At 37.8% G+C, this 72,089-nt stretch overlaps 1 protein-coding gene across 1 annotated transcript; it reads right to left on the minus strand.

Annotated features, from left to right (window-relative positions):
• Positions 1 to 19,433: 19,433 nt before the first annotated feature.
• On the minus strand, positions 19,434 to 54,042 carry LOC127079612 (uncharacterized). Its single transcript, XM_051019992.1, has 3 exons — positions 53,791 to 54,042; positions 53,445 to 53,649; positions 19,434 to 19,780 (listed from the first exon to the last, which is right to left on the minus strand). The coding sequence occupies exons 1-3, from the start codon at positions 54,040 to 54,042 to the stop codon at positions 19,434 to 19,436; spliced, it is 804 nt and encodes a 267-aa protein (XP_050875949.1).
• Between the last annotated feature and the right edge of the window lie 18,047 nt (positions 54,043 to 72,089).

Genomic DNA, 72,089 nt, shown 5'->3' on the forward strand with positions numbered 1-72,089 from the left:
TCTCTAAGTTCATCTGCAACATGATCATTGTGAAGCTGTTATTTTGAACCCGTAACTTGTGAAATTCATCTGTTACATGGGCTATTTTGAAGAAGATCATGGAATGGATAAGCTTGGATGTGGCCATCTTTATTTGATGCCTTTTCTCTTCAAGATAATATAATTGTGAATTTGTGCGTTGCTTGATTCTAAAAGTCCAAGGGAATTCTGGGTTTCTATTGACATTCTTGTCTATTGGATTGCTACCCATTTGGTCAGATCTTTTCAACTCTAAACTTTTAATTTTGTACATAGCATAGTCTCTTAATCTTCTCCCCACTTTCTTTAATTTCAAAATCTCTCCCTCTCTTTTTCAAAACCTTCTTTGATTGAACTTATTTTGTTCTAAACTTTGGTCACTTTTGCAAAAACAGATAGAAACTTTGGCCTTATGCCATTGCATTTTCAAACTTCTTTTCTTAAATCAAACTTGTGAATAAATGTAACTATACTAGACTTAAACTTTCAAAAAGCCAAAAAAAGAACTAACTCATTCAAACCATTTTTAGGCCTTTGTGCCTTTCAAATTTAATTTTTGTTAAAAAAGTAATGCACCCACTTTGAAATTTGTATCACGAACTACGAGGTTTTGATCCCTAATTTTTATGTTGGTACGTAGGAACAAGACCGAAGGTCTTGTCAAACATAAAAATATAATTAATGAATTCTTTTCTCATCCCCCCATTCTATTTGTTTGTAAACATCACTTTATACCAAGTACATATGCACACAAAAAGGGCTCCCTAGGAGTACCTAGGACACTTTGGATGCTAACACCTTCGCTCTGTGTAACCAACCCCCTTACCTGTAATCTCTGGCATTTTATTAGTTTTGATTTGAAAACTTCTTACTTTTGGGTTTTGTTCGTACTTTTTTTCCCTTTTCCCTTGGAAATAATAAAAGCACGGTGTCGACTCTTGTTATTTGATCTCTAGCTTATCCATAGCTTGATGATCATGAATTTACTGCTACAGTGATGACAAAAAAAATGTGAGTAACGTGGGGAAGTCTCATATTGGTTAGAAAAGTGGAGATTGGGCCATTTATAAGTGAGAAGACTCGCACACCTATCACCTTAAGGTTTTGGATGAGTTTGATATGTCTCTCACAAATCCGTGTTGCTCTTAAAAAAAAGTTCTCAAAGTAAAAAATGTTCCCTCATGTTGACCCCCCGAATTGATCCCAACACAACTTGCATGGTTTCCTTCGATACCACTTATTTGATTTCAACTGAGTTCATCGGTTCAAATGAATAGTGTGGAAGGTAGGGATATCAGGTTTTCTGTCCCTAGAAAAATTTCGAAAACTATTTTCAATAGCTCCAACCAAAAAGATAGTAGCATGCAACACATTCAAGTTGACGTGAAATTGTTGGTCATAAAGATCAACCTAACTCCATCCTCGGTGGCCAACAATAAAATTGTTCCTCAAGATCTGATCGCGTTGCTTCAAGACCAAGTGCAAATGGAAAACATTCATAACTGGTTTTGAATTGTTCTCTCAACCTAATACCCACAAAGATCTCAAGTATTTGTCTCCATTACGACCATAACACTCCATTTCCTCAACACCACCCGAGGAGAAACCTGTTAGAACAACAATCAGTATAGAAGATTAAAGATAAACGGAAGTAAAAGATGATGAATACAATTGATCTTTGTTAATGTAAATCGGTCAATGGTACCTACCTCTGTGACTATAGAGCAATTATAGTTCCTTTTGTTTTCTGTCTTATGAGTTAATTATGAATCCAGGTTTAGAAGCCATATATATAATACCATTGTTCAATTTACATATACCTTAATCCCCGTTACACTCAACAAATAATTATTTCTACCCATAATTATATCAACAATATAAGTTATACTTAATAACCCATAATAATCTCAACAATATGAGTTATAGTCAATAACATAATAATATAAATAATATATGTCATACCTAACAATCTTCACCTTGGCGAATATCAAACCCATATGAAAACTTCCTGTATGACGATACATCTTGAAAATTGGAGAGGTGCACCTCCTACTTAACACTAAGAAACATGTAATAAGTCTAAGAAATGCTTGAACTTGTCACTAATGAATAGCATGGTCAACATATCAAATGAATTCTCTAAAGTATGATTTGTCCATATGCAAGTAACACTCTAGTCTTGTGAAACCTCACATCAATATGCTTGGTCCTAAAATTATACACATGATTTCCTTTCAAACAAATGCCATTCTAACTATCACTTTGCAATCGAACTCCACCTTGACAAATACCTAATTTTCTCACCAATCTTGTAAGCCATATGGCCTCTTTAGCAACTTCATCTGCCTTCATGTACTCTACTTTAGTTGTCCACGTGCCACATGTTGGATGGGTTTTTCGACAAGGGCTAAAAAACTCAACACAAGTTCCAGATTGGGAAAAGTTAATGGCAACTAGACGTTTGCTGACGTGTATATTATCGAAGTCTCGAGAGTATAGGAAATTGAGACGTAGTATTTTTCTCAGGAAAAGGAATATTTTTTGGAAGACATTTCGACGATGGTATTTTCGACAATATCAAGGAAGCACACCGAATCAACAATTATTTGGGCGCGAAGAAACGTTTTGTTCAAAATGAGTAACTACTTCTTAGTCTTATCCTGAAGGACATGTGGAGAGAATTCATAAGCAAAATGAATGCAAGAGTCTATGTGGTGAAGGCTGAAGAAGTGAACATTAGGAATCAATTATTTTACACTTGTATAAATGGGGATTCTAATGTTAGAACTCGGGAGGTGTTCGTTTGATTTCATTAAAAAATCTCATAAATACTCAAAGTACCAACGTTAGAGAAAAGAGTTTTACTGAGAGAATGTATGAATCCTAAAACACCATTTTTTTCATTTAAATCAAAGCTTTCATTCTAGTTTATGATTTTTATCCAATTACTTTCATCTTTTCTTTAACTGCATTGTTACTTTACTTTTGTTTCACAAAACCCTTTGCTTTTATTACTGTCGGAATTACGTTTTCACATCCTTTTACAACTATTTCGACCAAGTCAAAATCATTCTCATTTATATCAAAACTATAAATCAACGTCTTTAGCACCATTTCCTAGGATTCTCTAGTTGATCTTGTAAGTAACCATTAATAAGAGACTAACGATTGTTTACCAAATTTCATAATAAACACCACCATGGATTGAACTGATAATTTCCAATAAATAGGTTCTCTTCCTAAAGTATAAACATGCCATGTTGTAAACCTCATATCATCCATATCACCAACATAGTCTGAATCAACATATCCTACAACTAAAATATCATCTTGTTCACTACTAAACTTGATACCATAACTCATAGTAACCCTTTAAGTACCTGAAATTCCACTTGACTACTTCCCAATGACGGTTTCTTGGTTTGGAAAAAACTTTAAAACTTGACTTGCAACTCGTGCCTAATCTGGCCTAGTGCAAACCATAACATACATTAAACAACCAACAACACTGGCATAAGGGACCTTTGACATATACTAAACTTCAACATCTGTCTTTGGACACTGATAATGAGAGGTTAAAGTGATTCACCAATGGAGTACTCACAACCTTCAAATTACTTATATAAAACTTGTCTAACACATTTTCAACATAGTTTTTTTTAGAGAGCCATAATTTTCTAGCGCTCATATCTCTGTGAATTTCCATATTAAGAATCTTCTTAGCAGCACTTGATCTTTCATGTCAAACTACTTTCGCAACATGATTTTCATTTCATTTACATCATGTAAATTATTTGCAATAATACACATATGATTAACATACAATAGCAGAAATATAAAAGAGCCACCATTAAGGCTCCTAACATAAACACAATAGTCAAACTCATACCTTTTATAGCCAATCTTAAGCATGTTTGAATCAAAGCACTTGTAACATTGCCTTGGAGTCCGCTTCAAACCATACAAAAAGACCTCTTCAATTTATAAACTAATCTACCATGTCCCATGACAGTGAACCCATCTGGATTCTCCGTGTAAATTTGCTCATATATATTATCGTGAAGGAATATCGTCTTCACATCCATCTACTATAAATGCATGTCTCGGTTAGCTACCAAGGTTAATATTGTCCTGGTAGAAGTACTTTTGACGACTGGAGAGGAAATCTCATCATAATGAATCCCTTTTTGTGTGAGTACCCCTTTGCTACAAGACGAGTCTTAATCTTTTCCCATTCTTTTTATGTTATTGTTGGGTTCCTATTGAACACCCACTTATAAATGATGGCATTTTTTCTCTTAGGAAATTAAACAGACTCTCACATCTGATTTTTCTTCAAGGACTCCATCTCAGCCACCATTGCACCTATTCAATTATCTTTCTCTTGGCTGGCTATATCATCTCAAAGATTATAAGGGTTTACATAACTAGTAAGAAGTGAATAGGTTGTCAAGTCTTCATACACATATCTTTTTGATGGCTTGGTTGAGTGATGATCTATATCACGTACAAGAATATAATCTTGTAGTCCACCTGAAACTTAAAGTTTGTGGTCAATTTTAGTATCAGAGTCTAGTTCTTCCTATTGTTAAGGCACTACCAGCATATTGTTTATTGGTGGAGGATCAACATCCACCTTAATCTTATGTTTGCCAGAAGTTTCTTCTTCAGATGCTGATAAATTTCTTGCAACTGAATGCTTTAGCATTAAGTGCTCATAAAAAATATGTCTACCAATTACCATCTTATTTTTTATCGGATCCCATAACTCGAACCCCTTCACACCTTTTGCGTAACCAACAAAGACACACATCTTTGACTTTGAGTCAAGTTTGGATTGATCTTCACTGGATATATGCATATAGCAGGACACCCAACCCAAAAATCCTTAAACTGTTTAGATCAATAGAATCACATGTCCATACCTCCTCTACAAACTTACCCTCCAATGAAGCTTGTGGTGACATGTTAACAAGATAGAATGACATGTTAACTGCATCTTCCTATAAACCTTTTGATAGTCCAGTATTTGACAAAAGACATTTTTCTCTTTCAGTTAGAGACCTATTCATTCTCTCTACCATACCATTTTGTTATGGTGTCTTGCAAAATGAGAAATGCCTTTTAGTACTATGTTCTTCAAAAACCTATTGAATTTGAAACAATTGTGTACCTTGTCTCATTATTTGACCGTAAATACTTGATTTTTCGGCTTGTTTGATTCACCACGTTTTCCTTCCACAACTTGAATTTGGTAAAGACTTCAGATTTTTTCTTCAAGACATACACTCAAAACTTGCGAGAAAAATCATTTGTGAGAGTCACAAAATACCTTGAACTACCCATAAAATCTCTTTAACAACTTCAGTGAGGGTAATATATCCCACTTTAATGGTTGATAAGGAAACAACCTTATGAAGTGTTGTTTTCCAACTATTTTTTGTGTCAAATATAGTGAATGCATATCCAAAAATAGATTTTCTGGAATCCATACAACCTTCATAATCAGAGTCAACAAATCCTTTGATTTCTACTTTGTTACCATCACCACACAATTTTCCAATGCTTTCCAGTGTGCCTTCCCAGGATTTTCCATATACCTGCTTATAAGACTCACTACTTCCTATCTCTTAAGATAAGAATAAACTCAAATGCTTTCTATCTCTCCGAATGTTAATCCCAAGAATCCTGGAGTCATCTCCCAGATCCTTCATGTCAAGCTCGTTATCGAGTTCAGCTTTCACCTTCATAACATCCTCGATATTGGTGCCTACTATGAGGATGTCATTCACATAAAGCAACAAAATAGCAAGTGAACTTCCATGTCAAAGTTTGAGGTACACATAGTGGTCAAACAGGCTCCTAGTGAAACCTATGTGTACCACAAACTTGTCGAATATCCTATTCCATTGTCGATCAAATTGCTCGAGGCCATATAACGACCTATTCATCTTACACACATGATATTCCTTTCCTTTTTCTGCATACCCTTCAGGTTTCCTCATTAAGATTGTTTCATCTAGATCACCATACAGGAAGGTTTTCTTTACATCCATCTGTTCGAGTTCTAAGTTGAACTTTGGCATCAAGGCTAACAACATTCTAATGGATATGTGATTTATAATACGTGAGAACACATCATTGAAGTCAACACCTTTTTTTCTGAGTGACCCCCTAGCAACCAACCTTGCCTTAAATCACTTCGAAATCACTCCTTTGATTCTTTCTTTAACCTTGAAAATCCACTTACAACTAATTAACCTGACCCCTGAAGGTTTCTTGATCAGCTCTCAAGTGTTATTATCATGATGAGATTTCATCTCACCATCCATGGATTTCATCCATTCAGTCTTATTTTGAATCCTCACAACTTCCTTGTAGTCTCTAGGTTCTTCATCAAGAGCCTTACTTGTAGAGATTAAGGAAAAAGCTATGACATCTGCATAACCAAGTCTTAGAGGTGGCTTGTTGTCTCTTCTTGACTTGTTACTTGCCAGCATGTAGTCATTATCAGTCTCTTCATCTTCATTAGCAAATCGTGATTTCTCTTCAACTTCATCCAGGTTATGCAATTCAACATCATTATGCTTCACCTCAACATGAATCTCTTCTTATTCTAGCTCTTCTCTAGAGATCTTTGCATTTTGACCAGCATCATCAGTTTTCTTGAACACCATTTTTGCTTCATTGAAAATTACATATCGACTTGTGATACACCTCCTATGACCTTACTATAGGCACCACAACCTATAAGCTTTTACTCCTTTAGGGTATCTAAGAAACATACATCTCATAGATCTAGAATCGATCTTGTCTTGCCTAATGTTAGCATGGGCTAAACAACCAAATACTCTAAGTCTGTCGAGGTTAGGTGGATGTCTCTAAAAGACTTCTTCAGGTGTCTTCATCCCCAAGATAGTCGAGGGACACCTATTTATCAAGTATGTTGCAGTCATGACTGCCTCATCCCAAAAAAACTTCTTTAATCTCGCACTAACCAACATACATTTGACCTTTTCAAAATGGTTTGATTGAACCTTTCAGCCAAGCCATTTTGTTGGGTAGTACGTGCAGTAGTTATATGCCTAGTAATACTAGATGCAATATAACAAACGAAACCCTCATTGCAAAATTCAAGACCATTGTCGGTCCTCAACCTCTTGATATTTATGCAAGTTTGGTTTTGACTAGAGTCTTTCGACTTTTGAAATTTTCAAAAGTTTCACCCTTAGCTTTCAGAATGAACACCTATAACTTTCATGAGTAATCATCAACTATGGATATAAAATATCTTGCACCTGAGTGTGAAGACTTTCTTGAAGGCCTCCAAAGATTAGCATGGATATAATCAAGGGATCTATGTGTTATTTGTTTACCTTTTTTAAACTTCACCCTACAGGATTGACCAAACACACAAGGTTCACAAAACTCAAAGTTCACAAAACTCAAAGTTTTACCCCTTGTCACCACATAACAGATTTTATTTTGACAATTCGACTAGGCCTCTTTCAGTAAAATGGAAAATTCGCGTGTGCCACAACTCAATCTTCGACACAGGTTTTATGGATGCCACGTCTGCTGGACCACTCACAACCTCGTCCTCAAGGGTATACAAGCCTTGCTTTCCTCTTGAATCCTTTCAAGATTTCCTTCAACCTATTTATTACCTTTATGATACTTTTTTCTCCTTTGAAAACATACCCTTTCTTGTCGAATTGGCCAAGAGAAATCAAATTCCTCTTAAGTTCAGATACATACCTGACACTAGTCAATAACTTTATTGACTCATCATGGAGCTTGAATCTCACATATCCAATACCTGTAATTTTGCAGGCTTTGTTGTTTCAATAAACCACCATCTTGATCATATAATTCCTCGAACACGTCCTTGTTTGGAGTCATGTGCCAAGTATAACCTGAATCAATAATCCACTCCTTGCTAGAGTTGCTACTTTAAACCATCCAGACATCATATGATTCATAATCATTTTGCACAATTAATGCATTACCATTATCCTTTCCACCATGATTATTCAGATGTTCAAGACTCACCTGTCTTGTGTGACCCTCCTTCTTACAATGATAACACCTAATAGCAGGGGCATTACCACCATAATAATTTTGTAGAGTTTTACCCTTCTTCTTCTCAAACCTACCATCTTTCTTTGTGAAATTTCCTTTTATGGACAATTTTTCACCAACAGACGGTGGCTTGTGCTCCTTTTGTTCGTTCAAATCCTTAGAGTACAAGGTTGATTGAACTTCTTCAAAGGTCAACGAAACTCTGCCATACAAGAGAGTTTCATTAAAATGAGCATGTGACTTAGGTAAAGCACACAACAACTTGTTGAACATATCCAGTTGCTCATCCAAAATTTGTCTTCACTCATCTTGAATGAATATAAAGCTTGATTCAGGTAGAGACGATTGACCAAGGATTTGGTCATATACAAACCCTTGAGTTTGCTTCACACACCCACTGTCGCCTTCTCCTTTAAGACCTGTCGAAGAACCTTATCACCAAGGCTCAATATGATGAAACTCTGAGATTTCTCGATCATCATCGTATTCTCCTTCTCTGTTAGAGAAACATCCATCTCTCCGATCCTTTAAGCGTTTCTAACAAACCCTGTTGAACCAGTAGGGCTTGCATCTTCAAGCGCCACAAACCAAAATCATTCACACCGATGAGTTTCGCAATCTCATACTTTGTTGACGATATCTTCTCCTCCACACTCACCGTAACAATTTCTTGTGAAAGAGATGCCCAGAATGATCAATTTTTTGATTAACAAGAAAACAATAAAGTAAAAGAAAAAATATAAGAGAAGAGAAAGACAATTCAAAGTGGTATAAAACTGGATTCTTGATTCAATTTCACATTACGTAACAATGCTTACACTTGAATCTCAACCACACTACTTTCTCCCTTTGATTAGGATTACCAGGGATTGGAGAAGAAGTAATGACTAGTATGCTATTTATAAGAAAACTAAATCCTAACTTTCAACTAACATACTAAACAATTGGTCCAACATGATGACCCAATTCAACATGCTAACTTAATCAACAAACTAACATATTTCGACAATTATACGACTCTTTGATTTCGACATAATTTGCTACAACACTAGCTTATAATCTATAAACCACAAAACCCATAACCCTTAAAGTAGGAGAGACATGAAACTTCATATTTAGCTTCTTCCAATAGTATTTAGTATATCCAAAACAATCAAACGTAGATCCCAAAATATTCTAATAAAGAGAACATATCCTTTCTATTGTTTTGTTGACTTCACCATCTCCCATGCTCAACGTATATTTAGATGAAAAAAAAAACTTCTTCTTTTGGCTAGATTACATGAAGGTCAAAATGTTAATTTAAGCGTATTCGTTTTGGCCAACTTTTATGATCTTTATGTGATACTTTATGAATCTCTTTAGAGAACTTTAACATACAACTTTTTTTTACACTTATTATGATGGGAGACGGTGCCATATAACTGAAAATGATGCTATACTAAACAAGACACCTCCTTTAAGGTATATATTTTAAAGGGTTCCATTCTTTAAGAGCACATACTCCTGTTGGTGCAAAGGTAGAATGAATGGAAATATTCTATTAAGAATGACGGCTACAAAACATGATAAAAGTTACAATGATTGTCACCCTATTTATAAGCTAAAACTAGGGTTACTAGAATAGGATAAAATACTAAAATACCCTCTAACAAACTTAGGGGCTAAGAAAATAGTACAACTAATAAATATGAATTACTTCTAATACCATCCCTTAATTCATATTCCATCAAAACTTGTAACACCAATTCCATCCCTTAATCTGAGAAATTGATCAGTCTTGATAGCTTTCGTCAGAACATCTGCCAACTGTTTCTGAGTGCTGCAGTGTACAACTTCTAACACTCCCCTCTGAACTTGATGTCTCAGAAAATGATACTTGGTCTCAATGTGCTTGCTTCTCCCATGCAACACTGGGTTTCTAGCAAGATTGATTGCAGACTTGTTGTCAATCATCAGCTTCAGAGGTTTGTTTACTTTAATCTTCAGATCCTGCAATAGATTCAGAATCCACACAGCTTGGCATGCAGTAACAGCACCTGCAATGTATTCAGCTTCACAAGTTGACAACGCTACAACAGGTTGCTTCTTGGAACACCAAGAAATGGGACCTCCCAGAAATTTGAATAAGTACCCAGACGTACTTCTTCTGTCAACTCTGTCTCCACACCAATCAGAGTCTGAATAACTCAGAAGTTCTGACTCATCCTTTCTTCCAGAAGGAAATAATACTCCATACTTCAGAGTTCCCTTGATATACCTCAGAATCCTGACAGCAGCTTGGTAATGGGACCACTTAGGTTTACTCATGAACCTACTAACCATCCCAACTGAATAGCAAATATCAGGTCTGGTATTGCACAAATACCTCAGAGAACCAACCAACTGTTTGAAGGTTGTAGCGTCCACATCCTTTCCATCAGAGTCAGAATCCAGTTTCTGATTTGTATCAGAAGGTGTGACAACAATCTTACAATTCTTCAGTTCAAATCTCTTCAGAAGTTCTAATTCATACTTGAGCGGATGCAAAATAATACCTTTCTCAGAGTATCTGAACTCCATCCCTAGAAAGTATGTCATTTTGCCTAGATCAGTCATTTCGAATTCATTCATCAGAACTTTCTTGAACTTGGCTATCTCCTGTTCAGAACTTCCAGTCAGCAGTATATCATCAACATATAAACATACCAGAGTCATATTTCCTTCAGAAGTATGCTGAACATAGACACCGTACTCCATCTCACATTTCTGAAAGCCTTGCTTCTTGAAAAATGAATCAATCTTCTGATTCCAAGCTCTGGGTGCTTGTTTCAATCCATATAGAGTTTTGTATAATCTGTACACCATCCCTTCCTGATTCTTTTTCACAAATCCAGGAGGTTGTGACACGTAAACTTCTTCTTCTAATGGACCGTTCAGAAATGCAGATTTTACATCTAAATGCATCAGAGGCCAATTCCTGTTAGCAGCTATTGCAATCACCATTCTGATTGTTTCATGTCTTGCTACAGGTGCAAACACTTCAGAGTAATCCAGCCCAGGTTTCTGTAGAAATCCTCTGGCTACCAACCTTGCTTTATGTTTGCCAATTGAACCATCTGGCTTTAACTTCTGCTTGAAAACCCATCTGACGCTGATGGCTTTCTTGTCTTTTGGAAGTTCTGTCAGCTTCCAAGTCTCGTTTCTCTCTATAGCATCAAGTTCTTCTTTCATGGCCTTCAGCCAGAGCTTCTGCTTAAGAGCCTCTTCTGTACTTATGGGTTCAGAGTCTACTAACATGGCACACTGAATAACTTCTCCTTCAGAGTCTACTTTAGTGTCTTGCAGCATGTCAAATTCTGCATATCTTCTGGGGATGTTTCTGATTCTTTGTGGTCTCTGAACTTGTTCAGAGTCTTGAGCTTCAGAGTTTCTAGCTTCAGATGGTTGACTTCCTCCAGAGCTTTGACCATCTTCAGGGGCTGGCATATTTCCAGAGTCTGAATTGCCACCAGAATCTGGATTACCATCAGAGTCTGGGTCATCAGAGTCTGGATCATCAGAGTCACCTTCATCTTCTGAGTCTTCTCCAGAGTCAGAATCACTATCACAATCAGAATCAATGTCAGAGTTTACTCCAACTTCAGAAATTCTTAGCTCTGACCTTTCTTCAGAAGTTCTAACATCAGAATCAGATTGAGACTTATCCCAATTCCAAAATTCTGATTCCTTCACAATCACATCTCTGCTGAATTCAATTTTGTTGGTTTCTGGACAATAGAGCTTGTATGCACCTGTACTGTGGTACCCTATCAGAATCATCACTTTGCTTCTATCATCCAGCTTCTGTCTTCTGGCTTCTGGAACATGTTTATAGCAAACAGAACCAAATACCTTCAGATGACTAACACTTTGCTTATCTCCAGTCCACTTCTGTATTGGAACTATTTCCTTCAACTTCTTTGTAGGACATCGGTTGAGTACATACGTTGCAGTGGCAACAGCTTCTCCCCAGAGCTTCTGAGGAAGTTTCTTCTCCTTTAGCATGCTTCTCACCATATCAAGCAAAGTGCGGTTTCTTCTTTCAGCAAGACCATTGTGTTGAGGGGTATAAGGAGCAGTAACCTCATGCTCAATTCCATTCTCCTCACAGAACTTCTGGAACTCTTTGGAGTTATACTCACCTCCACCGTCAGTTCTAAGAATCTTCAACTTCTGACCACTCTGATTCTCAGCCTTCATTCTGAACTTCTTGAATTCATCAAACACCTCGTGTTTAAACTTAATAAGGGATACCCATGTCATTCTTGTGAATTCATCAACAAATAACACAAAGTATTTATTCCCTCCAATCGATGCTACTGGAAATGGACCACACACATCAGAATGTACAACTCCCAAGGCATGTTTTTCTCTTGGAGCAGTTTCTGACGCAAATGGCAATCGTGGTTGTTTTCCTTCCATGCAAACTTTGCATGACTTTTTAGGCTTCTTAATTGCAGGAATTCCATGTACCAACTTCTTTGAATTCAGATGTTTTAAGCTTCTGAAATTCAAATGACCAAATCTTCTATGCCACAACTCACTCTCCTTCTCAGCACTTGTTGCACTAAGACATTCTGAGTCTGTAGTTCTGACATTCACCTTGAATGTTCTATTCCTTCCCTGTTCTGACTCCATAATCAACTCCTGATTGCAGTCATACAGCTTCAGAAGATTGTCCTTCATGGTAACTGAAAAACCTTTCTCAATTAATTGTCCCACACTCATCAGATTGCTTCTGATGCCAGGTACATACCACACGTTCTGAATCAATGCTGTTTTCCCATTGTTCAGAATCACTCTGACATTTCCCATACCTTCTGCATTAAGATATTTGTCATCAGCACATCTGATCTTTGTCCTCTTTTCAAAGTCAAAGTCAACCAGCCATCTCTTGTTTCCAGTAAGATGATTTGAACAGCCAGTGTCCATATACCACCAGTCTATCAGATCCATATCATCAGATTCAGAGGCCATCAATAACACAGATTCGTCATCAGAACTTCTGGCTATATTTGCTTCTTCTGATTTTCTCTCCTTGTTTGACCAACAGTCTCTAGCAAAGTGACCAAACTTCTTACAACAGTAACATTGGATCTTCTTCTTGTCATACTTCTCTTTTCCCTTCTGAGCATTCTTTTGTCTATCAGAGGTTGAGCTTTCTGACTTCTGACCACCATCAGATCTTCTCCTGGCTTCTGACTGCTTCTGATACCTCTTATCAGAAGTTGCTTTCAGAGCCTGCTGCTCTACTTCCCTTTCAGAAGTTCTCTCAGTCAAACGCAACTCTTGCGCTTTTAGACTGCTCTGCAGCTCTTCAATTCTCATGGTGCTCAGATCTTTGGAATGTTCTATTGCTACCACAATGTAATCAAATTGACAGGTAAGGGATCTCAATACCTTCTCCATGATTGTTTCTTCAGAAAGAGTTTCTCCACACGCTTTCATCTCATTAGTGATCAGAATCACTCTAGAGATGTATTCAGAAACTTTCTCATTATTCTTCATGTTGAGATTCTCATATTGCTTTCTCAAGGACTGAAGCTTCACCTTCTTCACTGATGCGTCACCACCATAACATCTAACCAGTGTGTCCCACGCAGCCTTTGCTGTCGTTGAATCTGCAATCTTCTCAAACACATTTACATCAACACATTGATGAATGAAGAACAATGCTTTCTGATCCTTCTTCCTTACTTCCTTCTGCGTGTTTTTCTGTTCATCCGTCGCATCTGCTGCTACCGGAACATAACCATCAGTGACAAGATCTAGAACATCTTGAGCACCGAACAATACACGCATTTGGATCATCCAACGATTCCAGTTTTTACCGTCAAATACTGGAAGTTTGGTGTTCATGTTTCCGTTTCCGTTCATCTTTCTACCTTGCACAGTACACTCAGATTTCTCACACAGTGTTTCCCAACCCACAGAATTAAAATTCTGATCAGATTTTGTTCAAGATTCAACACGAATCTAAGAATTAAAATCAAACACACAAGACCTCACGTTCACTCGTGTTTCCCGTGTTTCCCAATGAATCCGAACCGGAGCTCTAGATACCAATTGTTGGTGCAAAGATAGAATGAATGGAAATATTCTATTAAGAATGACGGCTACAAAACATGATAAAAGTTACAATGATTGTCACCCTATTTATAAGCTAAAACTAGGGTTACTAGAATAGGATAAAATACTAAAATACCCTCTAACAAACTTAGGGGCTAAGAAAATAGTACAACTAATAAATATGAATTACTTCTAATAACTCCTACACTGCCTCTGTTTGTTTGTTACTGTATGGAACCAAGTTGGTTTTCCATAAGTTCCCATGTCAAGATCTTAGTGCCTCTTAGGTTTGATTTAATTACTAAACAAACTAAAGTGCACAAGATATAGTTACTTCTCATAAATTTACTTCAAAGCACAAGATAATTTTTAATGTTACTTCTCGTAAATTTACTTCAAAGCACAAGATAATTTTTAATGCAATTATCTAGGTTTCATTTGTTTTTTATAAAAATATTTATTTTATTTTCTATTAATATATACTAGTAGAAGACTCGTGCGTCCGCACGGGTATAAGCATTGTTTTTGCATGAATTTTTGTTGGAATATAATTGATTGAAATACATAATAATGAATAATAATGAAGATTTTACATTTTTCCTTATTTATATATTTTTTCTTGTTTCAATCTAATTATTAGGTTCTGCATAGAAATGAAAGTATACAAATCTTTTCGAAATATATGCAATTAATTCAAGCTGTATGCAAAAAGAATTTCAAAATATATAGCAATATCTTGATCAAGAAGAGATTAATTTCTAGCATGAATTTTAAAAGTGTGCAATGGTTGAACATCAGAAGAAAATATTGTATACATAATAGAATCAGTCACGCGTTAATATAAATTAAACGAATATCAAAAGTAACAAAACCTCAGTAATTTTAAAATTGAAATTCAAGCATGAGTCATACAAAAAAAATAAAGAAAACAAAAAAATTGTGAACAATTGAAGAGAAGCCATTGCCTACAAAAGAAGAAAAGGAAATAGTCAATAGAAATTGTAACAAATAAGAGATAGGTTTGAGTAAAATATTTCATTGTTAAATAGAAAGATACGGGGAAAGAACATGAAATATAAAAATACCTAGAAAATATTATGGAAAACTTCCTTGAAGACCACATTAGTTGTTTGAGCTACATGATTATTGTATTTGTCATGAATTAAGATTTTCAAACCAGCCTTGCTCTTGACTCATGAAATTGCGACATAAAGTTGACCATGACTGAATACTATTAGATTTAATTATTAGATTTAATTCATATTTAAGTTTGTTAGATATTAGATTTAAATATTAGATTTGATTCATATTTAAGTTTGTTAGATATTAGATTTAAATATTAGATTTGATTCATATTTAAGTTTGTTAGAGGCTTATAAATAGGGTGTCAATCATTGTAACTTTTAATCCTTTTTGTAGCCATCATTCTCTGAATAAGAATATTTCCATTCATCATATATTCTACCTTTGCACCAACAATTGGTATCTAGAGCTCCGGTTCAGATTCATTGGGAAACACGGGAAACACGAGTGAACGTGAGGTCTTGTGTGTTTGATTTTGATTCTTAGATTCGTGTTGAATCTTGAACAAAATCTGATCAGAATTTTAATTCTGTGGGTTGGGAAACACTGTGTGAGAAATCTGAGTGTATTGTGCAAGGTAGAAAGATGAACGGAAACGGCAACATGAACACCAAACTTCCAGTATTTGACGGTAAAAACTGGAATCGTTGGATGATCCAAATGCGTGTACTGTTCGGTGCTCAAGATGTTCTAGATCTTGTCACTGATGGTTATGTTCCGGTAGCAGCAGATGCGACGGATGAACAGAAAAACACGCAGAAGGAAGTAAGGAAGAAGGATCAGAAAGCATTGTTCTTCATTCATCAATGTGTTGATGTAAATGTGTTTGAGAAGATTGCAGATTCAACGACAGCAAAGGCTGCGTGGGACACACTGGTTAGATGTTATGGTGGTGACGCATCAGTGAAGAAGGTGAAGCTTCAGTCCTTGAGAAAGCAATATGAGAATCTCAACATGAAGAATAATGAGAAAGTTTCTGAATACATCTCCAGAGTGATTCTGATCACTAATGAGATGAAAGCGTGTGGAGAAACTCTTTCTGAAGAAACAATCATGGAGAAGGTATTGAGATCCCTTACCTCTCAATTTGATTACATTGTGGTAGCAATAGAACATTCCAAAGATCTGAGCACCATGAGAATTGAAGAGCTGCAGAGCAGTCTAGAAGCGCAAGAGTTGCGTTTGACTGAGAGAACTTCTGAAAGGGAAGTAGAGCAGCAGGCTCTGAAAGCAACTTCTGATAGGAGGTATCAGAAGCAGTCAGAAGCCAGGAGAAGATCTGATGGTGGTCAGAAGTCAGAGAGCTCAACCTCTGATAGACAAAAAAATGCTCAGAAGGGAAAAGAGAAGTATGACAAGAAGAAAATCCAATGTTACTGCTGTAAGAAGTTTGGTCACTTTGCTAGAGACTGTTGGTCAAACAAGGAGAGAAAATCAGAAGAAGCAAATATAGCCAGAAGTTCTGATGACGAATCTGTGCTATTGATGGCCTCTGAATCTGATGATATGGATCTGATAGACTGGTGGTATATGGACACTGGTTGTTCAAATCATCTTACTGGAAACAAGAAATGGTTGGTTGACTTTGACTCTGAAAAGAGGACAAAGATCAGATGTGCTGATGACAAATATCTTAATGCAGAAGGTATGGGAAATGTCAGAGTGACTCTGAACAATGGGAAAACAGCATTGATTCAGAACGTGTGGTATGTACCTGGCATCAGAAGCAATCTGATGAGTGTGGGACAATTAATTGAGAAAGGTTTCTCAGTTACCATGAAGGACAATCTTCTGAAGCTGTACGACTGTAATCAGAAGTTGATTATGGAGTCAGAACAGGGAAGGAATAGAACATTCAAGGTGAATGTCAGAACTGCAGACTCAGAATGTCTTAGTGCAACAAGTGCTGAGAAGGAGAGTGAGCTGTGGCACAGAAGATTTGGTCATTTGAATTTCAGAAGCTTAAAACATCTGAATTCAAAGAAGTTGGTACATGGAATTCCTGCAATTAAGAAGCCTGAAAAGTCATGCAAAGTTTGTATGGAAGGAAAACAACCACGATTGCCATTTGCGTCAGAAACTGCTCCAAGAGCAAAACATGCCTTGGGAGTTGTACATTCTGATGTGTGTGGTCCATTTCCAGTAGCATCGATGGGAGGGAATAAATACTTTGTGTTATTTGTTGATGAATTCACAAGAATGACATGGGTATCCCTTATTAAGTTCAAACACGAGGTGTTTGATGAATTCAAGAAGTTCAGAATGAAGGCTGAGAATCAGAGTGGTCAAAAGCTGAAGATTCTTAGAACTGACGGTGGAGGTGAGTATAACTCCAAAGAGTTCCAGAAGTTCTGTGAGGAGAATGGAATTGAGCATGAGGTTACTGCTCCTTATACCCCTCAACACAATGGTCTTGCTGAAAGAAGAAACCGCACTTTGCTTGATATGGTGAGAAGCATGCTAAAGGAGAAGAAGCTTCCTCAGAAGCTCTGGGGAGAAGCTGTTGCCACTGCAACGTATGTACTCAACCGTTGTCCTACGAAGAAGTTGAAGGAAATAGTTCCAATACAGAAGTGGACTGGAGATAAGCAAAGTGTTAGTCATTTGAAGGTGTTTGGTTCTGTTTGCTATAAACATGTTCCAGAAGCCAGAAGACAGAAGCTGGATGATAGAAGCAAAGTGATGATTCTGATAGGGTACCACAGTACAGGTGCATATAAGCTCTATTGTCCAGAAACCAATAAAATTGAATTCAGCAGAGATGTGATTGTGAAGGAATCAGAAGTTTGGAATTGGGATAAGTCTCAATCTGACTCTGATGTTAGAACCTCTGAAGAAAGGTCAGAGTTCAGAATTTCTGAGGTTGGAGTAAACTCTGACGTTGATTCTGATTCTGATAGTGATTCTGACTCTGGAGAAGACTCAGAAGATGAAGGTGACTCTGATGATCCAGATGACCCAGACTCTGATGGTTATCCAGATTCTGGTGGCAATTCAGACTCTGGAAATATGCCAGACCCTGAAGATGATCAAAGCTCTGGAGGAAGTCAACCATCTGAAGCTAGAAACTCTGAAGCTCAAGACTCTGAACAAGTTCAGAGACCACAAAGAATCAGAAACATCCCCAGAAGATATGCAGAATTTGACATGCTGAAAGACACTGAAGTAGACTCTGAAGGAGAAGTTATTCAGTGTGCCATGTTAGTAGACTCTGAACCCATAAGTACAGAAGAGGCTCTTAAGCAGAAGCTCTGGCTGAAGGCCATGAAAGAAGAACTTGATGCTATAGAGAGAAACAAGACTGGAAGTTCTGAACAAGAGATAGCCAAGTTCAAGAAAGTTCTGATGAATGAATTCGAAATGACTGATCTAGGCAAAATGACATACTTTCTAGGGATGGAGTTCAGATACTCTGAGAAAGGTATTATTTTGCATCAGCTCAAGTATGAATTAGAACTTCTGAAGAGATTTGATCTGAAGAATTGTAAGATTGCTGTTACTGCATGCCAAGCTGTGTGGATTCTGAATCTATTGCAGGATCTGAAGATTAAAGTAAACAAACCTCTGAAGCTGATGATTGACAACAAGTCTGCAATCAATCTTGCCAGAAACCCAGTGTTGCATGGGAGAAGCAAGCACATTGAGACCAAGTATCATTTTCTGAGACATCAAGTTCAGAGGGGAGTGTTAGAAGTTGTACACTGTAGCACTCAGAAGCAGTTGGCAGATGTTCTGACGAAAGCTATCAAGACTGATCAATTTCTCAGATTAAGGGATGGAATTGGTGTTACAAGTTTTGATGGAATATGAATTAAGGGATGGTATTAGATTTAATTATTAGATTTAATTCATATTTAAGTTTGTTAGATATTAGATTTAAATATTAGATTTGATTCATATTTAAGTTTGTTAGATATTAGATTTAAATATTAGATTTGATTCATATTTAAGTTTGTTAGAGGCTTATAAATAGGGTGTCAATCATTGTAACTTTTAATCCTTTTTGTAGCCATCATTCTCTGAATAAGAATATTTCCATTCATCATATATTCTACCTTTGCACCAACAAATACATCTTTTGGCAAATATAAACCAACAAAGTCTAACAATTATCCTTGAGATTTGTTTATTGTCATAGCAAATGAGACAATAATGGGGAATTATCGTCTTATAAGTTTGAATGGCCAAGGTGATTGAGAAGGTGAAAAAGATATTCTTGGGATGTAAATAGTGTTTCCAATATTTGTACCTGATATAAGCTTAGCTTCAATGACATGATTTGCTAGCCTTGTAACAGTCAATCTTGTATCGTTGCACAAACCTTCAGATTTATCTAAATTCCGTATTAACATTACAGTTGTTCCAACCTTTAGTTTCATGGAATGATTAAGCAATCCAGAAGTTTTTAAACAACTTAAGAATTCTTGTGTCAAATATTCGTAAGCATCATTGTCATTAGCTTTCAATCTATCAATGAAATCACTACTTAAAAACTCTTTAACTTCACCTGAAAAAAGTAGATAGTGTGTTAACAACAACATATGAGAATTAATAATATGTAGTGAAAAAATTGTGTTTAAAAAATAGTCACCTGGAAGAAGTTCTATGATGTAATCATTTATTTCATCAACATTCTCAATAGTTGATGCTAAAATAGCTCTACTTTATAGAAAATTCGTATTTGTGTTATTTTGGAGGAGATTTGGGTAAGTAGTTGTAACAATTTTCTCAATGGGGTCTATGTATTATGTAAGAAGTAACTCTGGTGGAACTGTAATTTCCGCATAACCATCATTTGGTTCAGAAATTTGACCGTCCTCTACTTTTAAAATCCAATCTGAGAAGAATTGAATATTTGCTGCATTATAAGAGTTGGACCCAGTTTGTAAACGCATATTTTTTTGTTTGTTTTAGTTCCTTGCAATGATTCCAGATGTAGGAAGCATTAATGGTTGAATGCACAATATCATACCTTGTTCATCTTGGTATGACGGGTAGTATTTATCGAAAATCACCACCAAAAACCACAACTTTGCCTCCAAAAATTGTCTCACATGCCACATTGTCATGACCCATAATATCTTTCAAGGACTTGTCAAGAGATTCAAAATAAAATTTATTTGCCATAGGCGCCTCATCCCATATAATCAGCTTTGTTATTTGCAAAAAGCCAACAAGGTCATATTTTTCTCAATGTTACAAATGGATAATTTTATGCATGGTACACGTATCTTGAATCTTGAATGGGCCATTCTACCTCATGGTAAAAGTAGACTTGCGATTTCACTTAACGCGACATTTAGAATAATATCTTGGTTAGAACGTAAAGTTGCTGAAAGTATGTTCCACATGAAAGTCTTTCCAGTTCTACCATAACCGTATAAAAAAACACACCTCCTTTCTGGTTAGTGACAACTTGCATGATCTCTCTAAAAATACCGAGTTGTTCTTCTGTGAAAATTGGGGAAAATATACATTTAGTTTTGAAATTAATATCAATACCAAAATCAAAATCAAAATGAAAACAACAATGCAATAATGATTATGATGTAATGAAAATCAAAACAGCAACACATGTACTATAAAATATGTTGATGATGTAAGGAATTTAATAAATTTATAGAACCAAAATCAAAACAACAATGCATTCTTTAATTAATTTATGTAGAGACCAATATTTGATTTATGTAGTTTTATCATGATATACATGAAAATAAAATAATACATGCAGTAACATAGCAAAGTGTCGCACCTCAAAAAAAATGAGAACACGACCTAGCGAAGCGCAATCGCACACCCGTATGATGGACTAAACAGAGTCGCCACCAAACTTTATTTATTCCTAAAAAGGAAATGGGAAATATTGATAAAACTCAAGAAAGAACGACAATGATTATGGTCGTCGCAATCAAATTAGGGTTCGGGATTCGATTACGCAAGGGGAAGGTATTAGCACCCCTCACGTCCGTTGTACTCAGCGGAAACCATTAGGTTAGTTGTGCGCGTTATTGTTAGCTTAGATATGTTCGGCTTCTTAAGTTATTATGAGGGAAAGAATAATAGGATCAAAAGAAAAGAGAACATATTTTTTTGGATTTTTTGCAACCAAGGGGACTAAACCTAAGGTTTTCTACTAATGGGCCTGACAAGATTTCGCAATCCTGCTCCTACGTATCTCTATAGAGAAATCAAGACACACGTAGTTTTGGGTAGAAAAATGTTTGTTTGTTGGTAAATTTTAGCGAAAGCTATCTTATATTAATCGACGAGAAACATTGTTTTACCCAAAACAGATGAGGAGCAGACATATACATCACATCGAATGGATTTACAAATCAACATTCGGAAAAACGTCACTTATATCAACTCAACAATTGTGAATGAAGCATTTCTTTGCATCATCTTAAGATAAAATGTCTTTCGTTTATGAAAATGTTTTTCTGATCGATTGCACAACAACAAGAAAAAAAATTTGATTGGTTGAAAGTCTTTTGGGGTTGGAAAGACGAGTATTTATGACTTGCAAGTTCTTACAACTTGGGTCTAATACTAGGTAATCTTTTTCTTTCAATTTTATTATGAAAAGAGTTTGGATATTTACAAGTGTTTTGAAAGGAAGACGAACACTTATTGCTTGCAAGCTCTTACAACTTGAGCCTAACATTCAGGACTACGACTGGACCTTTCATCGAGGTAATCTTCTTCTTCCAATTTTAATTAAGAAAATGATTTGAAATTAATTTTTTTTAATGTACAAAGGTTTAAAATTATTGAAAATTAAGTTGATATTGCTTATGAGCTCATTGTGAGAAGGTCCAAGAGTAAGTCATGTGAAGAAAATAACAAACACATAAGTTATATTTACAACACACTCAAAAATTAAATCAAAAGAAATAAAATCGGAACGTGCATGGATCAAAATCATGATGCAAGGATTCGAATCAAAGTCACATAACGCAAAGACGTGTAAGGCAATTGGAAATTGAAAAGCAAACAAAAACCCTAGGTAATGTGCTCAAAAGCCGATTTGTGCATATTGACAATAATCAAAATGTCGTATGCGATGAATCAAAACGTAGTGAAATACTATTAATATATCGACAAAATAATCATGGAATAACAACATGGGGAGTGTTGTATCCATAGACCAAGGCTTGATGTTTAATCATGAAAAGAAATCAAATAAACAGTCAAAATCCATCCAAGTATTAAAAAAATAGGGCAAAACATAAAAAGGTGAAAAATAGTAAAAAAAAATGCTAATAATAATAAAAATTTGCAGAAGTAGGGGTTTTCAAGGCTCAAACCCATGGTCTTATGGGAATCACCAAATGCCTTTACCACTTGGCCAAACGTGGTTACTCATAAACTTACTGAACCCATGGATATATAATATAAGATTTATTAGAAAAATAAAAAACGTAAAAAAAAACGAGTTAAAAACAAGAAAATGCTAGTGCTAGGGAGCGAACCCATGGCATTGTGGGAAGCACCTAATGCTATCACTCAGCAATGGGTGGTCAATTGTTAACATAAAGTGCCCATGCATATATACCTTAAACTATGACGCTGAGATGAAATAAAACAAAATAAAACAACAAAAGCAAAAGAAGTAGCAGCCACACACCTATTCTTTTCATGGCAATGCAAATCAAAATGATTAGAAACAAATCCAACACTAATATACATTGACTAGAATCACAAATGTGTGAAAACACAAGAAACAAAAACAAAATGTTTGTATTATTCTAACAGCCATGTCACTTTTCCAATGCATTTCTTGAAGTAGATGTTGAATCCTAAAAATTCAACAACATGGTAATGTAAATCGGCAATTGAAAGCACTACATCACAATCAAGCAAATTAAATTTATAAAAAAACAACAATATGTAAGCAATATGTACAATGCAATTGAATAATAAAATAAACCGCGATGCAAAGTAAGATTAGTGCAGTCCGAAATCAAATTAAAGTCTGAACACCATGACCAAAACATGATAAAACTCGAAAAATAGAAAAGTTACCGACGCCGGAGCTGCTACGGTTGTTGCGTTGCAGGAGTTGACTTTCTAAAAGGATAGATAAAAAATGATGTGAAATTATAGGTTATGTCTGTTTCTTAGTGAAGCTTGATGGATCGGTTCATGATTTGGATTTTCACAAGGAAGAGCTTCTTCCTTTTTTCAACATGAGAGCTCATCAACTTCTATTCGATGCAACTTTCTTTCCCCTTTTTTTAGTTACTATTTCTTTATCGTTTTCGAAAAGGAGAGGGAGAGGAGTGTTTAATGGTTTTAAAGGGATGAAGCAGGTGATGTGCTAAGGCTTTTAGGTATGAGTTTTAATGAGCTCTTTCTTGGAAAATGTTAAGAAAAGACAAACATGGCGGCATGGTTTGTAAGGTTATTTAATGGTGAGTTTTGATTTTGTAGTAGCAGGAAGTAGATTTTTTTTGTGTGGAGAAGAGACTATCAATGTAGTGTGTAAGGTTATTTTTTAGCTTATGTGAGGGAGAGTCCATAGGGAAAAGGAAGTGAGAGTACTGAGCATGGTTTTTTGGTTTCAAAATTGGAGAGAGGTAGAATACATGAAATGGAGGTGTCGCTTAGCCTTTGATTGGGCTAGGTGTTCCTGTCTCATGCATTGGCCAACTACATAGTATATATAGTGAGATATGTAGGGTTTTATTTTTATTCTAATGCCAAGATTGCCCTTTTTTACTACTTAATGATAAAATAAATAAACTAACTAAAATCAAATAAAAATTCAACACTAAAAAATAATTAAAATAAAATTGAAATGAGACCACCATTAATCCTATTTAGTTATTTAAAAATAATTGACAAAAAATAGAAAAAGAAATGACTAAAAATGAATAAAAATCGGGTGCAAAAATGCTCGAAAAAATTAAATTGAATGCATCAAATTGATCAGCGCAAAATAAACTTCTCGAAAACATATATGTTTTTGTCAAATTTTGAAATGGAAAAGTGTCTGGTTAAAACGCTTAGACGGACCAAAATGTGACCGAAAAATAAACCGAGTACACCAAGTTAAACTACGTGAAACATACATTAATAAAACTGATGTCTGCAAACTTGATCTTAAAACTTTTTCCCACGCTGTTTTGACACACATTTGATAATTGATTCAATTGGTTTGCCTCTAGATCCGAAAATTTATTTCGACTGACATTCTAGGCATTATGCGGTATGGAATGCATGTTATGCTATACAGAGGTACAACAACTATGATGAATGTATTGAATCGGGTTTCAGGGTCAAAATTGGGGTGTGACAGTTTCCCTTATTTAAGTATCTTCAACCAGAGAATATGAAGCAGGCACTCTTTATATGACCATAGTGGAATATAATTAAATACTAAGAAGACCTGGATTTTGACCCCTGCATGCACATGGCATGATATGATATATTATCCATGGGTGCACGACTCTTTTTTTTATTTTGATGGTGATTTTGATATGTTATAGATATGATGAAGTCTAGCATAAAAAATTATGATGGATGATAAACATACTTGTGGGGAATGATGGAAATATATGGTAAAGGTAGCCCACGAAAAACAAAAATGAGGGTAGAAATTCATTAGGGATAACAATCCTGCTGGAAGAAAGACAATTGGGGAATATGCAAAGAGATTTTAACAACAGGTTCATACATGACCTGATAACACCGAAATATTCAAAGAATTTTCAACAAGTTCAAACATGACCTGATAACACTTGAATATTCAAAGAGTGCTCAATTAATAGGTTCAAACATGACCTAGCAGTATTAGGGAACATACAAAGAAGGTTTAAACAACAGGTTCAGACATTAACCTGATGAAAACTTGAATATCAAGGAAAGTTTAGTCAACAGGTTCATACATGACCTGACAATACTGGAAAAAATCAAATAATTCCATCAATAGGTTCATACATGACCTGACCATTAGAATATTCAAAGAGTTTCAATAACAGGTTCAAACATGATCTGAAAATGCTGGGGGATATCAAAAGGTTCCATCAATGGGTTCAAACATGACCTGACAAAACTGGAAAACATACAAATAAAGTTCCATCAATAGACTCATACATGACCTGACAACATTTGAAAATTCAAACTGTTTCAACAACAAGTTCAGACATGACCTGAAAATACTAGAAATTCAAGGAAATTTTAATCAATAGGTTCATACGTGACCTCAACATTAGGATATTTAAAGAAAGTTTCACCCACAGGTTCAGACATGACCTGACAACACTTGGGAAAAATCAAAGGGAATTTTATCAATAGGTTCATACATGACCTGACGATACTGGAAAATTCAAAGAAAGTATATCCACGGGTTAATGGATGACCTGACAATTATGGACGTTTCACAGAGATTTTAACAACACGTTCATACGTGACCTGACAACATTAGAAAACCCAAAGAAAACTTGAACAACAGTTGACCTGACAATATTGGAAAACATACAAAGCAAGTTTCATCAATTGGTTCATACATGACCTGGCACTTTAGAATACATCTGACAGTTCTGGAGATTTCTCATAAGAAATTCACCCAATCAAAGATTTTAGAGATTCCTAACAGAGAATTTATGCAAAACAAAGATAAATAGGAGTCTTCTTATAAGTAAACCATCCTCGCAAAAGGCTACGATGATTCTTTACAAAGAAATCAAATAAAACCAACATCATTGGAGTTTTCTAACACGAAAAACCTCTACGCTTATGGGAATTCCTCAAGATGACGAGTCATACATGACTTTTATGGAACCATCAGGAAAGACACGGTAATCAAACTCTCTATAAATGCCAACAACAATTGGACTTTGGCCGTAAGCAATGGATTACAACCAACTTTTAGGGGATAGGTGCCAACAACAATTGGACTTTCACCGTAAGCAATGGATTACAACAAGCTTCTAACGGATTTTGCCAACAACAATTGGACTTGACCGAGGACATTAGTAAAATAAGAACCGACTATAACAGAGTTTTACAGCAACAACTGGACTTGAAATGATGTTGGCGACAACCGAACTTCAGATACCAATTATGATTGTATTTACAAACGGAGTGACAATGATGCCAACGACAATTGGGTTTAAAATAAGTTCTAGTAACAACTGAGCTTAGAATAATTCTAGTGATAGCTGAATTTTAGGAGACACCAATGAGCCTTGAAATAATGCTAGGGAACGACATAGGGGTTCTGGAAGTGCGTCAGAACAAAAATGACATGTCCGAGAATTCATCGGAGAGTAAAAGATATGAATTCTGGAAATGCACTAAAATTACAAGTGATATTCTGGAAATACATCAGATAACAAAAACATCCGATAATACCTCAGGTAAATAAAAAAAATTCTGGAAATACGTCAGAATACAAGACAAACATATTCGAGAATACATCAGATAAAATTATGGAAATACATCAGAATACAAGACAGACATATTCGAGAATACATCAAACAGGTGGGGAAACATCTGAAAGCACATCAGACAAGTTATTGAAATACATCAATAAAAAAGGAGCCAAGAGTAAATTCATCGGATAATCCAAAAAGGAATTGAACCTCATGGACAAATTCATCGGATAGGTGCCAACTGAGTTGGACTTGAAAATGACTGTGAAAACCGGATGATGGTTTAAGGGCACCAAAGACAAACTGGAGTTAGAGGTCAAAAGATATAGGATCAACAACAAGGCCTGTATCAATGCAAAATGAGCGCGAAGTACATTTTGGCTATGCATGATTCGAATTTGTTTTTATGCATGATATATGAATGATCATGATATGAAAATGCTGACACTTGAGTGGACTGGGAGTTTGTAAAGGCTTTTTATGGAGATCATGATTCCTCAACACCGAGAACTCAACCAAATATTTTGTGATCAATGTTGTCAAAGGAGAATTCTATTAAGATTGACAACCACAACTTAGCCAAATGGATCCTTTCGGAGGATTAATGAACCGTGCTAGCATGATTTTCAGGCACTCGTCCCAGACCCAATAGTTGTTGTTGTATCGCATAATTTGTTTGAGCAGTTTGAAAGCATGAATGGGGTCTTCCCCTCTATGGCCCATCTTGCCCCAGTTTATTGGGTCTTTGAAAATGATCACCTTGAAAGTGAGTTTGAAACAGCTTGACATGAGACGATCTCGAGATAGCTTGCCCTAATGTTTGAATACCGCAATGATCTGACCTTGATTAGCCAAAAGCTAGAATGGCAGACTTTTGGTTGACTATCCTCGGATAGTTGGACTCAATGAGCTTCTGAGGTGGCTTGCCCTAGTCTGAGTCTTGAAACAAATTACTCTTGGCTAACTAAACCTTGGGGTGATTGGCTCGGATTGACTGATACTCAAAGTGATTTCCCCTGATTGGACTTCTTTCACTTTATCCAATTCCTCAATTGTATATTGTGGTAATTTCTTTAATGCTAAGTGCTGACTCGAAAATAAGATTGTTCATTCAAAAATGGTAATTTTAATGCAATTCTTATGAAAAAATTTCAAATCAAAATTTATTGATATGAACGGGTGAAATGCAGTGAACATGTCATTAATAAGAACACAATGATGGTCTAGTCATTCACAATATGAAAGTTGGTGCGATAAATGATTAACAAAAATCGTTTAGAGTTAGGTTAACACAACCTTGTTGTAGTATTCTTTCAGAATAAACCCTGCCTCAACTAGGTCTTTTAAGGGTTGTAATGCGGCCTGCTTCACTTTTATTTTTATAAAACAAAAGGATATAAGGTCAATTTTAATTTTAACCCACCCCTTCTTCTTGATGATCTCCAATTCCTACATTCAATTAATTTGATACATGATTCGACTTCGAAGGTGTGAAGGTGAAAATGAGGATTCAAGATTAGATTTTCTTGAAATGGAAGTCACCTTATTTTGTTTTTGTTGAGGATTTAATGACCTCTTTTGGTTTATTTTTTTATCCCTAATTTTTCCTGGACTGCTTCTTTGAAGCCTTTGGTCCATCGGGATGCCCTGATTTTTGCCTAAGTCATCTTTTGTGGTATTCGACCTAGCGGGATTTTTATTTTTTTGATGAATTTTTTTTGTGACTTCCATGTCATTGATTATTGAGGAACAACCGCTATAATATTGGGTTTTTCACAACTTCTTTGACACTTCAAGCATATGGTTGGTCTCTTTAAGTGGGATGTTTCCTCTTGCAACTTAAATGCAAAGTTAGATTAACTGAACAAACTACTCTGTCCCTGGTTAAGATTAAGGATTTTAGTTCCAAAAGAAATACTAACTTCAAGGCTCAAAGTGGTTGACTAGGGACTAACTCCTTATCTCTCTGATGTTTGGGGATTTGAAACAATGCCTTACATTATTGACAAGGTTTTCTTCAAAATCTGACCACAACAATTTCAGGTGTTTCGTTTTCATCATCCTCCTTCCAATCTTTGTTAACACAACATTTTGATAAAAAAAACTGAATGAGAGAAGTATTCTTGTTTTTAACATAAATGAAAACGAGTGAATACAAATGGACTAATTCAAAAGATGCATAAACATTTCATTAATCTTACCAATTCAAAGAAAACAACAATGCTTAAAAGCAAATAACAATCAACATGCAAGGAAGTTACAAAAAAAATCCTGAAATAGCCAAATGATTGGCAGCTTTAGGGAATTGGCTTCTTCAAACTTGATCCATTAACTTCGGGACACACCCCTTGAGGACTTCACACTTATCCGGGCGATAGGTTAACGTTCACCACCAAGCTTCCTTCTTGAAAGACTATGTACCTGTTGCAATCAACTGTTGTTCTTTGGCTTTGAAAGCGTTGCAGTCTTCATTTAAATGCCCTTCTGATCTGACATGATATCCATATTGCACATTTGGGTCATACCCGGGTGGGTAAGGTTGTGGAACCGACTTAATAGACCTGGGAACCACTAATGAGTTTTGAATCAGAGGTTGTAGAAGTTGGCTATATGTCATGAGGATTGGATGACGAGGAGCATTTCTTCCTTCCAAGTTATTTCGAGGCCTGGGCTGATTTTGATGTTGATTTCAATATGCCGGGCCTTGGGCTCGTTGATTTGGATCAGGAGAAAACCAGGATTGTTGGTAATGAATACCAAAAGGTAGTGGTTGATGGTATGACACTTTAGGCATTGTTAACTGCTCATTTTTAGTCACTTGAAGGTTGGGATCAACAAGCTTTTTGACATTGGCACGACGATCTTCAAATTATTTTCCTTCAATCTCATCGTTGGACGCAACCCTCTTGGACCCACTACTCACTTCTCCTTTGCTTCCGTTGGCATGGGTCATGACATTGTAAATCCAAGGCAGTATCTCAATTCTCTTACTGGGAAATGATGATATCTCGTTAGTCACATCCCTGACCTCTTCCTTTTGGTACAAAACCTTGATGGGTTTCAGGGGTCCTTCGCCTTTCTCATTACTTGGCCTAGAAATCAAGATATATGTATATGAGCATTCCTCCTTGAGTGTTGGTGACCTTATGCCAATCAATCTTTCCAGTATGGTATCCGCACTTGACCTTCGAGTGATCTTCTTTAAAGACTAAGCTCTTTTTGTTAATCAGTTCTCGTACCAAGGCTTTCAGCACTAAGCAAGAATCCAGGTCATGTCCCACTTCCCATTTATGGAATTCACATGTTGCATTTGGATTGTATCATGAAAGGTATGGTGACGTAGGTGTGAGAGCTCGAGGGGTCACCAAAGCATTCTGGATCAGCTGCGAGTAGAGCTTGCTATATGGCACCGAAACCGGGTCGTTATGATCTTTGTTCCTCTTGTTCTGATTATGATTTTTGTTCCGAACCTGATGTAAGACCCCAATTTTGACCATAATATCCCTCATGCAATTTCATCATAAGCATTAGCATTGGGATCATACCTTGGCATCCTCCTTACCCCTTCTTCATTGGGTTTGTTTTGGGAGAGATCACCAAACACTGTGTGATTGTATCATATTTGTATATTATCATTTTTACTAACCAAAATACCAAAAACATGTCTTTGCATTTGCCTAACTCTTTTGTAGGTAGGGGCATGATCTTCATTGATCTATCAAGTTCATATATAGGGTTTAAGACCCTCATGACAAAGAGCACAACCATGAATTCATCCAAGAATGATTATGAGCATCATATATGAGTTCCATTGATTCCTACATGTTATATTGATCAAGTTTTCTTCAAGAGTTTGGGTATCTTGAGTAACTTCTCCAACAAGCTATTTGGCCATTTGATCAAATTTCTCAAGGGGCACTTCAAAATTCATCATCTTATGCATATATGCTCTACCATGAGCCAAGAAAGTCCAAAGAATTAAAGGTTAGCAAGTTGGTTGATGGTGGTTGGCCAGATGAATTCATCTGATCAAAACTGGGTCTCCCTAGACCCTATCTCCTAAATTTTTCACCATATGAAAATTATTCCAAAATGAACGTTACTCTAAATGACATTCCAAACAACTTTCATGTTGAGACCTAGAGCTAGTTTTGCTTGAAAAATCATTTTCTATGTTGAAACATTATAGGTCATTTTGTCTAAACCCTAATTTGAAAGTCAACTTCCAAAGGCTATAACTTGCTCAATTGTTATGAGATGAAATATTTACAAGTGGAAAAATCAAATTCAAGATGTCTACTTCAACTTTGATGTTTAGAGTGAGAGCTAATTCAACTTTTATGAGCATGTGATATGAGGTTACATTATATGTCAGTTTTGACCTATACCATTGAACAAGTGATTTTTCCAAACTTCAAAAATGCATAACTCTATCATTTAAAATCCAAATGACATGAAATTGGTGACCATATTGAAGTTCTTTGGAAGATCTACAAGTTTTATGAAGACAATTTTCTCATTTGAAGCTCACATAAAAAGTTAAGCAAGGTGGAATATTGAGATATATGGCTTGACACTTAGAATTTTTTTTGATATGTTGAAATTTCCAAAATTCAACCTAAACATTCATCATGATACAAGCTTCAAATGGAAAAGTGTTGAACATGGAAGTTGTTCCTCTTGATCTAACCTTTCCAAAAAGTCCAATTTCATCCATTTTGGACAAGATTTGCTAGGGTTGGGCATGGCTTGAACATGGTATCTTCATTTGGAAAAGATCAAACTTCAAATAGTTGTGTACTATTGCCTTGCATTCCAAGTTGATTTCAGACTCTTTTACACTCAATTGTGGATCAAATGGAATGATCTCATGGGCCTGTACACGCCCATGCACCCATGCATCACTCATTGCCAATTTTGGAAAGTCATTTGGAAGGTGCAAATATCACATGATCCAGCTAGAAATAGAGCTCCATATGCTCAGAATTCAACACACATTCGTGCCAACTTTGATCCTAAACCCCCAACCCTTCCATTTGAGAGGATAATCCTGAGAATTTCCATTAGAAATTGAGTTTGAATCTCACTATTTTGAGATTCAAAACTCCAGGGATCCAAGACCTTTTGTGCATTCTAATCCACTTCTGCAAGCATACTGAGCAAGACCAAGCACAAGCCAAAGCAAGAACAGTTGAATCCAGACCTACATTAAAGGTATTTTCCAGAAAATTTCATCTCTTTGATTCTCTCTGAATTCCACTCAATTCTCTTGGATCCTTGGTTGTCTGAAGTCCTACCAATGTAGGCAAGAAGATTGAGTTGCTTAGAGGTCAAATCGAAGCAACTCAGTTGACACACCTCAAAATTAAACTCCTCATATCTTTCTATATATGTGGAGTTAGTTAAAATTGAGATCAGATTCGTGCTCTACGCCATTTTTTCTTTTAGATCATGTCCTTTTTTATTTTCTTGATGGTGATGAGTGAACCAGTCCGACCAGGGTCACCGGAGAAGATGACCGACCTTTGGACACTGGTGATGTGTTGGCATGGTTCAGAGCCATTGATCCTTTTCAAATTGTTTTAATCTCGTGTGTTGCTTTTAAATACCAAGCCTATGCCGCGTTGACTGCAGTGCACCATGGAACGCGCACTGGTAGCCACTTGATCTGCCACCTCAACTAATGAGGGAGATCAAGTGGTCCACGTTTTTTCTGTTTATTTAAATTTCATTTTAATTGCTTTATTTTCATTAATTCATATTAATTTTAATATTGATACAAAAAATATGAGAGTTTCACCAAAAAATTTCAAATAATTTCCTCTTTCATATTCTGAATTAAAATTATTTTTTTGGATCATTATTAATATTTTTCATGATTTAATTGATTTTGCATTTGTTTTTAATTGTTTAAAAATACTTTTAAGTCTTTAAAAATTGTGAAATATTTTCTCCAAGGTCCTTTGACCTTGTTTGACCTATGATAAATCGCATGGCCATTTATTTGGTGTTTTGATGAGGTTTTAGGAATTTGACAAACCATATTAAATTTAAATGCCTTATTTTAGTGTTTTAAATTTGAATAAATGCAAAATGATTTTGTTGACCAATTGTGATGACTTGTTTGTGTTTGACTCTTGTTGTTGGGCCTTGGTCAAGGTTGATTTGACTATGTCAAGTTAATATCATTGGATTTAGGGGATTGATGGAATGTACATTCCATCTCCCAAAATGAATGGATGATATTAATTTGGTAAAAGTCCTCCTTTTATCAATTTGAGTTTTGATCCATTCCCCTCCATATTCATCTCATTCCCCTTCTTTATGCATTCATCTCATTTGGCCTATGATATCTCAAAGTCCTAAAACTAGTTGATTGAAAAATTAACATGAGTATGGATGAGATTAGGCAACACCTTTTGCATATTCTTTTTGTGTGTGGTATGTTTCATGAGCATAGTTCATAATACTATGTCTCTAACATGCATTAACACCAAAGTTCTATTGCCCGGCCTCAAATAATAGTGACTTCTACGTAAGTCCAATTACGATTGCTTAACATAGCGCTAAATTTGTGACATAAAAGGCATAAGCATTCTAGTTAGTGAGATTGTAAGTCTCCCCTCTTTCACGGTATTGTGTGGAAACTTGGCCTTTTTTCCTTCCTTTGGAAGATGTCTTGGTTCAAGGATCCATGCTTGTGATAAGTGGGTTGAGTGTTCTCCAAAGAATGTCTTAAAATGAAAAGCAAAAGCAAAATAATACTAACTTCTAACCTATTAACTACTAACTTTTAATTTCAAGCCCTTTACTTTAATGCCATTTAATTCTAGTTTTTATACATTTGCCATTGTTCATATCATTCTAATTGTTTATGTTAATGCAATTTTCACTTTGTCCACTTGGACCATATTGTCTGATATATCTTTTTTGTGTATACTTTGTTTGTTTGTGTGGTCTTTGACCATTAATGTACATAATAACAACAAAAACCCTAAAAACTTTTGTGTGGACTGTTGGCTTGATCTTGGACAAATGGACTTAGAACTTAGGCAACATTCTTATGCTAAATGACTTGGCCAATGCCAACTTATTGAGAAACCAAGTGCTTGCAATTAGAAACTTCATCTGATACATCATTCAAGATCCCTCTGAGTTCATCTGTAACATGATCATTGTGAAGCTGTTATTTTGAACCTGTGATTTGTGGAATTCATCTGCTACATGGGCTAATCTTGAAGAAGATCATGGAATGGCTAAAGCTTGGATGTGGCTATCTTTATTTGATGCCTTTGCTCTTCAAGATAATATAATTGTGCATTTGTGTGTTGCTTGATTCTAAATGTCCAAGGGAATTCTGGGTTTCTATTTACATTCTTGTCTATTGGATTGCTACCCATTTGGTCAGATCTTTTCAACTCTTAACTTTTAATTTTGTGCATAGGATTAGTCTCTTCATCTTCTCCCTATTTCTTTAATTTCAAAATCTCTCCCTCTATTTTCAAAATCTTATTTGTTTGAACTTATTTTATTCTAAACTTTGACCACTTTGTAAAAAGATAGAAACTTTGGCCTTATGCCATTGCATTTTCAAACTCCTTTTCTTAAATCAAACTTTTAGATAAACTTAACTATACTTGACTTAAACTTTCAAAAAGCCAAAAAGAACTAACTCATTCAAACTATTTTTGGGCCTTTGTGCCTTTCAAACTTAATTTTTGTTAAAAGCAATGCATCCACTTTGAAATTTGTATCACGAACTACGAGGTTTTGATCCCTCATTTTTATGTTGGTACGTAGGCACAAGACCGAAGGTCTTGCCAAACACAAAAATATAATTAATGAATTCTTTTCTCATCCCCCAATTCTATTTGTTTGTAAACATCATTTTGTACCAAATACATATGCACACAAAAAGGGCTCCCTAGGAGTACCTAGGACACTTTGGGTGCTAACACCTTCCCTCTGTGTAACCAACCCCCTTACCTGTAATCTCTGACATTTTATTAGTTTTGATTTGAAAACTTCTTACTTTTTGGATTTTGTTCGTACTTTTTTCCTTTTCCCTTGGAAACAATAAAAGTGCGGTGGCGACTCTTGTTATTTGATGTCTAGCTTATCCATAACTTGATGATCATGAATTTACCACTACACCTGACTTCGGTGATTTTGAGGAGGAATAACCAGAGGATGTTGATAATGACATCCTGAGGGAGGGAAATTTGCCGGTAGATGAGGAGCTGCCACATAGAACTACCCTTGACTTGGGGTAACACCAGATAGATGTGGAGCAGTAGCTCCCTCTGCTGCAGCAATGGGTATGGGATGACCATATTTTCTCAATAAGGCTTGCAGGGTTTCCAAGACCCATCCCATTTGGCTCCTCAAAATATTGAGTTCCTCCTTCAATTCTTCTTGACTTTTCCTTAGCTCGTCTATCATCTTCTGAGACATGGTTCTTTATTCTAAACGCGTGTCGGGAATTGCTTTGCTGATCATGGACAAAGGATGGATGAGTTTTTTTTTGTATTTTGTCTGGAAAATGACATGCATTCTGATGAGATGCAGATGCAATGGAATGTGAATGAATGTAATGCAAGCCATGTATATTTGTTTTTTTCAATACATAGGTTCAAAAGTCTGAGGTACTGATGAATCTGATTGCTTTCCAAGAATAGGTTCTCACTGGGTATGATCTAGGGTTGCAAAGATTCCCAGAGTCAAGGATCCACAAGACTGTTTGTTGCTTGCGACAACTTACTTGTCAGACATAAACTCCATCCAAACAATTTACTCTAAGTGAGGTTTTCGCATCGATCCAACGAGAAATTCATCTCGCGGATCCACACTACACAACCATGTTTCCTAGTTGTCCAAAGGATTAAGGTTCTACAAATGGTCCTTAGAGTCATGTATCCTAATAAAGATCTCGAAGCTTACGGGAACTTACTTGTCGGGCAACAACATCCTCCAAAGGATCTACTCTAAGTGAGGTTCTCGTACTTACCCAACAAGAAATTCATCTCGCAGACCTGCACGTCTTATCTTATGTTTTTACTCGAGACTCGAGTAGAGAGTCGTTCCCACAAGGTTTGCAATTAGAGTATCCAAGTACTAGAGCATGATGGAACCAAAACAACATATTATATTAATAGGACAATAAAGACAGCAAAAGCAATAAAGGAAATCCACACAAGTAAATAAACAAAGGCACACAAATGGCCTAACTAGGCTTGACTCACTTAGGGAAATCTCCGTCCCTAGCAGACTCGCCATCTGTCGCACCTAAAAAAAATGAGAACACGACCTAGCAAAGCATAAACGCATGCTCACATGATGGACTAAACAGAGTCGCAACTGAACTTTATTTATTCCTAAAAAGGAAAGGGTAAATATCGATAAAACCCAAGAAAGAATCACAATTATTATGGTCATCGCAACCAAATCAGGGTTCGGGAATCGATTACACAATGGGATGGTATTAGCACCCCTCACGTCCGTTGTACTCAACGGGAACCATTAGGTTAGTTGTGCACGTTAGTGTTAGCTTAAAAATGTTTGGATTCTCAAGTTATTATGAGGGAAAGAATACTAGGATCAATAGAAAAGAAAATATATTTTTTTTGGATTTTTTGCAACGAATGGGACTAAACATAAGATTTTTTATTAATGGGCCTGACAAGATTTCACAATCCTGCTCCTACGTATCTCAATAGAGAACTCAAGGCACACATAGTTCTAGGTAGAAAAAAGTTTGTTTGTTGGTTGATTTTGGCGAAAGCTATCTTATATTAATCGACGAGAAACATTGTTTTACCCAAAACAGATGAGAAACAGACATATACATTACATTGAATGGATTTACAAATCAACATTCAGAAAACATCACTTGTCTCAACTCAACAATTATGGATGAAGCATTTCTTTGCATCATATTAAGACAAGATGTATTTCTTTTATAAAAAGGTTTTTCTGATTGATCGCACGTCAACGAGAAAAAAGAGTTTGATTGGTTGAAAGTCTTTTGGGGTTGGAAAGACGAGTATTTATAACTTGCAAGTTCTTACAGCTTGGGTCTAATACTCGGGACTACGACTGAACCTTTCATCCAGGTAATATTTTTATTTCAATTTTATTATGAAAAGAGTTTGAATATTTACAAGTGTTTTAAAAGCAAGACGAACACTTATGGCTTACAATCTCTTACAACTTGAGCCTAGCATTCGGGACTACGACTGGACCTTTCATCCAGGTAATCTTTTTCTTCCAATTTTAATTAAGAAAATGGTTTGAAATTAAATTAATTTTTTTTAATGTACAAAGGTTTGAAATTATTGAAAATTAAGTTGATATTGCTTAAGAGCTCATTGTGAGAAGGCCCAAGAGTAAGTCATGTGAAGAAAATAACAAACACACAAGTTATATTTTCAACACACTCAAAAATTAAATCAAAAGAAATAAAATTGGGACGTACATGGATCAAAATCGTGATGCGAGGATGCGAATCAAAGTCACATAACGCAAAGACGTGCAAGGCAATTGAAAATTGAGAAGCAAACAAAAACCCTAGGTAATGTTCTTAAAAGTCGGTTTATGCATATTGACAATAATCGAAATTTCGTATGTGATGAATCAAAACACGGTGAAATACTATTAATATATCGACAAAATAATTATGAAATAATAATATGGGGAGTGTTGTATCCATAAACCAAGTCTCGATGTTTAATCATGAAAAGAAATCAAAGAAACAGTCAAAATCTAATCAAGTATTAATAAAATATGGCAAAACATAAAAAGGTGAAAAATAGTAAAAACATGGTAATAATAATAATAATAATTGGCAGAAATAGGGGTTTTCAAGGCTCAAACCCTTAGCATTATGGGAAACACCAAATGTTTCTACCACTTGGCCATGAGTGGTTATTCATAAGCTTACTGAACCCATGGATATATAATATAAGATTTATTAAAAAAACGGATTAGCCATGGGTGGTTATTCATAATCTTACTGAACCCATGGATATATAATATAAGATTTATTAGAAATATGGAAAAATGTAAAAAAAAAAAGAGTTAAAAACTGGAAAATGTTGGCACCAGGGATCGTACGCGTGGTCTTTTGGGAAGCACCTAATACCTCTACCACTCACTCGTGGGTGGTCAATTATTAACACAACGCGCCCATGCATATATACCTTAAACTATTACGCTGAGATGAAATAAAACAAAATAAAACAACAAAAGCAAAAGTAGTAGCAGTCACACACCTATTATTTTCATGGCAATGCAGATCAAAATGATTAGAAACAAATCCAACACTAATATACATTGACTTGAACCACAAAGTGTGAAAATACAATAAAAAAAAAACAAAATGTTTGTATTATTCTAACATGCATGTCACTTTCCTCATGCATTTCATGGAGTAATTGTTGAATCCTAAAAATTCAACAACATGGTAATGTAAATCGGAAATTAAAAGCATTGCATCACAATCAAGCAAATTAAATTTATAAAAAAAATAGCAATATCTAAGCAATATGTACAATGCAATTGAATAATAAAACAAAATGCGATGCAAAGTCAGATCGGTGTAGTCCGAAATCAAATTAAAGTATGAAAACCATGACCAAAACATGATAAAACTCGAAAAATAGAAAAGTTACCGACTCTAGAGCTGCTACGTTTGTTGCGTTGCAGGAGCTGAGTTTGTGAAAGGATAGATAAAAAATGATGCGAAATTAGAGGTTATGTATGTTGCTTAGTGAAACTTGATGGATCGGTTCATAATTTGCATTTTCACAAGGAAGAGCTTCTTCCTTTTTTCAACATGAGAACTCATCAACTTCTATTCGATGCAACTTTCTTTTCCCTTTTTTTTAGTTACTATTTCTTTCTCATTTTTGAAAAGGAGAGGGAGATGAGTATTTAATGGTTTTAAAGGGATGAAGCAGATGATGTGCTAAGGCTTTTAGGTATGAGTTTTAATGAGCTCTTTCTTGGAAAATGTTAAGAAAAGACAAACATGGTGGTATGGTTTGTAAGGTTATTTAATGGTGAGTTTTGATTTTGTAGTAGTAGGAAGTAGATTTTTGTTTTTGTTTTTGTTTTTGTGAAGAGATTATCAATGTAGTGTGTAAGGTTGTTGTTTAACTTGTGTGAGGGAGAGTCCCTAGGGAAAAGGAAGTGAGAGTACTCAACATGATTTTTTGGTTTCAAAGTTGGAGAGAAGTAGAATACGTGGAATGGAGGCACCTCTTGGCCTTTGATTGGGCTAGGTTTTGTTGTCTCATACATTGGCGAAGTACATAGTATGTATAGTGAGATATGTAAGGTTTTATTTTTATTCTAATGCCAAGATTGTCCTTTTTTACTACTTAATGATAAAATAAATAAACTAACTAAAATCAAATAAAAATTCAACACTAAAAAATAATTAAAATAAAATCGAAATAAGACCACCATTAATCCTATTTAATTATTTAAAACCTATTGACAAAAAATAGAAAAAGAAATGACTCAAAATGAATAAAAGTCGGACACAAAAATGCTCGAAAAATTAAATTGAATCCATCAAAATGATTAGCACGAAACAAACCTCTCGGAAACATACAGGTTTTTATCAAATTTTGAAATGGAAAACGCCCGGTTAAACCGCTCAAACGGACCAAAATGTGACCGAAAAATTAATCAAACACGCCAGATTAAACTACGCGAAATTTATATTAATAAAACTGATGTCTGCATACTTGATTTTGAAACTTTTTCGCCCGCTGTTTTGACACACATTTGATAATTGATTCAACTGGTTTGTCCCTAGATCCGAAAATTTATTTCGACTGACATTCTAGGCATTATGCGGTATGGAGTGCATGTTATGCTATGCAGAGGTGCAACAAATATGATGAATGTATTGAATCGGGTTTCAGGATCAAAATCAGAGTGTGACACAAATGATGTATAAATTATATTGTAATGAATTTATATATATATATATATCACATCCAGTAATGAAATTATATATATATATATATATATATATATATATATATATATATATATATATATATATATATATATATATATATATATATATATATATATATATATATATATATATATATATATATATATATATATATATATATATATATATATATATATATATATATATATATATATATATATATATATATATATATATATATATATATATGTGACATGCAATGGAGAAATAATAAGCATATGAAATGTATAGCAATGAAATCATAGAATAAGTGATGTATTAGTAGTAAAAAAGTGAAATAGCAATACAAAAAACTAATATATTTAACAGCAATGATTTAAACAAAGTAATGTGTCGTGAATCCGTACATGTTAAATATTAATGCAACTCGTTTATAAATATGATATCTCATTGTCGGTATGAACTGTTGGAAAAAATAAATAGTCAACTTTAAATCTGAATGCCGACATAAATTGTTGGTATATTTATGTACAATATGACATACGATAGAGAAATATTGAAAAAAATTAATACTTGTTAAAGATTGAAACAAATCTTGGAATAATAGTTTCTGAGCTGAAATATTATATTGTCGTCAGACAATTATCTAGAAAATTAAGGACATAGTCATTTGGATACGACATAGGCTTAACCTCTTTCAAGCTCCTCATATTTTTTTAAAGTTGCTTTTCAATTTCCATCAAAGTAATCTGTTGGATCTCTTGATCAGACAATGATAATTCTATAAGAAATTGTCTTAGATATGTTAATAGATATGAGATATATAAATAAGAGCAATTGAAGATGAAAATAATGTAAACTAACATGGATTATGTGATATTCTCCTTTGTTCATAAAGAATTCCATCCGATAAGTATATCCAAGTGTTACACCATACATGATCAGGTCGATTCATTGAAGGAGAAATAAACATTGTAATAAAAAGTTTTCAAAGAAATATACCGAAACCCCAGTCGTATACCTCTTTGATTGCTGCTATGAACTCTTTGTCATCCTGTAGAAACCCCATTGCAAAACATGCTTCTTGGAAACTTGCATGTGTAAACCTATCAACAGTTTTGAGATCATCATAACTTGTAGGACGTTTCTTAACAGTCTAACATCCTCATATAATACAGTTCCCTGATTGTAGGAGGGACCCAAATTAACTAACCAATAGCGTACCCTCTTTTTCCAGGTTTCCTACATCTTTGTTTCTTGACATAAACAAACTTTGACACAAATTGTCCATATGTCAAAAGTCTAGCTTCCTCATAATCTCTATTAGCCAAAAACCATGAAGTAAACATAGATTCAGTGACACTTGCCTTTAGAAGGACATTTCCAATTAGGTTAAAGTCTTTGTAGTATACAGAGTTCTCACCTTCCATGTGAAAAAACAATCTTTCTACTTCTAGTTTTCTTCCATGAATAGAATAAGAAAGAAAATTCTCCAAGAAGCTTTTCTTGGAGAAACATATCTATAATCTAGGTATTGTTTGATTTCGTTAACATTTTCATCACCTGCACATTTAATTGGAACAATAACAACTGATATTCTATCAGAATCCTTGTTGATGTATTTGAACAGATATTTAATAGAAGTACTCTGATTGCACCACTCCATATTGATGTGTGCTTCATATTTCATAAGCAAACTTGGGTGGTGGAGAACAACATGACTGCTATGGAGTTTGATTTCATTCTTCTCAATCGTATAAAGATTATCTCGTCTTCTATAAATCGGATAGCCTTTTTGATCAACAATGATAACATATTGAGATTTATTGGGAAAATACTTAGAACACTTCCCATCCTTCATGCACTGTCATTTTGGATTTGCCATCCCACAAGGTTCGTGTACTGTAACACCCTTCTAAAATACCCCAATAATTAATTAAAACAACAAAATATGAATCAGAGTAGATATGCAATTTCAGGGTGTCACACTTGACACTTCACAGCATTCACCAAAATAACTTGTCATGCTCATTTATTAATCAAAATAAAACATTGCACAATTCGCAGCGGATAGAAATCTAACAACATGCAACCCATGTAACACATTACATGTAAAATTGTTCAACAATCAAAAATGAAAACAAAGTAAAACATCCCGTCCTGATGTTACATATACCAGAGCATGACCCACTAAGGAACTACACTAGACTCCAAGCACTAGCTTCTACTCAATCACTGCTCGTTACCTGAAACATAGTTGTAAGGGTGAGTTCCTCAATCGATATAATAAGCATTATAAAATATCATGTAATGCTAAGTAAATTAACACATTCATCACCCTAATCATTTCACACATTCAGCAACGGCAACATCAACTCATAATCATACTCAACACAAACACAAAACACACGTATAATATTGGAATACATCCATTCATATTATACGCCATACATACATTATGAAATGAGACTCCATGCATGCGGTACCGACTATTCGTGAACACATAGTTCAACCTCACCGATCAAACCCAGATACGGCTACCAAGCTCACTAGTCCCACTCATTTGAGACCTAGTGACTCACTCACTAATTCCCCACCATGGGAATTAGCTACCACCATAAAGGCCATGCTATGCACGCTAAATCACCTAGCATGCAAACATCAACAACAATCCACAATGGACATATGCTCACACTCTAAGCCATAAACAGTCCATCAACAATTGCATACATAATAGATATATTCACAGCATTATGCATACCATCATACATCATCAGCATATTTATCACATAATCATATCATGTCATGCCAAATAATAAATCACAGTATTAACACACTCTACTAATACCTATACTGCTCAAAACAACGGGAAATGATCCCTACTATATCATACATCAGCTAAATTACATCATTCAGCTGAAACGACCACAACTGCACACAACAACTCAGAAAAATCAAACTTTTGCCCATACACGTATGCCTCATGCCCATATGCGTATGGCACATTTCCTAGCCAAGCCCATACAATATGTACACATAATTCCATTCCAAAACGTACACAATATTTAAATATCAATTTTTCACTTTTCAAACAGTGTTAACCGGTTAACGCCCTGGGTTAATCGGTTAACACAAAACAGAATGCGCTTCTTGGCAATTTTTAACAGTGTTACCCGGTTAACGCCCTGGGTTAACCGGTTAACGCAAGACAGAAATTAATTTTTTTTTTAATTATCATAACAGTGTTAACCGGTTAACACCCTGGGTTAACCGGTTAACGCAAGACAGAAAGCTGTTCCTGCGCTAACACGAAACAGAATGCAGATTTCCCCGCATTTTTCGCCGGTGGAGGACTTCCGGACCTCCGATTTCGATTCCGTAAAAAGCTACACGCCCAGAAAATTACGACTCATCCAAATATAGATTCATTCACAGTTTTAACGTAATTTATTCATCACAATTCAAAGGTATTTATCAAAACCTAATTAGAGTCGATTCAATGGCTTATTACTACCCATTACATGTTAACCCATAATGCCCATTAAACGACGATAAACCCCCCTTACCTGAGTTAATCCGGCAATTGATTCTTTGACCTTCAACAATCGTGAATTCTCCTCTTGAGCCCTAGCCTCTTCTTCTCCCTTTCTCAGTTTCTTCTCTTTTCTCCCAATTATTACGTGTTCTCTGCTTTCACGTGTAAAAACCCTTTTTACTAAATGGGACTCTTTACCGATTCCAACAATCGTTCCAATTCCAACTTTATTATTCCAATAATAATAATCCAATAATATTCCAATTATTTAATTAAATTAATAAATATACTAATAATAATATATATGAATGGTTTATCTTTTATTTTGAAAAATAATACCCTCTCATTCATATTATCATCATAATATACTATTAAACTTAAATTAAATAATTATCATATTTTATCGGGGTGTTACAACTCTCCCCCACTAAAAGAGTTTTCGTCCTCGAAAACATACCTCAATCGAATAATTCTGGATAAGACTCCTTCATCTGACTCTCAAGTTCCCAAGTCACATTGCCACCTGCTGGTCCTCCCCAAGCTACCTTTACCAAAGCAATCTCTTTACCCCGCAACTGCTTCAACTCTCGATCCTCGATCCTCATAGGTGATGTTTCAACAGTCCGGTTATCTCTCACCTGTACATCATCTACTTGGACCACATGCGACGAATCAGGAATGTACCTCCTCAACTGAGACACATGAAAAACCTCATGCAAATTCGTAAGTGACGGCGGTAAAGCGATACGATAGGCTACCTCCCCTATCCTCTCCAAAATCTGATAAGGACCAATAAATCGAGGTGTCAACTTCTTCGACTTCAAAGCTCGACCAACCCCAGTTATCGGAGTAACACGAAGAAACACATGATCTCCCTCTTGAAACTCAAGTGACTTCCTCCTCTTGTCGTGATAACTCTTCTGACGACTCTGAGCAATCCTCATCTTCTCCTGAATCATCTTAATCTTTTCCGTAGTTTGTTGAACAATCTCCGGTCCAACCACAACACTCTCACCGGACTCATACCAACATAAAGGTGTCCGACATCTCCTACCATACAAAGCTTCAAACGGTGCCATACCAATGCTCGAATGAAAACTATTGTTGTAGGTAAACTCAATCAAAGGTAAATAACAATCCCAAGCACCTCCCTTTTCCAAAACACAAGCCCTCAAAAGATCCTCCAATGACTGAATCGTCCTCTCAGTCTGACCATCAGTCTGCGGATGATATGCAGAACTCAATCTCAGCTTAGTTCCCAAAGCCCTCTGCAAACCTTCCCAGAACTTCGATGTAAATCTAGGATCTCTGTCCGAAACAATACTCGACGGAATACCATGCAAACTTACAATTTTCTCAATATACAACTCAGCTAATCTCTCTAATGGATAATCCATTCTGATCGGAATGAAATGAGCCGATTTTGTCAATCTGTCAACAATCACCCAAATAGCTTCAAAATTCTTAATTGTCCTCGGTAAACCAGAAACAAAATCCATACTGATACTATCCCATTTCCACTCTGGAATAGCCAACGGTTGCATTAGCCCAGACGGCTTCTGATGCTCAATCTTTGACTTCTGACAAGTCAAACAAGAATAAACAAAACTCGCAATTTCTCCTTTCATTCCCGGCCACCAAAATAACTTTTTCAAATCATGATACATCTTCGTAGCCCCAGGATGAATACTCAGGCCACTACGATGTCCTTCCTCAAGAATACTCTTCTTAACTTCGGTAACATCCGGAATACACACCCGATTACCAAATTTCAAAACACCATTCTCATCAACTCTAAATTCACCACCTTGACCTTGATTCACTAGAGTCAACTTATCAACCAAAAGCACATCGGATTTCTGACCCTCTCTAATCTCATCCAGAATACCACTCGTTAACTTCAACATTCCCAATTTAACACTATTGTGAGTACTCTCACACACCAGACTCAAGTCTCTAAACTGCTCAATTAAATCCAATTCCTTAACCATTAACATAGACATATGCAATGATTTCCGACTCAATGCATCAGCCACTACGTTTGCTTTACCCGGATGGTAATTCAAACCAAAGTCATAATCCTTCAGAAACTCTAACCATCTCCTCTGTCTCATATTCAGCTCTTTCTGATCAAACAAATACTTTAAACTTTGATGGTCACTGAAAACCTCAAATCTTGACCTGTACAAGTAATGCCTCCATAACTTCAGAACAAATACCACAGCTGCCAACTCTAAATCGTGTGTCGGATAGTTCCTCTTATGAACCTTCAGTTGTCTCGAAGCATAAGCTACAACCTGCTTATTCTGCATCAAAACACCACCCAAACCCAACAATGAAGCATCACAGTAAACCTCAAATGGTTCCGACGGACTTGGTAATATCAGAATAGGAGCAGTAGTTAACCTTCTCTTTAACTCTTGGAAACCTTCTTCACATTTTGAGTCCCAAACAAACGCTTGCCCCTTTCTAGTCAACATCGTCAACGGTAACGCCAACTTAGAAAATCCCTCAATGAATTTCCTATAATAACCTGCAAGTCCAAGAAAACTCCTTATCTCAGAAACTGACTTCGGAGCTTCCCACTTAGATACCGCTTCTATCTTAGAAGGATCAACAGCAATACCACCTCTTGAAACCACATGACCAAGAAAACTAACCTCTTCTAACCAAAATTCACACTTGGACAGTTTAGCAAATAACTTATTTTCTCGTAGAACTCTTAAAACCACTCTCAAATGTTCAGCATGCTCTTCTTCAGATTTCGAATACACCAAAATATCGTCAATAAACACCACAACAAACTTGTCTAGGTACGGATGGAAAATCCTATTCATATACTCCATAAATACCCCAGGCGCATTAGTCACACCAAAAGGCATTACAGAATACTCATAATGTCCATACCTTGTTCTGAAAGCAGTCTTCTGAATATCCTCAGTTTTCACACGTATCTGATGATACCCCGATCTCAAATCTATTTTGTTGAACACACTCGCACCAACCAACTGATCCATCAAATCATCAATCCTCGGCAAAGGATACCGATTCTTGATCGTCACTTTATTCAGTTGCCTGTAGTCCACACACAACCTCATAGTACCTTCTTTCTTCTTAACCAATAACACTGGTGCGCCCCACGGTGACACACTCGGACGAATAAATTTCTTATCCAACAGATCTTCCAGCTGACTCTTCAATTCAGTTAACTCAACAACAGACATACGGTACGGAGCCATCGATATCGGCCTAGTACCAGGTACCAAATCAATCGAGAACTCAACTTCACGCTCTGGCGGTAATTCATTCACTTCTTCAGGAAACACATCAGGAAAATCACACACCACGGCTAGATCGCAAATCACCAGTTTATCTTTAGCCTCCAAAGTCGCTAACAGCATAAACAACTCTGCCCCATCTGCTACTGCCTCATTCACCTGCCTTGCTGATAGAAACAAACTCTTTCCTTCTTCAATCTCAGGAAAGATCACAGTCTTATCAAAACAGTTGATATAAACTCGGTTAAACACCAACCAGTTCATACCCAGGATAACATCAATCTGCACTAGTGGAAGACACACGAGGTCCATCCCAAAGTCTCTACCAAAAATACTCAAAGGACAATTTAAACAAACTGAAGTAGTAGTCACTGAACCCTTCGCAGGAGTATCAATCACCATACTCCCATGCATCTTAGATATCTCTAATTTAAGTTTCACAGCACAATCCCAAGATATAAAGGAATGAGTCGCACCTGTGTCAATAATAGCTACAAGAGGAAAGCCATTAATATAACACGTACCTCGGATCAAACGATCATCTGCAGAAGTCTCAGAACCCGATAAAGCAAAGACCTTGCCTCCCGACTGGTTCTCTTTCTTCGGCTTAGGACACTGTGGACTGATATGACCCACCTCTCCACAGTTGAAACAAGTCATAGTCTTCAACCGACACTCTGCAGCCAAGTGACCACCTTTGCCACACTTGAAACACTTCTTCTCAGTACTGGTACACTCATGGATACGATGTCCAGCCTGACCACATCTGTAACACTTAGCAGGGGCACTAGAGTCTCCCCCACTAGGTCTCTTCATCCCACTCTGTCTCTGGAAACCTTTGCCAGCTGCATACGGCTTCCCACGATCATTCTGATTCTTGCCTTTCCTATCAACCCTCTGCTGATAGCTCTCCGCTCTGGCCTTGGTATCCTGTTCAAATATCCTGCAACAGTCAACCAAGTTAGAAAACACTCTAATCCGCTGATACCCAATAGCCTGCTTGATCTCGGGACGTAACCCGTTCTCAAACTTCACACATTTTGAAAATTCCCCAGTAGCCTCATCATAGGGAGTGTAATACTTCGACAGCTCTGTGAACTTAGCAGCATACTCAGTAACAGACCGGTTGCCCTGCTTCAATTCTAAGAACTCTATCTCTTTCTTTCCTCTGACATCCTCTGGAAAGTACTTCCTCAGGAATCTCTCTCTGAACACCGGCCAAGTGATCTCAGCACTCCCAGCAGCTTCCAACTCAGTGCGGGCAGCAACCCACCAATCATCTGCTTCCTCTGACAGCATATGCGTACCGAACCTGACCTTCTGGTTATCGGCACACTCAGTCACTCGGAAGATCCTCTCGATCTCCTTCAACCACTTCTGAGCACCATCTGGATCGTATGCTCCCTTGAACATTGGAGGATTGTTCTTCTGGAACTCACTCAGTTGACGAGCAGCTCCCAATCCCACAACATTCGGATTCCCTCTAAGTACTCCAGCTAGCATACCCAGAGCCTCAGCAATCGCAGCATCGTCTCTACCTCTTCCAGCCATCTCTATTCTGAGAACCCAACAAGCTAAAACAATAAGTACTGATAGGGTTACACAACACCTATCACATAAGGGAAACAGAATAATTACGACTCGACTCGACCGACTATGCTCTGATACCACTAATGTAACACCCTTCTAAAATACCCCAATAATTAATTAAAACAACAAAATATGAATCAGAGTAGATATGCAATTTCAGGGTGTCACACTTGACACTTCACACCATTCACCAAAATGACTTGTCATGCTCATTTATTAATCGAAATAAAACATTGCACAATTCGCAGCGGATAGAAATCTAACAACAATCAACCCATGTAACACATTACATGTAAAATTGTTCAACAATCAAAAATGAAAACAAAGTAAAACATCCCGTCCCGATGTTACATATACCAGAGCATGACCCACTAAGGAACTACACTAGACTCCAAGCACTAGCTTCTACTCAATCACTGCTCGTTACCTGAAACATAGTTGTAAGGGTGAGTTCCTCAATCGATATAATAAGCATTATAAAATATCATGTAATGCTAAGTAAATTAACACATTCATCACCCTAATCATATCACACATTCAGCAACGGCAACATCAACTCATAATCATACTCAACACAAACACAAAACACACGTATAATATTGGAATACATCCATTCATATTATACGCCATACATACATTATGAAATGAGACTCCATGCATGCGGTACCGACTATTCGTGAACACATAGTTCAACCTCACCGATCAAACCCAGATACGGCTACCAAGCTCACTAGTCCCACTCATTTGAGACCTAGTGACTCACTCACTAATTCCTCACCATGGGAATTAGCTACCACCATAAAGGCCATGCTATGCACGCTAAATCACCTAGCATGCAAACATCAACAACAATCCACAATGGACATATGCTCACACTCTAAGCCATAAACAGTCCATCAACAATTGCATACATAATAGATATATTCACAGCATTATGCATACCATCATACATCATCAGCATATTTATCACATAATCATATCATGTCATGCCAAATAATAAATCACAGTATTAGCACACTCTACTAATACCTATACTGCTCAAAACAACGGGAAATGATCCCTACTTAATCATACATCAGCTAAATTACATCATTCAGCTGAAACGACCACAACTGCACACAACAGCTCAGAAAAATCAAACTTCTGCCCATACACGTATGCCTCATGCCCATACGCGTATGGCACATTTCCTAGCCAAGCCCATACAATATGTACACATAATTCCATTCCAAAACGTACACAATATTTAAATATCAATGTTTCACTTTTCAAACAGTGTTAACCGGTTAACGCACTGGGTTAATCGGTTAACACAAAACAGAATGCGCTTCTTGGCAATTTTTAACAGTGTTAACCGGTTAACGCCCTGGGTTAACCGGTTAACGCAAGACAGAATTTTTTTTTTAATTATCATAACAGTGTTAACCGGTTAACACCCTGGGTTAACCGGTTAACGCAAGACAGAAAGCTGTTCCTGCGCTAACACGAAACAGAATGCAGATTTCCCCGCATTTTTCGCCGGTGGAGGACTTCCGGACCTCCGATTTCGATTCCGTAAAAAGCTACACGCCCAGAAAATTACGACTCATCCAAATATAGATTCATTCACAGTTTTAACGTAATTTATTCATCACAATTCAAAGGTATTTATCAAAACCTAATTAGAGTCGATTCAATGGCTTATTACTACCCATTACATGTTAACCCATAATGCCCATTAAACGACGATAAACCCCCCTTACCTGAGTTAATCCGGCAATTGATTCTTTGACCTTCAACAATCGTGAATTCTCCTCTTGAGCCCTAGCCTCTTCTTCTCCCTTTCTCAGTTTCTTCTCTTTTCTCCCAATTATTACGTGTTCTCTGCTTTCACGTGTAAAAACCCTTTTTACTAAATGGGACTCTTTACCGATTCCAACAATCGTTCCAATTCCAACTTTATTATTCCAATAATAATAATCCAATAATATTCCAATTATTTAATTAAATTAATAAATATACTAATAATAATATATATGAATGATTTATCTTTTATTTTGAAAAATAATACCCTCTCATTCATATTATCATCATAATATACTATTAAACTTAAATGAAATAATTATCATATTTTATCGGGGTGTTACATGTACCATATGGGTCTTCACAAGATTATACAACTTTGGTTGTTTCAAAGGGTCTGGAACCTTAGTAGATATGATCTGGTCAATATCAGATGGTTTAGGGTACTTATTTGACGGATGCAAGAAAATAAGGATGTGTGCATGTGGCAACCCTCTCTTCTGAAATTCAATAGTGTAGATATCTGAAATTGTAAATCTGAAATTAATTAGAAACATGTGATTCTAATAATTCCTCGTAGCTTAAATGATGAAAAATATGAAAGAAGACTAATTAAGATGAACTTACATGCAAGTACTTTCCCCAAAACACCTTTCTTAGTCATGTTTGTTAAGAGGTTATCAAACTTCATCTTAAAAACTCTAACAATGATATCTGGTCTATCTTGTGGCTTGAGTTTTAAAGGATTAAGAGCTCTTTGAATTTTGGGCCAATTTGGGTTGCATGTGAATTGAAATTCTGGTATTAGATATGAGATGTTGAATGTAATGTCACGACACTAATATCTGAATTACACTAACAGAAGAAAGATATAGAAAGGTAAAGCAAAAGACACAAGCAATTGCTAACCCAGTTTGGTGCAACTCACCTACGTCTGGGGGCTACCAAGCCAGGAAGGAAATTCACTAAAATAGAATCAGCTCAAAGACTCTCCGTACACTTCAACAAGTTATAGTCTTTCTCACCTAATCTCTACCCGTGCAATTTCTACCTAAGCACTCTTAGATATGAGAACCCACTCACTTCCCTACAATCACACCTGTGATCTTAAACAACAATCCCTTGAGAAAAGAAAACACTTTTCAATAACACACTCTTGATTTTACTTCACAGTTTCAATCAAGAAGACACACTCTTGATCTTGCTTCACAGCTTTGATCAAGAAGACACACACTTGATCTTGCTTCACAGCTTTGATCAAGTAGACACACACTCTTGCTTAACAGCTTTAGAGTGACAAATTACAACCACAAATCAGTCAAATTCAATCATCAAAAAATGACTTGAATGGCTTACAAGTCTTACGACTAAAAAGACACAAACCCTAGCTCTCTCTCTATATTTCGCTCAGTATTGGTTGTGTTGTAAAACAGGTTTTCTAAGTCCCTTTTTATAGAAGCTTTCAGTTGGGCTTGGACATCTTGAAAACCATAAATCTATTTTCCAATCAAATCTTTTTATAATAGCTGGTTAGATCTCCTTGGAAAATAAGTAAATCAGGTTGTAATCCATGATTCAATGCGCCTGCAAATCAAATCTTCAATCTTACATAGATTTCCATTAATTGTGCAATCACAAAACACCAGACATTCACACTGAATGTTCTGTGTACAGGATGTCATGACATCGGGTCTGACATCCTGGAAAAATCCTGCATCATTCCATAATTCCTTTTATAACTTCCAGCAGGTACAACCATATTAGATGCCATGACCTTGTGTATGACATCTTGAAACAATCCTGCATGAACATGTCTTTCATTTAGGCTCCAGCAGGTACATACATATCAGATGCCATGACCTTGTGTACGACATTCTGAAACAATCCTGCATGATCATCTTCCTTAAGCTCGAGCAGGTACATAGGATATCTTATGTTAAGACATCACAGATAACATCTTGTGAACACTCTTTGTTTTACCAAAATTGCTGCCAACACTAAGAATCAACAAACTCCCCCTTTGGCAAATTTTGGCTAAAACATATATCTGTCCATTTTGTTCACAAGAAAACTATCAGCAGTTAAACAACAGTTTAAACAGCAGTAGAAGCAACACAATTACTAGCTAGTTACTAGTAATACACACATCCACAAGGGTACTTCTCCTCCCCCTAAATCTGTGCAACAAAAACAGAATTACTAGTTATGGATGCAACTAGTAAGACACACAAATGCACAAGGGTACTCCTTCTCCCCCTAAATCTGTGCATACATCAAACATCTTCCATGAACATCACAGCTACTGTAACCACAACACCTGTACCAGCCAGAATGTCATTCTGACATCTGCTTCAACATCAACACCTATGCACCATCTGACATCCTCTTTGACATCTGTAAAATAGAACAACATTCTGTTTTAACACCTATGCACTTCCTTCAATAATAGTTGTCCTTCAGTTCAGCTACATACATCTCACAACTCCACATCAACAATTGCTTCCACATTAACACTTCTCCCCCTTTTTAGTCAAAATTGACCAAAGGTGACCAATTAGACAAAATAAATGTCAATTAGCCTAGCAGAGAATGTCAAATCAGATGTTATAACATTAAAAATGTTAAAACATAAAGGTTAGGCAGTACAAACCATCATCATACACAGCTGTGATAACTGGGATAATGAACAAATCCAAGGAACTCATTAAGAGCCCAAAAAATTACAAACAGGCATCAATAAGGACTGCCACAGATTACACAATAAAAAACAATAGAACTTCAGCATATAAACAACAGCACCAGAACAACTTCCAAAACAACAGCCACATAGTCTTCATCTTCAGTCTTCAACACAGAAGGGGGGAACCATCAATCATAGGAAGAAGTATCACCTTCACCTTCAGAGCTTTCAGAGCTGCCACTGGATTGAGCATTTGATCTCTCACTTGAAGTATTTGCATCTGAGTCTTTGGTCTCACCATCCTTTTCCACCTCTTCCTTCTCTAGGCCACGAATAAGAGCCTCCAAGGCCTTTTTTCTTGCTTTGGCAACCCTAATACCATTCTCCAGTTCTTTGCAGGTTTCCTTCAACTAATCAACTAAACTCCCTTGAGATGCAGGCTCTTTTCTGGCAGATGTCATGACAACATCATTGACATGACTTCCCTCAAACAGCTTATGATGAATGGACAGTGGGGGCTTTCTTCTGCTTGGAATGTCATTTTCATTGAGTATGCCTGGTTGTTGACTCAAGATAATACCACAAATAATGGATGGGAAGGCAATGGGCAGCTTCACATCATTTGTGGAGGCATGTCTGATAATTTGGTCAAACATAAACTTTCCAAAATCATAGTTAATCATGGTTCCAATTGCATGAATGACTCTTCCAAGACTGATGGAGATGGTAGAGATATGATTAGTAGACACCCAATTAGCTGAACCAATCTTTTGCAAGATGGCATATTTGACAGTTAGCTTGCTAGCTGAAAGGTGATTCCTACTAGGCCATTCCTTAACTTGGCCAGCTGTAATGATCCTACAGACCTAATTGTTTGTAGTCTCTAGATCTATTCCTTCATCAGTTCCTCTCCCTAGGAACTTGTTGATGATGGTTGGTGAGAATCTCACACACCTACCTCTTACAAAAACTTTGCAAAATTCCCTGCTGCTCCTTTCAGAAATCTCCTCAGGGATATTTACAACAAATTCTTTCACCAACCCCTCATAGCATTGGGGCAGAGCAACCACAGTCTTTATCAATCCAGGATTCTTGATTAAATCCATGACTTCCTTTACTTCAACAGCCTCTTTTCCCAACACTCTCTCAACCGCTACCCTCCTCTAAATGACAAACTTCAATTTAGCAGCACCGTCTTCTAAGTGAAAAGAGATGTTGTCTAAATGTACAGCTGCAGCTTTGCCTGGACACTTCTTAACAGCCTGCCTTTTTGCAGGGGAGATGTCTGGAACATCGTCTTCGACATCCTCATCAGATTCAAAACTCTTACTTTCTTTCCTCTTCTTAATCTCAACCTTGCTCCATGATTTGGAGGGTCCTACACCAGCAGTCTTCTTCCTAGTCCTGGATGTCATCATTTCAGCCACGGTTTTTCCTTTCCTAGTCTTCAATTTCCTAGCAGCACTTGGTTTCACATGGTGTACCAAAGTGTCCTCCTCTTCCTCTGAGCTTTCTTCCTCCAAATCAATACTATCCTCAGCAGTATCAGGAGACATGCTAGCTGGTTTCTTGCTAGGTAAATTTTTCCCAAGAGAACATAATCCCTCAACAGCTACTTCCTTTTCTGTCTTAGATGAGTCATCATCTTTTTCAGCTTGGGTTTCCACCTCAGGAAAGGGGTCCCTTCTAGACAGAGGGGTAAAAATATCCTTGACTCCATGTACTTCATTCAGAATCCTAGTAACTAGGTTTCTTATGGTGCGATTAGTAAAGTGCATGTCCTCTTTATCAGGAGATTTTTCAGGAAGTTACCTTGCTTAGTTCCAACCATGGACGAGGGGCCTGGGACGTCACCTGGTATCATACACAGAGGAGTCACGTCCATCAAATCTTCATCTAGAAACTCCATGGAGGGAGTTCTTGTATGAAAGGGTTTTGAGCTAGATGATGATGGATGTTGAGACATGTTGCTGAACTTTTGAGGAAAATTTCTTTGCCCTAGCAGAGGTTCTCTGAGTAGTTTGATGAAGATGGAAAGAGTTGTGTTCAAGTAGAGCGTGCAAATGGAATAGATACTATTTCCAATAATAAGGAGTATTCTTTGATTTCTAACAGCAGAGTCTTCAACTTCAACACCTCATTGACTAATTTGACTTCTCCTTCAACCATGTTAACATTTGCTCTACCATGTTGCGGCATGGGATTGTTGACAACATTAGGAGCCGACGCAAAGTTAATGGCCTTTGAGTCAATAAGGTCCTGAACTACGTGCTTAAAAGCTTTGCAGTTCTCAATAGTGTGGCCAGGTGCCCCAGAGTGGAACTCACACCTAGCATTGGCGTCATAACCCACCGGAAGCCTGCCAACGGGAGGAGCCAAAGTGCGTAACTGCACAAGTTGCAACTGCTGAAGGTTGGGAAGCAATTAGGCGTACGACATCGGAAGAGGGTTAAAATGCCTATCCATCATCCTCTATCTCTGTTGATAAGCAGGTTTGTTACCCTGTTGTTGTTGGTATTGATTTTGTTGACGTTGAGGTTGTGGTTGTTGCGCTGGTGATGCAGCCGGAATGGTCACAGCTGCAACATAAGGTTGCTGATGATAATTCTGAAAGTTACCCCTCCGGTTACCCCTGCTCTGATAAGAAGACACAACATTTGCATCCCCTTCTCTCCCCTTCTGTCCTCCTAAGAACGGCTTCTTTGACCCCGAAGATGATCAAACCCCATTTTGGATCTTACACGTCTTCAAGTAATTCTCCACCCTCTCACCGGTAGAGACCACATCAGCAAAATTCGAGGCATTGCAACCCACCAGCCGCTCCAAATAAGATCCAGGAAGTGTGTTCATAAACATGTTGGCCATCTCTTTTTCCAACATCGGAGGCTGAACACAGGAAGCCATCTCTCTCCAGTGTTGAGCATACTCTTTGAAGCACTCAAAGCTCTTGAGAGAGAAATTCTGGAGTTGAGTCCTGTCAGGTGCCATATCCGTATTGTACTGATATTGCTTCACAAAGGCCTCAGCCAAGTCTCTCCAGCAGCGAATATGGGCTTTGTCCAGCCTCATATACCACTCCAAGGATGCCCCAGCTAGGCTGTCCTGGAAGAAGTACATGAGTAGCTTCTCGTCATCAGAATACACAACCATCTTGCGGAAGTAAGCTTGTACGTGAGTCTTCGGGCAAGAGTTGCCATTGTACTTATCAAAAATAGGGACTCTGAATTTTGGCGGAACTCTCACACTTGGGACCAGCCCCAAGTCAACAACATCCACACCAAGAGCATTTTGTCCTTCCACAGCTTTCAACCTCTCATCCAGTCTCCGAAACATAGGGTCCATACCATGGCCCATGCCAAAGTCCTCCTGAAGCAGGGGGAACTGATCCTCCTGATCATCATGGATGGGTTGTTGATCAAGGTTGACATGCGGGATCGGGATAGGCCCCGGTCCATTGGGTCCATTAGCCTCTCCAGCTGGAGGATCAGCCACAACCTCCAGTTGAGTAGTAGGGGGATTCCTCTGTACCAATAATCTAAGCTCTTGTTGTCCCTGGGCCACTCCTTGGACCACTTCCATGAACTGATTCATGCGAATCCTCATCTCAGCGAGCTCTGCTTGAAGATCTTCCATTGCTCTTTGTTGATTCCTTCGGGTACCGTATCGGTGAATGCCTGAGTCAGCTATCCTGCTAGTGGAATACCAAACAAACTGAGAATACTGCGGCGGTACCTGTTATGCAAGACATGCTAATGAATATGCAAATGCAATGACATGTTTATCAATTCCAAAAGGTATCCTACCCCTTGATTCCAGTCTCACATCAGGTAAAAAGTGTAAGAAAACCCCAACTAGAATCAAGAAGAAGATATAAACCCCTGGGAATAGATAAACATGTGTTAAATGATATGAATGCAAAATGATGTGATGCAATGCAGTGACATGGGTATCAGGATTGATGTATCTGCTTGAACAACTGTCAGGTCGCACTGTCCAAAAAGAAAACTATTGAGGAACACATAAGAGATCAAAGCTCTGCTCCAACAAAAATACCAGAAAACCGGGTTGGTTGAAGGTTAAGGTTTCCTGAATTTAGCCCGCCCCTCACTGGTAGGTTCTAAGAACAGAAGTTTGTTAGCTTCTAGCCCTTCAGTCGAGAATAATATGTTTACCACTGAAGGTTTGGCATTATTACGAGACAAAAGACCTCCACTGATTCCCCTCAACAGGACATCCTAAAAGCAAGTTCTCAGTCTTGGGGTCCTCGGATTGAGCAGTGAGAATGCGCCCACTAGAGCTAACATAACCACGTCTCGGAAGAGAGGCCTCGACTGAGTTCTCGGGAAATGGTCACCAGAGTCGACAATTTCTACAGGAACATCATGTCGTTACGGAACACCCGTAGGACAGAATATATCCGAAAGAAACCTCATCTGGGTGTGGGTCTTCATGAACGACTTAACGTAGCAACATGCTACGCAAGTCTCATGACTATCCACTCTAAAACCTGTGTGTACACTCAAGCCTGGGTAGTGGGCTTATCTCTCATAGAACAACCCACCCCAACAGATCCAATAGATACAACAATGATATGTACACAATGCAATAAGATAAAGCAGATAAATACTGGAAGTAAATAACTGTACAAAAGAATGAACACCCAACAAGAAACTCACAAAATCTAGGAGGGACTCGCATAGGGAAACCAGGGTCCCCAGCAGAGTCGCCAGCTATCGCAACTGGTGCGAAGAAACAATCGACGAAGAAAAAGAAACAGAAGAGTCGCCACCGTTCGTTATTTATCCCAAATGAGGGAAAGGAAACGATCAAAGAAAACTTGAAGAAAGGAAAAGACAAAGTCTCGCAACCAAATCTAGGGTTCGGGAGTCGATTATGTGGAGGGAAGGTATTAGCACCCATGCACATCCGTAGTACTCTACGGGATCCACTCTTGTTGTTCTAGTCTAAAGGGTGTAGGTATATCTTAATGTATTATCTGCTAAAAGAGAGGTCAAAAGAAAATGAAAATGACTCGCAAGGATGTCGCATCCACTACCTACGTATCTCATATGAGTATGAGAATCAGAGTCTTCGTAGCTCGGCTACCTATGGGTGAAAGAGAAGTGTGCGCGCTAAGACATTGCATCTTATGCCTACGTATCTCATCTGGAATGAGAATCAGAGCAAAACGTAGTTCCTCTAACTACGGGAACAAGGGTCTCGATTGCAACTAGGGCAAGAGAAAGGGAAGGTCTCGATCGCAACGAAGGCGAGAGAAAAGAATCGTAACACGGGTGAAAAGAAAAGCAAACAAGGATTAGTTGTTAGTTGTTAGTCAAACTCTGCAAGACATCGCGTCTCGTACCTACGTATCTCATCTGAACATGAGAATCAGAGTTGTCGTAGTTTGACTAACTAGGGGTTAAGGATCGCCATCTGAACATTGACTTACAAAAAGGAGGACACCAGCTGTGTCAAAGGAAAGTGGGCAATGTGTTCAACATCCTAGCAGTAGGTGTCGCAGCTCGCTGAATCGAGTCTTAGGCAGTTACCTCTTTGCAATAGAACGGACTGACACGCCACAAGATCGGAGACGCACAGAAGGTCTAAAAATGGGGAAGCTCTGCCCTAGAATTGTCATGCAATGTGGACCTATGTGTTAGGATTTACAGAAGGAAACATCTACCTAATGTTAGCATGCAAAGAATAAGGGAATTATACCTATGTTATCATACAAAGGGTTCTACCTAATGGGTGCTACCTAAACGGAACTAGAGTCGACGGATGGAGCAAGGAGAGGAGACACAGATAAGGGTAGATGGCGACGCCTGAGGCAATCGACTTACAAGTAGATGGCGATGCATGAAGCAATCGACTTACAACAGGAATGGCGATGCATGAAGCAATCGACTTACAAAAGGATGAATGAATATGTGCTGGTTCTGTTAAGTTTTGAAAATGATTACTCGATGTTGGATCGAGCTTTTGATCTTGTTTTGAAATGATTATCGAATGTTCGTTTTAATTCTTGTACTAACAGATGAATAAAGAATGAAAGAATAAACATTATACACTTCATAGGAGAGGGGTACATTTGTTATGAATGGGGATTGTTCATGGAAATCAAACAATAAGAATATATGCCTCAATCATAACACAAGTAGGCAACAGTTAATCAAACAATAAGAATATATGCCTCAATCACCATACAAGTAGGCCACAGTTATCAATCAAATCAGATAAGCAAAAAGGTATATAACTAAACCAAAGAATCAAATAATGAAATAATGGAGCATTAAATAAGGCATGAGAGGTATGAATATGTTACACAATCAAGCAATGGAAGCATGGATGAAAGAAACAAGTACAAAAGATAACAGATGGACCAGACAGATGAAAAGAAATGCACAAAAGGGTCCACTGAATAATTTAATCAGGAAATGAGGTGAGGATCAAATAAAATCAAGTTAAAAGGCCTCTAATACATGGCATATGATATGAACAAGGGAGGATCAAAATATCTCTTCAATTGCAATAAGCAATCCCTAAGTCAAACATCGATCATAAAGAAGTCAACTGAAAAATCAAGTCAACTTAAAAAATATCAAATAAATAGCAAATTAATCAAGAAAATTATGAAAAATTAAACTAAATGAGGTGGGGTCAGGACATCATCATCCCCCAGAAATATTTTAAAAATAATGAAAATTGGTACATAAATTAATTGAAATAAAATAGAGGTCAAAACAAAAGTCAACCAACCAAACTAGGTAAAAAATAAATCCAAAATAAATTGAAAATGGGAAATAAAATTCCAAGAAAAGGTCAGGTTGACCATGGGACATTGGTCAACCTTCATCCCAAAAATCAAAAGCTAAAAATAATTTTAAATCATAAAAATAAAATCAAGAAAAAAATGTGTGTTAAAATGGAGCATTTAGAATAAATAATTAAAATAAAATATTAGCATTAAATAAATACAAAAATAAAAATTTAATAAAATTAAATAAGACATTAAGAAATATGGAAAATATTTTTTGATATTTTTATGAATAAATAAAATATTTTAAAATAATTAAAATCAAAACAGAAAAATAAATGTGAATTAAAAAAAGGAAATGAAAATGGAAGTACTAATGGTAATGGGCCCTGAAAGGGAGGGTGTGGAAAGCAGCTGCGTAGGCCCATGACCCAAACCAAATAATAGTCCAGCGTGACACACTAAATAACATTTTATTAAAATAATCATGTGGACTTTTATCAATTGGTCACATATGTATAAGTGACTAGAGGACAAAAAGTGATGGATGGCCACGATTAGAACACAAGCTAAGGATCCAAGGGCTATTAGTGTGACACATCACCGTCTTCTTCATGAAGAAAAAACCCTAGCCATGCATCCACAAAAATATGAAAAAAAACAGTGGATTTCTTCAAACTTCCACAACGAAATGCAACCACTATGATGCACCAAATGACACGAAATAAAAACCAAAATTCAAGTACAAAGTGTGTAGATTATCATGGTATCCTTGTTTGAGTAAAATGATGGCTTGATCATGAAGCAATGTTGTCAACAAGGTGACAACATGGGTACGGGCTAAGGTAAAAAATTCAGCATGCATAAATTAATAACAAGAACACAAGCATGTGGTTGGCATTGTAAACAAGCATGAAACAAATATGAGCACATGAACAGTAATGATAATAATGATGAGCATGGTAATGATGATGATGATGATGAGCATGGTAAGCAAGCATGGTATATCAATGGATGGCTATGGAAGATGAGTGATAGAGGGTACCTAGTGGAAGTTAGGTCCACTGCCCCTTTGATAGAAGAAGATGATGGAAGAATATGATGCCTCCTTTGTGTTTCAAGAACCCTAACTCAAGAGCTTGTTGAGAGAGAATGGAAGCTGACCTTGCCTTGCTTGCCACGAAATTCCAATGCTCTCTTTTAGGTTTAGGGTTTGCAGCCTTTAAATATGGTGATCAAATGTTCTTAATGGGCTTAGAAATCTATGATGTCCATAATCCAAAATAATGCCAAGTGAGGTGTATTAGGAATGGCATGTGAAATGTTGTTATTTTGGGCCAAACTTAAGTGAATGGATATCTAATACATGGCCAAAAGAGGTAGCAAAAACGTGGGCTGGTTTGCAGCATCGCTTGGCAAGCAAGAAATCCATTCCAAGGTGGTGACTTTATGGCCATGTAACTTGATGATCAAGCTACCAAATGATGAAACAATGCAAACAGTAGAAAGATCTCATGGAGTATGTCATCTTTCATGTTGATCACAAGTTGAAATGATGAATGGAAGAATGTGAAAGTGGCCCTCAAGTTCAGGTCTCACCATGCAAAACTGATTGGGCCAGTTTGGCCTAAAATCTGCCTAGAAAATCAAGTCATGGTGCCCACTTTAGGTGAATGTATCTCTCAAACCATGAATCCAAATGAGATGATTCCAAAAGTATGTGAAAGAGGACATGGCAAGGTACAATTGTTGTGAAGAAAGTATTTTCAATTGGTACCTTGAAGTGCAAGCAAACTGGCCAAGAAGTCTTGACAAACTTTGAAGATTTTGAGACTTAGAAATTTTTCTAAGTGTCCTAAAAAAATGTCTCACTTTGACTAAGCATAACTTTCACAGTCTTTATCCAAATGGAGCAAACTTTATATCTCTAGAAAGCTTGGAATAGGAAGAACAACTTTCATGTTGGAGAAATTTTCAAATGGAGCTCTTATCTTGATGGAAAATGGGCTTAAAGTGAGTGCAACAATCATGAAAACTTGCCCTAAATGGAAAGTCAAACATTTCCAAATTAAGTAACTTTTCCAATTCTTGATTAAATGATGGATCCATGATCCAACCTTGATCAAACTTCACATGCAGGCTCCTCTAGGCATGAATTTTGAGATTCCACTCTCAAAAAGTCAGGGGTTGACTTTTTTGGCCCCACAGTTGACTTTTCGCAAACTATCTGATCCCGATTCCAATGATTAATTGAAGCAGCTCTGGCTCAAATAAAGAGCTGATTTTTTGTATGTAGACCCTTGTGGACATATGGAGGGCCATGGAAAAGAGTTTCACCCAAAGAATCAAAAATAAACTGATTTTATACCAAACCCTAATTTTAGGGCAAAATTGATCAGGAACTGATTGCACTGATTGCCAATGGATCTTTCTGAAATAATTGTGAATCTTCCTAGGCCAATATGCCTCTCCAATCATGACATGGATTAGCTCCTCTACTTCCAACCAAACATTGCCTGTTGCAGGTAGCCATGAAACCCCAATCTCCTGATTAAATCTAGATGAACACTCTGATAGCTCTGAATCCTTCACTGATGAACTGAAGACCATAATAAGATACCTGGAGCCCCCTGAGACCTTTGAGACTTGTATATTTAGAAAATGAAGTCCAACTCTCAATCTTGCTTTGTGTGGGCTCCTTCTGTTAAGGAGTGATCAATCAAAACCTGATTTCCATGTCACTAATGCAGTATGCAATGAGTATGACCTAGTATGATGCCAATGAAGTGTAAAACATAATCCCATTCTTCCAGGAAAAGATGAAGGGTAAATTTTGGGGTATTACAGTTGCCCCTATTCAATCAACTAGAGACCCGAAAGGAAGATAGCAACGACTTTCGCACTTTCGAGGTATCAAGGGATTGAATACAATAAAAGCCTGAAAATATACACTGAAGTGAAAAATGAAGTAATAATGTCTGTTAGGATCGGCAAAGAGGTGGTCTTGATCTGAGTATCAACAAAGAATCCGTCTGGTACGGTGAGAGTCGGTCTGAACATCGAAAAAGAATGTTAGCCTGAATACCAAAATAAATGGTATCATAGAAATAACCATGGCCTGAATGCCGCTCATAAATCTGAATACTGGGAGTGGCTTCGATCTGAGCATCGGAAGATACCAGATTATCAAACATCGGTCTGAACACCGGGAGACTGGGAATGCCACTTCGGTCTGAATACCGGAAAAACTGGCCTGAATGCCACAAGTTGCATCGACCTGAACGTCGGAAACATCTTCGATCTGAACATCGGAAAATTGGCCTGAATGCCACTTCGGTCTGAATACCAGGAACTTTCATGCCTGTTAGTATCGGCAGAAATAGGGAAAATGATAATTGAGGCGGCGCGTGGGCCAACGACCCCCGGTGGGAATAATAAAGGATAAGTCATGAACGACCTTTAGTCTGAGCACTAGAAACGAACTTCTGGCTTATCACTTGGGATACTGAGAATGTTTTATGCTTTACATGCATATGTTTGAATTTTTCAATGGCGTAATGCTCCATGAAAATGGAAATGCTACTCAATTTGGGAGGATGCAATGCAATATGATTCTACATGCAGGGATGCGAAATGATAGGTCAGAGAGAACGCCAAGCTAAGGCAAGGAATTCTGCTGGGGAAATGATCACAATCTTCCGGACCCAGGCGATGTTGTTGGAGATACACAGCACAATGAATTCTGTGGGGAAATGACCGGCCACTCGGTGCTCTGGCAATAACAAAATACCGAGACTCTGATTGGGGAGAGAATGGCACTGAAAGCTTACTGCTGAGGAAAGCAACGACGGTTCTGGCAACCATAATCTACGAGAGAGACGACTCAGCAGGGGAAGCAAACACCGATACGGTACTGAGATTCTGCTTCAAGGAAATAGACCACGGATCTAGCATCGCGATCATCGATCTGGCATCGAACTCTGAGGAGCAGCTGCTTCTGCTGGGAAGATACAGTCTGGCACTGTCAACTCCGCTGAGGATATAGAGTCTGACACTGTCAACTTTACTGGGGAGTGTATAGTCTGAAACACACGCTTGGGGAAGTACAGTAGTGAGAAACTGCTGGGGATTGAAGAATCCAGAGCTTAGACCAACTTTGCAGGGATATGATACCAAACACCAACTGTTGAAGAAAAACATTCACGATCATCTACTGGGAACCTTAAGGAAATGCCCCGAGTGTACCTGTTCTGAATAGACGATCCTAAGCACTTAAAATTTACAGCAATTTTAAATGTTTATTAAGCATGTACCTGTAAAGCTCTTATGTTTCATGATGCAATGTTTATCAAAAGTTCGGACGTCATTTTTGCAAACAAAACAGTAAACTGAAAATGAAAACAGAGATATACTGAATAACATGGTTTTATTGATTGAATGGCCTTTGAATAGGAATTTACATCAGGAAGCAATCCTTGGAAAGAGGTAATTGCACAAAAGATAAAAACAGAAATTAATCTAATGGCAATGTGAAATGGATTTCTATCGGGTTCCAATTCTGCTATGACTCGCTCATCTTCAAGATCCTCCAGATGATCAGCTTTCTGAAAGAAAGCTGATTGGACTGTTTCCTATCCTTCGTAAATTTCCAGTTATCGACACGAGATGAGATTCAGAACTACTCAGAACGCAGTCATTCGCTTAATCCCTAACTTTTGCCTGGATCGCCCTTTCGGGTTTTCAATCCACCGGGATACCCATTTTTGCCTAAGTTGCCTTTTCAGGTTTTCAACTTACCGGGTGTACAATTTTTTCATTTTTAATCCCTAACTTTTGCCCGAACCTTTTTTTCATTTTCTTGGTTCGTCGGGATGCCCATTTTTTTGCCTGGACTATTCTTTTTATTGTCCAGCGGGTCTATTTTATGCGAAGTATTTTTTAACTGCGTCTGAGTTCACAGGGGAAGTGAAGTCTTCACCATCCATAGTTGCAAGCATTAAGGCTCCACCATCAAAAATCTTAGTGACAATATATGGTCCATCATAGTTAGGAGTCCACGTGCCCCTGTGATCTGTCTGAGGAGGAAGGATCCTTTTCAACACCAAATCTCCGACTTGGAAGCATCGAGGACGCACTTTCTGATCAAAGGCTCTCTTCATCCGACTTTGATACAACTGCCCATGGCAAATGGTTGTCATTCGCTTCTCTTCGATAAGACTCAACTCTTTGAACCTTGTCTGAATCCATTCAACTTCATCTAATTTGACATCCAGCAGGACCCTTAGAGAAGGAATCTCCACTTCAACAGGTAGGACTGCTTCCATACCATACACAAGGGAGTAAGGGGTTGCCCCGATCGATGTACGTACTGAAGTACCGTACCCATGCAAGGCGAAGGGTAACATCTCATGCCAATCTATGTACGTAATGACCATCTTCTGTACAATCTTCTTTATGTTCTTATTTACTGCCTCAACATCATCGTTCATCTTAGGACGATAAGGGGAAGAATTATGATGTTGAATGTTGAATTTCTTGCACAACTCCTTTATCATTTTGTTATTGAGATTAGAACCATTATCAGTAATGATTCTTTCGGGAATCCCGTAACGACAAATGATTTCTTTCTTAATGAATCGGGCAACCACATGTCCAGTGACCTTTGCAAATGACGTTGCTTCGACCCACTTGGTGAAATAGTCGATGGCAGCAAGGATGAAGCGATGCCCATTGGAGGCAGTCGGCTCAATCTTTCCAATCATATCAATGCCCCACATAAAAAACGGCCACGACGAAGACATCACATTCAGAGGATTTGGCGGCACATGCACCTTATCAGCATAAATCTGGCATTTATGACACTTCCGAGCATATTTGAAACAATCCGATTCCATGGTCATCCAGCAATAGCCCGCTCTCAACAATTTCTTAGCCATTGCATGTCCGCCGGCATGAGTATCGAAGGAGCCTTCATGAACTTCCTGCATTAACATGTCCGCTTCGTGTCTATCCACGCATCTGAGCAAGACCATGTCGAAGTTCCTCTTATACAACACACCGTCTTTGTTCAAGAAGAAACTGCCTGCCAATCTTCTCAAAGTCTTTCTATCATTGTTGGATGCCCTTGCAGGGTACTCTTGATTCTTTAGAAAGCACTTGATGTCGTGATACCAGAGCTTGTCATCAACTACCAATTCAGCAGCAAACACATATGCGGCCCTGTCAAGGCGCATAACATCGATCCTGGAAGCATAGTTCCACTGAGTCACTTTGATCATAGAGGATAGAGTAACAAGAGCATCTGCCATCTGGTTCTCATCACGAGGTATATGATACAGCTTTACTATTGTGAAGAAAGTCAACAGTCTTCTCGTGTAATCTCTGAAGGGGGCCAGATTAGGCTGGAGAGTATTCCAATCACCATTCACTTGATTGATCACTAGAGCTGAATCTCCGAAAATGTCCAGAGTCTTGATTCTCAAACCAATGGCGTGCTCAATACCCAATATACACGCTTCATATTCAGCTTCATTATTGGTGCACTCGAAAGTCAGACGAGCGGTGAAAGGCATGTGGGCACCTTTCGGAGTAGTAATGACAACACCAATTCCACTTCCTTTAGCATTGACGGCCCCATCAAACATTAAAGTCCACTTCTCATCTGGATCAGGTCCCTCCTCAACAACTGGCTCTTCACAGTCTTTCATCTTGAGGAACATGATGTCTTCATCTGGAAAATCAAACTTCATCGGCTCATAATCATCAATCGGCTGCTGAGCAAAATAGTCTGACAGAATACTCCCTTTGATGGCTTTCTGGAATGTATACTGGATGTCGTACTCTGTCAGTACCATTTGCCAACGAGCAACCCTTCCGGTGAGAGTTGGCTTCTAAAATATATACTTGACTGGATCCATTTTGGAGATCAGTAAGGTTGTGTGAGTCAGCATGTATTGTCTCAATCGCTTAGCAGCCCATGCAAGTGCACAACATGTCTTTTCAAGCATTGAGTATCTCGACTCGCAATCTGTGAATTTTTTACTCAGGTAGTAGATGGCATGCTCTTTCCTACCTGTCTCGTCGTGTTGACCGAGAACACAACCCATGGAATCATCAAGTACTGTCAAATACATAATCAACGGTCTCTCTAGGAATGGAGGCATAAGGATTGAAGGATTCTGCAAATACTCTTTTATTTTCTCGAAAGCCCTTTGGCAGTCATCATTCCACCTGATAACCTGATCTTTTCTCAAAAATTTGAATATTGGCTCACACGTGGCTGTTAGGTGAGAGATGAACCTTGCAATGTAGTTCAACCTCCCTAAGAAACCACGAACTTGTTTTTCTGTTCTTGGCTCAGGCATTTCTTGTATCACTTTCACTTTGTTAGGATCCACCTCAATCCCTTTTTCACTAACAATAAAACCCAGCAGTTTTCCAGATCTCACCCCGAAAGTACACTTGTTCGGATTAAGCCACAACTTGAATTTCCTGAAACGCTCAAACAGTTTCTGCAAATTCACCAAATGTTATTCTTCTGTCTGAGATTTCGCAATCATATCATCCACATAAACCTCGATTTCATGATGAACCATATCATGGAAAAGAGTTACCATAGCGCGTTGATATGTTGCCCCAACATTTTTCAAACCAAACGACATCACCTTGTAGCAGAAGGTGCCCCATGGGGTTATGAAAGTTGTCTTCTCCATGTCTTCTGGTGCCATCTTAATTTGATTATAGCCAGAAAAGCCATCCATGAAGGAGAATACCGAGAACTGAGTCGTGTTATCCACCAAAACGTCGATGTGAGGTAATGGGAAATCATCTTTAGGACTAGCTCTGTTCAGATCCTGGTAGTCAACACACATCCGTACCTTCCATCCTTCTTAGGTACTGGAACAATATTTGCAACCCATGGCGGATAATTTGTAACCGCTAGAAACCCTGCATCCAACTGTTTTTGCACTTCTTCCTTTATCTTGACAGCCATCTCTAGTCTTGTTCTTCTGAGCTTCTGCTTGACCGGAGGACAATCCTCTTTGAGAGGCAAACGGTGTACCACAATGTCTGTATCAAGCCCTGGCATGTCCTGATAAGACCAAGCGAAGATGTCAACATACTCTTGCAGCAATTCCATCAACCCCTTCTTCATATTATCTTCCAAAGCAGCCCCTATCTTGATTTCTCTCTTGACGTCCTCGGTGCCGAGATTAATCACTTCAATAGACTCTTGATGCGGTTGAATGACCCTTTCCTCCTGTCTTAACAACCTGGCAAGTTCTTCAGGGAGTTCACAGTCTTCATCACACTCTTCTTCAGCTTGAAAGATTGGATTTTCAAAGTCGAAGCGAGCCATAGCAGAACTATTATCAATAGGATCCAGTGACGTGCATCTGCATGAGTGATGGTATGTGCTTATGAGTGTGAACAATGAGTGAAAACTAAATAAAACATTGCCAAATATATTTTTTTTGATTTTTTTGAAAACTGCAAAAATTGAAAGACAGTGAACAAAATATTTGAATGCAAAAAAACGTCCTTTATTTATGATAAAAAATGCAGGTATTCACATAGATGAGCCCTACAATGAGTCATTATGCCTTGGGCGGAACGTAAGACTTGGATATGCACAAACAAACAAAGAAAATTACTCTTCAAGAAGGGTGACTTGGATAATCTCTTCAGAAGACCAGTTGCGGAGAACTTCACCCGGGACTCTTGGACGAACCCAGTTGTCAATGTCGCAATCACTATCCCCATCTTCTTCGTTGATTGCAGAGACCTGGCCGTAATGAATGATGCTAGCACTGGAGAAAGTAATCGGCCCCTGACGAGTCTGAGGCGTCGAAGTTGTAGAAGTCAATGATGTCTGATACCCAATCCCAAACTTGTCTTCCTTCACAGGTAAATCCAACAGACGTCCCCAACCGGGAGCAACACCTGAATTTACCAAGGCTTGTGCCTGCTTGAAGGACAAAATAGAGGCACCTACTTTAACCTTTTCCACCGGAGCTGCATCCTTGACTTGAACTGCCTCAAAGGCCTGACACAAAGTCTCATGAATCTCACCTTCTACCTCTACATACTTGAATGTAGACAGGTGACTGACCAGAATATCCTCCTCACCACAGATAGTGATAATTCTTCCGTTGACCGGGAACTTGATCTTCTGATGCAAGGTCGAGGAAACTGCCCCGACATTGTGGATCCAAGGAAGACCCAGCAAGCAGCTATGCGAAGGACTGATATCCATCACATAGAAGACGGTGTTGAAGCTTTGTGATCCAATCTGAATTGGCAATTCTACCTCTCTGAACACCGACCTCTTAGAACCATCGAAGGCTCTCACAACAAGATCGGAAGGCTTCAAGATCAAACCTTCTACATCTAACTTTGACAGGGCTCTCTTGGGTAGCACATTGAGAGAGGAACCTGTATCCACCAGAACATGGGATAGCACAGTGTCTTTACACTCCATCGAAATGTGCAAAGCCTTGTTATGATCGCGTCCAGCTGGCGTCAAGTTAGAATCAGTAAAACCCAACCTGTTGCTTGCATGTACATTTGCAACGATCCCTTCTAGTTGGTTCACTGAGATCTCCTGAGGCACATATGCAGCATTAAGGACCTTCAGGAGTGCCTCCCTGTGTGCCTCCGAACACGGCAGGAGTGAGAGGATAGATATCTTAGACGGCGTCTGAATCAACTGATCAACTACCTTGTAGTCGCTTTTCCTTATGATTCTCAAAAGCTCGTCCGTATCTTTCGCAAAAGCAGGCTCAGAGCCAGCCTGTGGTGCAGAGGTACCCTCATTCACAACTTGCTTGCCTTTGGCCTTCGCCGCGGCGTCAGCGTTATCAGATTGGGTAACTGGTGGTGAGAACAGTCTACCACTTCTGGTGAATCGCCTGATTCCACCAACATTGTCCACTGCGGGATCTTTTATTTCAACTCCAGGTTCAGACTTCTGATCTTGCACCTCTTCTATTTTCAGTGGCTGCTCCATTCTATGATCATGCATGTACACACTCCCCTCGTAATGCCAAGGAATGGCCCTTTCGCTGGTGAAAGGTAAAGGACCAGGGGTCGTGATGGTCATAGTGGATTGATGCGGTCACACTGGTGGTACCGGTTGCACTACTGGCGCACTGATCTGAGCAGTCGGGTATAAAATTGTGATAGTGGCAACGTCACAGTCATACTCAGAAATCTTATTCATTGAAGTACAAACATCTGAAACATCGGAATCAAGTTCAACAAGTACATCGGAATCAAGCACAATATTTGGAATATCAGCAACAACATCAGAAGAATTAATTACATCATTGGGGATTACAAACTCAACAGGAACAACATTTGTAAATTCTTCAGCATCTTCAGGAAAGAGAGGATCAACATCTGCATTCTCAACAACCCCTTCAACAGACCTTTGGGCAGATAGGTCTTCAGCTTGAAGGACACCATCGTCAAGCAAGGCCTGGATACCCTGCTGCAGCTTCACACAACCCCTACTCTGCGCAACACAACCCAAACAACCGCTCCCACAACCGGGGAAAGCATCTGCCCTCAGTAAGTATTCTTTGATTTCTAATAGCGGAGTCTTCAGCTTCAACACCTCCTTGACTAATTTGACTTCTCCTTCAACCATGTTAACATTTGCTCTACCATGCTGCGACATGGGATTGTTGACAACATTAGGATCCGGCGTAAAGTTAATGGCATTTGAGTCAATAAGGTCCTGAACTACGTACTTAAAAGCTTTGCAGTTCTCAATAGTGTGGCCAGGTGCCCCAGAGTGGAACTCACACCTAGCATTGGCGTCATAACCCACTGGAAGCCTGCCAACGGGAGGAGCCAAAGTGTGTAACTGCACAAGTTGCAACTGCTGAAGGTTGGGAAGCAATTGGGCATACGACATCGGAAGAGGGTCGAAATGCCTATCCATCATCCTGTGTCTCTGTTGATAAGCAGGTCTGTTACCCTGTTGTTGTTGGTATTGATTTTGTTGACGTTGAGGTTGTGGTTGTTACGCTGGTGCTGCAGCCGGAATGGTCACAGCTGCAACATAAGGTTGCTGATGATAATTCTGAAAGTTACCCCTCTAGTTACCCCTACTCTGATAAGAAGACACAACATTTGCATCCCCTTCTCTCCCCTTCTGTCCTCCTAAGAACGGCTTCTTTGACCCCGAAGATGATCCAACCCCATTTTGGATCTTACACGTCTTCAAGTAGTTCTCCACCCTCTCACCGCTAGAGACCACATCAGCAAAATTCGAGGCATTGCAACCCACCAGCCGCTCCAAATAAGATCCAGGTAGTATGTTCATAAACATGTTGGCCATCTCTTTTTCCAACATCGGAGGCTGAACATGGGAAGCCATCTCTCTCCAGAGTTGAGCATACTCTTTGAAGCACTCGTTGCTCTTGAGAGACAGATTCTGGAGTTGAGTCCTGTCAGGTGCCATATCCGTATTGTACTGATATTGCTTCACAAAGGCCTCAGCCAAGTCTCTCCAGCAGCGAATATGGGCTCTGTCCAGCCTCATATACCACTCCAAGAATGCCCCAGCTAGGCTGTCCTGGAAGAAGTACATGAGTAGCTTCTCGTCATCAGAATACGCAACTATCATGCGGAAGTGTCGCATCGCGCGAAAAACCGGCGGGAAAAGAAAGAAACAACAGAGTCGCCAGCTGTCGCATCGCGCGAAAAACCGGCGGAAAAAGAAAGAACAACAGAGCCGCCACCGTGCGTTATTTATCCCAAAAGAGGGAAAGGAAACGCTCAGAGTAAACCTGGAAAGAACATGGTCTCGCGACCAAAGAGAATGGGTTCGGGAGTCGGTTATGCGAAGGGAAGGTATTGGCACCCCTACGCATCCGTAGTACTCTACGGGATCCACGCACGCTAGAAAGGAAAATTGGTTGCTAAACACTGCTCACACTCACACACACTAGCTGAAAGAAACGCAAGAGACTGACTGAAACTGAACTCGGCAGGATGTCGCATCCTGGGCCTACTTAGTCTATCAGGCATAGACATCAGAGTCGAAGTAGTTCGGACTGGGGAAACGACACATGCTCGCTAGGATATCGCATCCTATGCATACGTATCTTCTCGGACGAGAGAAGAATCAGAGCATTCGTAGCTCGGCTGACACACACACAAACAAAACAAGACGCAGGCAAACGTGGAGCCCGACTGCCAATCACTGGACTTATATCGGCATCCGAACCAAAACACACGCAAAGAGGCAAACGTGGAGCCTGAATGCCAATCACTGGACTTACATCAGTATCCGAACCAAAACACACGCAAAGGTGGTTAAGACACAAAGGTGGAAAAAGAAAAAGGGCGCCCGGAGAGATCAGCTCAATCTCCTGCCTACATACTTCATCTGGTATGAAGATCAGGGCGATGTAGTTCCCCTACAGAGGGATAAAGGACTAGCCTAACCAGATAACAGAGGGAGACACAACTAGGGAGACTACGACTCGAGCCTAGATGTTACCATGCAAATCATCCCTAAGTTAAGGTTTCTAGCTAAATGGCACAAGGGCCAACCTATCCTAAGCATGGCTCACACAGGAAGCAAGCCACACACACTCTTAACTTGCACAGGAAGCAAGCCAAGCAAAACCTAACTTGCACAGGAAGCAAGTCTAAACTAATCCTAACTTGCACAGGAAGCAAGTCAAACAATCCTAACTTGCACAGGAAGCAAGTCAAACAAACCTAACTTGCACAGGAAGCAAGTCAAAAAATCCTAACTTGCACAGGAAGCAAGTCAAACAATCCTACAATCACAGGTAGCACACACTATACACAAGCAAGTGGCTC

This window comes from Lathyrus oleraceus, chromosome 5, assembly GCF_024323335.1.
Source record: "Lathyrus oleraceus cultivar Zhongwan6 chromosome 5, CAAS_Psat_ZW6_1.0, whole genome shotgun sequence".
In the NCBI taxonomy this organism is placed as follows: Eukaryota; Viridiplantae; Streptophyta; class Magnoliopsida; order Fabales; family Fabaceae; genus Lathyrus; species Lathyrus oleraceus.

Excerpts from the sequence above, each read along its gene's own strand:
- LOC127079612 (XM_051019992.1), bottom strand. The coding sequence starts at position 54,042 with ATGTCTCCTGATACTGCTGAGGATAGTATTGATTTGGAGGAAGAAAGC. Across the intron at positions 53,650-53,790 it reads GTTTTGAATCTGATGAGGAT|AGGAGGGTAGCGGTTGAGAG; the intron begins GTCGAAGACGAT and ends TTTGTCATTTAG. Across the intron at positions 19,781-53,444 it reads TTGCAAAGTTTTTGTAAGAG|GTGAAGTTAAAGAGTTTTTA; the intron begins GTAGGTGTGTGA and ends TACTTTTTTCAG.